Raw genomic sequence first — 72,089 nt, 5'->3', positions numbered from 1 at the left:
GCGCATGCAGGCGAGCGGGTATATAAACAGAAGTTGTGTTTGGCGATGGGCCGACATGAACGATTGGGTGGCTAACGTAATATTATTGCGAAGGGACACGAGTTGTGGAATAGGGAGGGTTGACTTGGCAAGAGACAAGTCCATTCCAATGACGAGTTGGGCAGGCACACACATAATCGACAAGCAGATGGGTGCATTTAACCGACGAGTTGTGGTGGGCGCATTTAACCGACGATCCGAGAAGAGCGCACATAACCGACGAGCTGAAGGCACTAACACAAAAATGACTAAGTGTTGGGCACGTGCAGGTATATAGGCAGAAGTTGTGTTTGGTGATGGGCTGACGTGATATTATTGCGAAGGGACACGAGTTGTGGAATAGGGAGGGTCGACTTGGCAAGAGCCAAGCCCATTCCAACGACCGAGCAACAGATATATATATATATATATATATATATATATATATATATATATATATATATATATATATATATATATGTATATATATATGTATATATATATGGGTGGAGGCACAACCAAACGAACATCAATGAACTCACAACACAACGCAACACATGAAACTGGAGAACATGCAGAGATGAGCTCGTGGGTCGGGCGCTTTTGAACGCAACACAAGTTGAGGGTGATCGCAGGTGGGCGGGTCAACCCTATGTCGTTTCACGTGAGCGCGGGCGGATGTCAGGATGCGATAAACACAGGTGGGAGGGTTTGCACGAGAAGTCTACACAGTAGGTCGACAGTTGGGTCGCGGGTAGGCTGTGCGGGCCGCACGACAGGGTGGGACGAGCGCCCAGGGCTGGGCGGTGCTGAACGGGGTGCGGATGCGGTCAGGTCGTGCAGCAGGGCCAACCAACTAGGCAGCACACTCCAACTTGTAAACTTTATGAAACAGGTTGAGGTTTGTCTCCTCGAAAAGTTGTAAAATTACAGATTTTTACATAAGACTGAATTATTACAGAAATGATGTGTCTCTTGCATTAATGTGATGTTGTGACTGTTTTAGTTAAGTAATTCCACACTTAACTATTTAATAATGATGAATGAAGAAATAGGCGTAGTCCAGAAAATGTAAAGAAAACTAATGGGTTGAGCCATTTAGTAGGTGTCACACATAGCACAATTCGGGAAAAAAGAATTGGGGTCGTGATAGATGGTATCAGAGCCAGTACAACAACAAAATGCAGAGACTAGGTATGTATGCAATCTGAAGTTTTTGAACAAAATAAATCTTGGATACATAGTTTGGGGTTTCTTGACTTGGATTCATGGAAAAACCATCCAAGCTTTGGTGGACACGGGTGCCACACACAACTTTATGATGAAAAGGTTGGCAAGAGAAGTTGGGTTGCAAATTGTTCCAACTAATGTGGAAGTCAAGGTAGTGAACTCGAAGGCTAAAGTGTCAGGATTGGCAGATGAAGTGCCAATTCGAATTGGAGACTGGCAGGGTCGATTGGACTTCACGGTGATGGAGATGAATGACTTTGATATGATATTGGGGCATGATTTTCTGAAGGGAAATAAGGAAATTATTGTCTTGTTTTGTGATGAGATTATGTTGATTGGAGGCTCATAAACTTGGACTTTGCCGACTCATAAGAAAAGGAAAGAAGTGAAGGTGCAACATGTTTCTGCACTAAGTATGAGGAAGGCAATGCAGGATTCAGATGTGGAGACATATGCGACAGTCATCAGGGGAGTTGAAAGCGATGATGGAGTGGGGATGCCTATTCCAGCTGAGATTTCTGATGTATTGGACAAGTATGCAGATTTGATGCCCAATGAGCTACCGAAACACTTCCACCAAGGCTTGCAGTGGACCATAACATTAAGCTAAAGTTGGGGAAGCAACCTTCGACAAAAGCTCCTTATCATTTATCAGGATCGAAATTGGAGGAGTTGAAACGATAGTTGAAGGAGTTGGTTAATGCAGGTTTCATACGACCTTCAAGGTCCCCGTATGGTGCTCTCGTATTATTCCAACGGAAGAAAGATACGAATGAGCTACGAATGTGTTGTGATTATCATGCTCGCAACAAGCAAACGATAAAGAACATGTATCCTTTGCAACTTGCTACAGATTTCTTCGATAAGCTTGCAAAATCCCGAGTGTTTTCCAAGCTCAACTTGAGGCATGGTTATTATCAGGTGCAGATAGTGGAGGGAGATGAGAAGAAGACCGTGATTGTGACAAGGTATGGAAGTTTTGAGTTCCTTGTTATGCCTTTCAGGTTGTGTAATGCTCTTGCTACGTTTTTCACTTTGATGAACGTTGTGCTACGTCCATATTTGGATTCGCTCGTGGTAGTATACATGGACGATATTGTGATATATAGTGATAACATGAAGGATCATAAGAAGCACTTGGCTTTTGTATTTGAGGCGCTAAAGAAGAATTAGTGGTACTTGAAGAAGTCAAAGTGTGTGTTTTCCCAGACTGAGATTCCGTTCCTTGGACACATTTTGGGTCAAGGACACATACAGATGGAGTCGAGCAGAGTGAAGGCGACAGAGGATTGGGTCGAACCGAAGAATGTTCATGATATGAGGGTGTTTTTGGGGATGAAAAACTACAAACACAAGTTTGTAGAGGGGTACTCCAAAGTGACACTGCCACTTATAGACCTTGTGAAGAAGGAAAAGTGATGGCGTTGGATGGAGAAGTGTCGAGCAACATTTGAAGACTTGAAGAAGAGAATGGTTACAACACCAATACTGAAGTTACTTGTCTTCGAGATACCATTTGAGGTGCACACAAATGCTTTAGATTTTGCGATAGGAGGGGTTCTTATGCAGGATGGACATCCGGTGGCATATGAGAGTCAGAAGGTGCAGGATAGAGAACGATGATATCCAGTTCATGAGAAGGAGATGACTTTGATCATCCATTGTTTACAGGTATGGAGGCATTACTTGATTGGGAAGCTTTTTGTTGTCAATACTGACAACGTTGTAGGGAGTTATTCTGCATCACAACTGAAGCTGTCAGCGAAGCAAGCTTGTTGGCAAGACTTCTTGGTAGAGTTCAACATGACTATTGAGTACTGACCATGTAGACTCAATGTAGTTTCAGATGCCCTTAGTAGGAAGGGATAGTTAGCCGCACTTGAGGAGGAAGAAGACGGGGCAAACAACAATAGGAGTCAAGTACAGATGACCGATGAGATGCAAAATAGACTTCGAGCTAGTATGGAGACAAATACTCAAGCACAAAGCATCTTGAAGCAGGTGAAGGAAGGAAAGTCACAAAGGTTTTTTCTACGAGATGGACTCTTGTTATTTGGGAACTGACTTTACATTCCCGAGTCTTCAGGACTTAGAAGGCACCTCTTGAAGGAGTGCCACGATTCTCCATGGACTGGCCACCCAGGGTAGTGTCGTTCTTTGGCATTGTTGGAGAGAGGATTCTTTTGGGAGAAGATGCAGGAGGATGTGGAGGAGTATGTACATACATGCATCATTTGTCAGCAGGACAAATAAGATATCCAAAGGTAGGGAGGATTGTTACAACATTTACCGATTCCAGAGATACCATGGATGAGTGTTTCGATGGACTTCATCACTCAGTTACCGCAGGTACATGGGTATAACGAAGTTATGGTCGTGATTGATCGTTTCTCTAAGTATGCCGTCTCCATTCCGACGAAGATACCATGTGGAGCCAAGAAGATTGTTGAGCTATTCTTCAAACATATTGTGAAGTATTGGGGTGTGCCATTGAGTATTGTGTCGAACCAAGATCCACGATTTACGGGCAGATTTTGGACCACTTTGTTTAAGTTGTTCGGGACATAGTTTTTGTAGAGATCGAGATACCATCTGCAGACAGATGGGCATACTGAATGAGTTAATGCATTGTTGGAGGACTACTTGAGACATTATGTGACGACTGATCAGAAGAATTGGCCTGAACTCTTGGATGTGGCTCAGTTTAGCTACAATATGTAGAAGAGTTCCGCAACCGGGTATAGTCCATTTGAGTTGGTAAATGGATAGGTGCCAGTTGCTCCACACACCATGTTATCGAGGGGATTTATGAGGAGTCCACATGCGAAGAGATTCTTGACAGCATGGGAGGAGACCTTGGAGTTAGCATGAGTGCACTTGCATGAAGCTGCAAGGAGGATGAAGAAATGGGCAGATAAAGATAGACATGACACATACTTCAGTGTTGGGGATATGGTTTTTTTGAGGATCATCGGAGATCAGTTTCAGCCACCAAAAGGGACTGCAAGATCTTTGATGAGGAAGTATGAAGGGTCATTCCGGGTAAAGAAGTGAGTTGGAGAAGTTGCCTATGAGTTGGAGCTTCCAAACCACATGCGTTCGAAACATCTTGTGTTCCATATGAGTCAACTCAAGAGATGTTGACTTGATGCACATCAGCTTGAGAGGACAAAACCACCAAGAGGACCAGCCATGATTATGGACAAGCCACACCTTGTTCTCGAGAAGATTATGGATCTTAAGACTATGGGTGTTGGGAACACGACATGACGGGATTTCTTTGTTAAATGGAAGAACGCATCGGAGGAGAGTAGCTGGGAAACAGAGGATTCACTGTGGAGATGGAGGAAAGAGATTGCTGAGTATGATGTTGAGTTGATGAGAGTAGTTGGATTTCCAGGGATGACAATGACGACAATGACTTATGGTGGGGGAGGATGTCAAGCCCCAGAGTCATCACCGTCGCACTTGGACGAGTTGGGCACCTAACCTGGGCACATTTAACCGACGAGTTAGCGGACGAGTTGATGGTGGCGTTTAACCGATGAGTTGGACGGGCGCGCACATAATTGACGAGCTGGGTGGGCGCTCACATAATCGATGAGTGGATGGGTGCATTTAACCGACGAGTTGTGGTGGGCGCATCTAACTGACGAGCCAGGGCGAGCGCACATAACCGACGAGTTGAGGGCGCCAACATGAAAATGACTAAGTGTTGGGTGCATGCGAGTGAGCAGGTATATAAGTGGAGGTCGTGTTTGGCGGACGACATAATATTATTGCGAAGGGATACGAGTTGTGGAATAGGGCGGGTCAGCTTGGCAAGAGATGAGCCCATTCCAACGACCGGGCAACATATATATATGGGCAGAGGCACAACCAAACGAACATCAACAAACTCATAACACAACGCAACACGTGAAATGAGAGAACAAGCGAAGATGAGCCCGCGGGTCGAGTGCTTCTGAATGCAACACTAGTTGGGGGTGATCGCAGGTGGGCGAATCGACCCAGCACTGTTTTGGGTGAGCGCAGGCGAACAAAAGAAAGTGACAAACACACGTGGGCGGATCTGCATGGCAGGTCGACGGTTGGGTCGCAGGTAGGTTATGCGGGCTGCACGACAGGGTGGGATGAGCGCCCAGGGATGGACGGTGCTTAACGAGGTGCAGTGCGGTCGGGTTGTGCAGCAAGGCCGACTTACCGGGCAGTGCACCCGAACTTGTAAATTTTATGAAATGGGTTGAGACTTGTCTCCCTGAAAAGTTGTAAAATTATAGATTTCTACATAAAACTGAATTATTATAGAAGTGATGTGTCTCTTGCATTAATGTGATGTTGTGACTGTTTTAGTTAAGTATTTCCGCACTTAACTGTTTAATAATGATGAATGAAGAAGTAAGTAGGCATAGTCCGAGAAATGTAAAGAAAACTAATGTGTTGAGTCATTTAGTCGGTGCCGCACTTAGCTCAATTCGGGAAAAGTTTTTGGGGCCGTGATACTCCCTCTCCGTCCCCCCTCTCCCCCTCTTCAATTTGATCCCATTGTATTTTGTTTAAGAAAGTATCTAAATAAGAAAAACTCATTTGGTTGTAAAATATTAAACCTATATTTTCGATCAATCATATCAAGGAAAATACAATAATGAAAAACTTAAAAGAATCTTGCGCTATCTTTCCTCAATTATTGTTAGTAACTTTGCTTGCTCTCATCGCTTCCTTACTTAAGATGGATCTATGCTGGTTCTTAATAATATTATTTATATTATATAAATTTCATATCTTTATATATAAAACTGTTCTCATTTTTAATTTTATTAAAACTTTAATTTAATTTATATGGGAATATTTTTAGTAGTTGCGAGGATAGAGAGTTTAGATATATTCCAAAAGTAATTATAACCTTTTGTCTTTTAAATTTAATTAAAAAATGTTATAAAATTAAATTAAAATAAAATATTGATAAAATATTTTTGTTTCTGAAATAGGTTATGGTTTTTAGGCATGTGGTATTAATAAGCCATGGTATTGTAACAAAGCCTATTTACAAGCTAATAATATCCATAGTAAAATGGGGTGAGTATCCATGGTTAAGAATCTTGTCATATTATTATAACATATTTTGATTGTAAAATAAGTTGTGGTTTTTGGGCTTGTAGTATTGTTAAGTCGTGGTATTGCAACAAAGCCTATTCACAAGTTAATAATATCTATGGCAAAGTGAAGATGAATATCCATGGTTAAGAATATTTTCGTATTGTAAGTATTATGTTTTTATGTGTTTATTAATTAAATTTAAATATGGTTATTGAATCATTATTTTAATTTATAAAGTAAAATTTACATGTTATATTTGTAATGTGACATGTATATTATGATTTTATTTTATAAAAACAAAATCAAAACATAACAAATTGAATTTCATTATTTTTATTACTTTTAACTTTTTATTATTAATTTAGCTCGTAATACAATGTTATATAATAATTTTAACTTTTTATTATTCTTTAAAGTTTTTAATTGAGCTTACATTTAAAATTGTTTATATACATATGTTACATCTACACATCTACTCTATACGCGTCTAAGCTCAATAATATATTTACATGTATAGGAAAAACTCAACATCTTTAATAAATATAATCATAACAAATTTTGATAACATGTAAAAACTATAATGAGATCGGTCATTTTTAATACCTATAATAATAACTTAATGAACTCGATAATTTTTAAGACACATAATCGTAACAAATTTTAATAAAATATAGAAACTTTAATGAACTCAACCATCTTCAATACATATAAACCTAACCATTTGAGCTTATGTTCTACTCTTATGCCCTCTTCATGATATATTCTGACAAAATTTTGTTTTTGATATCGCTCTTTTAGCTTCTACAATGTTTTGTTAGTTTTTTGGTTAAAAAATATGATTTCTCTTTTTAGACATTATTGGTAGGGGCAATGTTGCTAGTCCTCTGATTTTTTTGTGATTTTGAAACAATTTGGTATTATAATTCACATTGTAAGAATATTTTTTTTCTTTAATATAAATAAAAATGTTTTTTCCAGTTAAAAATATATATATAATTACACCGAAAGGGTCTAATATGGGGTAAATCTCACGTAAACATAAACGTAAATGTAAACATCTAACATGTAATGTTTAACATTTAACATTTTTAATGTAATGTTGGCCTTATTTAGAAATCAATCTAATTATTATTATTTATAAACACAATATAAATTTAAAATATAAAGAGATTTATGAACGCTCAAAAAATAAATATGGTAAATAAATAAAAATATAAATAAAGTGGAGGTATGGTAAATAAGTAAAACCTTTTTTTATATTTAGTCCATAAACCTCTTTTATTTACAAGACTGAACCATGGGCCAAATACGATATTTATAAAAGAGATATAGTAAATTAATAAAAATATAAATAAAAGAGAGGTATGGTAATATATATATATATTCCATAAGTCACTTTATATTTACCAACACTCAAAAAGAGAGATTTTATTTAGGTGAAACCTATGGGCCCAATTATTATTATTACCATGCAAAAAACACTATTAACCTTAATATTAATATTAATAAAAATAAAGATAACACATGGTATTGACCCATGGTATTGAGAATCAATGGTATCGACTCATGGTATTAACATGGAATGTAGCCTATTTAAAGGGGGCAATTAAACCAACATAGATCCATCTTTACTTTGGATCTACTAAGCCCCGAGAGAGATCAAATATCGTGATATGCAAACCAGCATAGAGTGAAAAAATATTTGAGAGGGATCAAATATGGTGATATGCAAACTAGCATAGAGTGAATTTATTATTTATTTATTTATTTTTTCTCGGGGCTTGGTAGATCGAGAGTAAGAATGAATCTATGCTGGTTTAACAACCTACCGAAACTTTAATGACAACTTAGTAAATTAGTTCCTGTTGTCTTTGAATTCTAATATCTATCTAGTCACTAATTTGGATAAGTTTCTTTACAAGATTGTCCTTGCTCAAGGAAGAAAGTATGGAATTCTAGGCTTATTTTTACCCTTTTTACCCGTTATTAATTAAATTATGATTTCATTTAGTGAGTTTATAAAAATATTGTTTTAAAGTATTATAAGTTATAAATATGAACAAAATTATAATGATATAAAATATGTGATGTAGTTATTTATATGGTATTATATTATATAAAGATTATACTAACACCTTTAAGTTATGGTCCAATCAATTGTTCTTTTTAATAATATATATTTATTTACTAGAGAGATCCACCCAAAGGGATTACTTCTTGTCAACTCAATCATGAAGCTTGACTCTGTCAAGCTTGACTCTCTTGAGAGAATTGAACCAATAATATCTCAATAGCAAAGGTGCTTTAAGGAAAATGACTCTACCAATTGAACTAACCCTAAGAGTTTGTTTTTTTAATAATATTGTTGTTGTGTTTTTTTTTTTTCAAAGTTGAACATTATAAGTTACATTGGTCAATGCCAAATTAATAATGGTCAACTGGAAAATCTATTACTAGAATATTAGTTTCGGAAGACTAATAATAATTTTGTAACCATATTTAAATTTAATTAATAATCACATAAAAACCCTAAATGCATGCTTATGTCTTTATAACTAAATAAAAAAGAATATATATATATATATATATATATATATATATATATATATATTTTGGTTCACGAACACCCACTACTACGTCCCGCTACGTCAACGAAACCGATCACCAGAAATATCTGAGTTTGATTACCTCCATGGAAATATCTAAGCTTGATCAAGGGTATCAAACCCCCAGCCAATAGCTAGGCCTAACCCCAAGGGCTTCAAGTATAATTGACCCTGTGACCTCCCGAACAGGCTAGGCACTTATTTGACCAATTGAGTTAACCCTTGGAGCTTTATAGATATTTACTTTTATTTAATTAGTCTTTAGAATGATTTTGATTCTTTTATTTTTTATATTTTTCTTTTAGTTTTTAAATTCGTGTTTTTAATGTTAAAGCCATAATTTTTATCTTCTTAGGCTAGTTGATTTCTATTTTGGCTTATTTTCATTTTCTTTAATCTCTACTTTTATTTTTATTATATGTAATTTTTTTTTTTAATTATGTTTTTTATAAAGTTTTATTTGATAAAATATTATTTCTTTTCATTTTTTTAATATTTTTGGTTTACGTTTTTAACATTTCATTGAAATATAATATAATATATTTTTTTCAATGGGTTACGTCATCTCTAATATATTTATTTGTTCATTTAGATCAAACTATTCATCTTTATCCCAATGGTGAACCACAATAAGTGGTTTGAAATAAGTCCATCTTAAAATTTATATGTGATTTATCCGAAATAGACTCTTTATAAAACTTAATAAATTTACAATATAACAACATTCTTAACGATGGCTATTGCCAATTTACCATAGATATTATTAACTCGTAAATAAGTTTTGTTGCAATACTATGGCTTATCAATACCACATGCTCAAAAACCATAACTCATTTGACAATCAAAATATTTTATAAATATTTTACTTTGACTTAATTTTATAACATTTTTTTAATTAAATTAAAAAGAAAAAAGGTCATACTTTTGAGATATATCTAAATCCTCTACGCTCACTGCTACTAAAATGGTTTCTTGGGCATTCCATAGAGAATAAATCAATGTTTTAATAAAATTAAAAATGAGAATACTTTTATATAAAGAAGAGAAATTTATATAATACTGACCTAGGATCTACCAAACAAGAGATCAAATTTGTGTTCACCTCACGAGATTTGATCCCTCCAAAAATGGTTTGCACCTCAAGAGATTGGATCCCTCCAAAAGTGGTTTGCACCTCAAGATATTTGATCTCTTTGTATTGGTAGATCAAAAGTTGATGGATCTAAGTTGGTAATAATTAATTAAAAAATAATTAAAAGATCTTATATTTAGATTATCATGGTTGATACGAGTAAAATGTTATATTCTTGGTTATTATGGCTGATATGAGTAAAATTTGAAATATTTAAATGATGATAACGTTAGGTCAATCTTGACTCGTTATATATTAGTTAAACTATTTTTGAATGGAGTTGTCTATAATGCGACTTTTTGGAGATTCCGGTGCCGGAATCCGGCAGAAGAAATTGAGGTTAAATCTTGATTTGTTTGCCGGATTTCAACCGGAAAAACCCGCCGGAAAAGCTTTCAAAAAGTCGCGTTATAGACAACTGCTTTTTGAATTGGTTAGTGTTGAGTTTTCCATCAGTGATTTATGGGCCTACGGTATTGAATAACCCATGGTATTTCACATGCACGCCTTCGTTGTTAAAGGTATGCCTTATTTTTTTATTTATTAAGTAAATTTGGATTGACTTGGAGTATCCATGAAAGTGTGAGAGTATTAAGGAAGAAGTACTCTATGAATGAGTGCTTTGGTCCATTGAAGCGAGGAAGGATGGTGCTAAAAAAGCTAATATGCTTTTCTTGCATCATTGGCCAAGGGTTTGGTTTTCTTTGGCTCACCATCCCACTCATATTTAAAACTTACATTTTATGAGCACTCCTTCATTGTTAAGAGTGTTTTTTTTTATAAAGTAAATTTGGATTGATTTGGAGTATCCATGAAAGTGTGAGAGTAAAAAGGAAGAAAGGATGCTGCAAAAAAGCTAACATGCGTTTCTTGCATCATTGGCTAATGGGTTGGTTTTTTTTTATATAGTAAATTTGAATTGAGGTGGAATATGCACGATACATGAAAGGGTTAAATGTTGCATAGCATCACATGGTTGGGTATACAGATACAATATTATATTTTATGAAGTTAGATTTATTATATGTAAATGGGTAAATGTTTGTAAGATTTATTTTGGGTATATTTCTCTAAGATGTATTTAGGTACACATACCTCTTATTTCAGGGAGTAGACTTTTATCTCAAGTGAAATTAAAACAAAAATGTTAGACCAAGTTTGCTCCTATTATAAAATAGTTCAGATAATTTTGATTTAGTGATTGTTGAGTTCAATGTTGGTGAATTATAGACTTATGGTATTGAGTAATCTATGGAATTTACTCGTGGTATTTGATGAGATTTTTTGTAGCAATATTTGGTATGGAGAATGTATACATGTTGTTGTGTTGTTGTTTAGCCATCTCCAAACTGTGTATGTGGTATAAAGAATGTATGCATGTTGTTGTGTTGTTGTTTAGCCATCTCCAAACTGTTTATGTATTTGCGCTGTAATCTAATTTTGGTAAAGGATTTAAGATTGTAAGTAGTATGTATTAAGTAGTGGTTTTACAATCTATAGAATAAATTTCTTTTGTTGAAGGCAAAATTTGTGGAAAAATTGCATTGTCTATTTTTTTTAATATACATTCACTATGAAAATAAAATTGTAAATATTAAAAAAGAAACAATAAAAAAATTCAAAATTCTTGTGAAAACATAAAGTATTTAGATGAAGAGAAAAAATTCACAATAAACATCAAAACACTTAATTTATGATACCTCTTACTTTGTTAAAATTAAAAAATCATAAAAATTAATTAAATTATAATTGTATTTAAATTTATTATTATTAATTATAAAAATAATCAATAAATTAAATATATATACATTAAAAAAAAAATAGAACAACAATCTTAATCATAAACACTTACCTCTACTTTATCATGGATATTCTTAATCTATAAATAGGCTTTGTTACAATACCATGGGAAAATAGCATGGCTTATTAATATCACATGCCAAAAAAACATAAGTCACTTTATATCACAACGTTGTAGTCTAACAATTATGCTTTATGGAAATTCCGGTCATATTTTGAAAAAATCCGGCAGTAATTTTTGTAAATCCAAGTAAAAATTGTTAAAATTCATAATTTTAGGTGTGCTAGACGTTTTTGATGGTGCTGAATCCATTTCCACCATAAAAAAACATGATTCAAACATGTCTTTACAAAAAAAATTGAATTTTTTTTGCCCGGATACCAGCCACTTTTGGCAGTCCCGGCAATTCCTCTGCCTCCTTAGACGATTCCTATGGCACAACCTAATTTAACAATACAAATAATAATGATAAAAAAATTCAAAATTTGTATTGTAAACAAATTGTAATGATGATTACAATTTTTTTCAAATATTTAAAATTATTACTAATCAAATGCATAAAGGTAAATGTTTAAATGATGATGATAATCTCTCTATTATTTTTAATATTTTAAATGCTTTTATTTAATTTTTTTTTTGAATTTTTATTATTATTAAAACGATTTTCTAAAATTCAAATTTTTACCATTCATTATTATGGTGTAGTTTAACTATTAGATCAAATGGATCTAATGGTTTTACACAATACAATTTTTTGTAAGATTGTCATTTTTTATTATTTAAAATAAACTTTCAAATACATAAATAGATTCAACATCCTAAAAAACTAGATTTTTGAAATAACTTATAATTTTTAAAAATATCTACAGATCATAATTATCGAAAAAAATATTAAAAAAACATTTCACCACCTAATTATTAGTAACTAAATTAAAAACTTTATTTTAAAATAAACAAATCTATTAACCTATCAAAATGATTATTTTTAAAATATTTTTGTTTTTTCATAAAATAAAATAAATTATACTTACTTAATGAGTTTCAATTAATTTTTATTAGAAATATTTTATGAAAAGTAAATCCTGCCCTTCATTTTATAATTGAAAATTGTTATTTTAAAATAAACATAACTATCAACCTAATAAAATGAATATTTTCAAACTAAAATTTTATTTGATTAATTTTCACAAAACAAACTCAAATAAAATAAAATAAAACCCCAGTTAAACTTCACCAGGCTGAGTGGTACACGCCATAACAATACCCCATGAACAAACGGTAACAAGAGTGTTAACCACAGTGAAACTCACTGTGAGTCAACCGAGGTCCATGTGTCTGTTTACCAACTTTTGTTATTTCTCAACAAAAAATCAGGACTCTCTCTCTAGACCCTTTCGTACTACCTCTCTCCAAGGGTTTTCCAACTAAGTTTCCCGCCTTAACGCACCTGCGCCGTTCCCTCCCTGTATTTGTTCGGCTCTTCCTTCATTGTTTCTCTCATTCCCTTACAAATCCTCTTGTTCAGGTGGCAGGTTCGATTCCTGGTCACTCGTATCTTTAGCCAGTGCCTTTTTTTCTTTTTTCTTTCTATCGAAACAGTGAAGAATCGACGTAGCAGAGCAAGTCTTCAGGTCTGTTTTTGGCATTTGTCATTTCCTTAGACATTCCCAAATTCTTCGGAAGTAAATTGTATATATCTTAGTGTCTTTTTAAGGGTAACAAAGTAGGGTTTAATTCATTTTGAAGTCATCAACTTGAAAGCCTGCATTTGCTGTAGGTTAGTTTTGTTTTCCATATGGCACTCAGCTGACAAGTTGATATTATTAGTTTTGCATTTTATGATGTTTCATTATACGTTGCTTACATGTTTTTGTTTTGTTGTGAGAGCTTGCATTGATTGCATGTGTGGATGGTGGTGGGCTACGAACGGGGTCCTTCAGTATTAGGTTTTACTTACACCTGCAAGCTAAAATGACAGTTTATATTATTCGTGCTTTTCACCCGTTTTTGTTCTTAATGGGTGCATCGGTTTCATTGACTCAAGGGACACTTTTATGTAAAACATTACTATAAATTTCACTACTGTGTGACATTCATACGAGTTCCTTCTGAGTTTACAAAGGGCGGTAGGTGCCAAGTTCGAGGGGTGGAAATTTCACTTGGACTTGGTACCCAGCTTCATCTCTTTCAAACTCATGCAATATGCATGTGATTGAACACAGGAGCGGAATCCTGGTTAAGAGCTTAACACTCCATCGAGCGATTGGACCATTGCCGGATTGGTATTGACGAATGGTATAAATAGAATATAAAAGGGAATAAGATATTATTAACTCCATCACTTCATCGTGTTTACAAATGAGGGCACACGAATCATTTATATGGTTCTCACTCTTGATAGGGAGCATCTCTCTGCAAGACTCACTCATAAGCAGGGTCGCGGCATTTGCAAGACTCGTGCATAATCGTAGTCACTAGCGTGCCATTAGATTAAACGTTTTTTCAGAGAGAAAAAGCGGTATAGATTATATTATGGATATATAAAGATCAAATATACATAGGAGTTCAAAATCCTCAGCCATATTAAGCAAAATCATTATGAATGGGGAGAAACACATAATTCCCCAAAAGAGTTCTGATTATCCTTTTCTCTTATTGTGATTATAGTGCCATTAGAGTTCTGATTATCCTTTTCTCTTATTGTGATTATAGTGCCATTAGGGTACCACTAAACGTTAACTTTCCTCTTCTCTTATTGTGACTTGGCACCATTGGCATGGATGGAGAAATTTCTTTGGGGGTTTAGTGTTTAAAATTCCATTTGGGTTTTGATTGGTATCTTCAATAAGGTTTCTTCTTCATTTCCTCCATGTTTTTCTATTGTATGCTTAAGTACTATACAATGCCACTAAAGCTTTTATTTTATTTAGAACCCACTATGCACAAGGAAATTCTACCTGCTATAATGCATATGGGATAAGGGTTATCTGCCCACTGCAAGTCATGACTCCACTGGACGTTCCAGTCCCCTGGGGTCCTAATGTTTAATTTGACAGAATTAGTATAGATGAGTAAATTCTCATTGGGCCTTAGTTGTTAAATGCCATTTGGGATTTGATTGTATCTTTTATAATTTTTTGTTTCATTTCCTCCATGCTTATGGGTTATTGTCTGCTTACCTAATATGCTACTCTTTTCAAGCTTCTATTTTAGTTTGACTCAAGTAGGTACAAGGGAATTAGGTAGGCTAGAATGTTCCTTGGATGATTTTGGAGTATATGTTCCCTTTGCAAGTGATGAATCCCTTTGAGCTGAGTTGGCAATAGGTATGGATTTTCCAAGTAATGCGGTTAGGCATCTAGTGTCATTTTGCTGCAAATTTTGAGCTCTCTCACAATTCTACGAAAACAGTCCTTCAACTGTCAATTTCAGTTAGAGCACGAGCTCCCAAAAGGTGCTGTGATTACATTTGAAGTTTGAACATAACTCTTCTAACTCAACAAAAAAATAAAAATATCTACTAACTACAAGATCATTATCCACATTAATAGCACTGTCAATTATTAACATGAAGCGCTGAAGTTTTGTGAGTTGCACTTGTGGCAGTTCAGTTCTTGTTTCAGTTCAATCTTACTTTCTGATTATAGTTGTTTTAATTGACATGGGTTCTCCCCTACAGAATAAATTGAGTTTCTTGGGGCAATGTGAAGTCACAAGTTGTTGAATCTTTTGTTGAGTGGAAATCTCTGTTTTCTGTTAAGACGAAAAAATATTTTATTGCCAAATCAGGGAATTATATATGATGGTCTGATCATGCACTAGATTTTGGAAGCATCTCAAAGAAGATCATATGATAAGAAGGCAAGCTATGGTCAGCTATTCTCTATTCCTGCTTATGAGTGGAATATGCTTGTACAAACTTAAACAAATTGCTGGCTTCTCCATTGCTTCTCCTACATCTTCTTGATGCCAAGAGGGAAGGCAATCAATCATGTCATCGTGTCCTCTAGTTTGATTAAAATCATATCCAACTGACTGGCTTGAGTCTTCACTATCTACGTGTTCCACTTTCTTGTTGCTGCCTGCCTTAATGAGTTGAAGATCTTTGAGAAATATTGTGGACGGCCATCCCAGTTTTAACAATATTTCTCAATACATTTACCAATGTTTGTTGCTTGGTGTTACTTAAAGGGCAATTCCAGATTTTTTATGTCAGTTGCTTTCACATTGAACATTACTATAATTGCTTGTGAAAATCAGGGTGGTTATAAGCAAAGTTTCACAAATAACACATTACTGGCCCTACATGTCTAAAGTTTAAACATCACATGTTATTTGGATGCAATCATAATTAGTGGCAATGGTTTGTCTATTTCCATAATTACTCATCAATTTTATAACTACCATCTCACCCCTTGATATTTTTCCTTTATTTGTTCAATAGACATTGCTCCCTTGCTCCTTGCTGACTAGTGCATATTTTCAATCCGAACCCCTTGTTGTGTAACTGATTCACTGGTTTACTGTAATTTCTTCTTACATGCTTTGGGAATGCCAATGCTGAATCTCTAGTCTTGGCCAAAAGATGTTGAAGCTCCTAATTTCAATATGCCTATTTATCAGCCATGAAGTTAAGTACTGAGTTGCCCATGATCACTAATCTGTCAAATATGGAATTTACCATTTTTGTCAGACCTTGAAAATTAAATTGATTAGACGAGTGTTGTTTCATGGCCAATTCTTAGCACGAACATTGGAATGCTTTCATGGTCTTTCTGACACCACCTGGGTTCCCCTATCTCATCAAAGTTCAGCTGGTTCCTTCTACAATTGATAATGCCTTGATCATCCTAAGATTAAGAGATACTGACATCCACCTTGTTGAATTTAGCTAGAATGTCTTGCTTATTGATGCCTCAAAATGGGCATGTATCCCAACAGGTAAAGTTCAGCAGAGTTTCTCTTAAAATAGGGTATGCCTCTTCTCCTTATTGTCTTCCTTTTGATAAAATTGTCGCTAACATGGACTATCCTTTCTCTGTAAACTTTCTTAACATACATAGGCCTGATTCTGGATCTATTTTAAGAGTGAGGGTTGAAGAAAAATGCGATGAACTGATTCTTATTTTTCTCTGCATGGGTAATATCTATTAATTTGAGAGCCTTTTTCTTGAAAGACTTAGCACACCAGCTAAATGAGAGCCAAAACGTTTGCCCATACATGTGGTTATTAGATCTTTTCTAAGAGTGCAATACTTGTCTCTTGCTATCTTTCTCATGGCAGAGGCTATTGGAACCTGCTTTGACTGTAACTCTTACCCTTACCTTCTGCCCATTATGGTTTCAGATTGATCACTTCTCTATGTTGCATTTACTGTTTTAAGAACAAATCAATGCATGATTTCTTTGAGCACTCATTTGGGTAGTTATCCATATTAGCTCCTCAAAATGAGAAATCACTTGCTTTCCTTGGCTTCATTCTATACCTGTTCAACCCCCATTACTTTTTACTTATATATACTATTTTCCACTATCAAAATAGCATTCTGATTAGAGAACCCTTCTTTACATGTTTCCAAAATAACTCAGTCCACAGTTTCATTAACATTATCGGCATGGATCTAATTTCATCTTCCATTACTCTCTAGCTCTAACTTGTACTTGCATATTATATTCCATCTCAGCAGGGGTTTCTTTCATTTTGCTCGAGTCACAATAGTGGACAACACAGATTTAATCATCTGCATCCTTCATGCTAAAGTCACTTGTGATTCCAACTTGCAACTTTCCTAAAATCCTCATTGGACCTTTCATAATTAGTATTTAGTATATCCATTGACAAAGGAGCATATACATAAATGGAGTATTCAGGTCTGCTGTTTGAATTGCTAGAAATTCACTTTTAATAATATGGGTATTATATTAGATCCATTCAGCAAGTAATTCTTTAGCAATGCATTTAGTCATTGGCTATTTGTCCAAATTATTATAGAGAGGGAAACATGATGCTATTGCTTTGCTTATGATTGAATATCTTTGTTTAAATTATTAATGTAGTTATTCTTTTCATGTGCCAAAAATTTGTTTCTTGAAATGAATGTTTTTAAATTTTCTATAATGAGATCATATATTTGAAATTTTGTTCAGCACCATGGCTTATCAAGGACACCAGTTCTGAGTTGATTGATCAAGATATAATGAATATATAAATAGTCTTGCTGCAAGGTTATAAGATCTAAGTTTTAGTTTATTATATTGGATGTCCTTACTGTGGCATGTCTGTTATTCATATGATATTGAATTTTGAAATTAAAAATGGCTTGCTTTGTTTTTACAATCACAATGCAGATTTTAAAAATGGAGAAGGATTCAACTGCCAGTCTTAAAGGAGACGCACATTCACCTATATCTGTTTTAGAAGATGAGGTAAAGATGTGTTTCTGCTTTCTCAATTTTACTGCAATTTCTATCTATTACTGCATGGTACTTAGGTTTGGTAGTGTGTTTGAGATGTGATATGTAAAGAACATTACTTAATTGTGACTGTTCTTTTTCAAGCCTTTGGCTACTGCTTGATGTCCTATCTTCAAATACTTTCATTCTATTGCCTTGGACTTTTGTTCTATTTGAAGTCTGTTAATGATCCTTGTGTTTCTTGTTCTTTTATAATTTTTTTTGCCTTGAGATTGAGATTATTATTTCATTTTCTATGAACAGGGAATGTCTAGAAGTGAAGCGCCAGTTGTTGATATAGAGGATAATGATTTATCAATTCATGGTGAAGCATTGGAAGTTCCAGAGGATATGGCCATGGAGGAGAAACGCCTAGAAGAAGAACGAGCTGAGCGAGAAAAGAAGGAAATGGAAAAACAACTGAGCAATGGGAGTTCACAGATGGATCATTTATTATTTAACAAATTGGATGAGCTTCTTAGCCAGACTCAACTTTATTCAGAGTTTCTGCTTGAGAAGATGGACGACATCACATTTGTAAGCTACAGAACTGTATTTGACATTTTGAAAGGCACCTTCATCATTTTACTATCTCAATATTCAAATGGAAATATGTTGTATACAGATTCCAAGTGAGAATGGCAATGCAAAAGCAAGTGCGGTGAAGAAAAGTGGTAGGGGTCGAAAGCGTAAGATGGTGACTAATAATGCAGTAAGCTCCCAATACTCCTTTAAAGTTCTCTGATCATCAATGCATACTTCCGTTTGAATCTATCCATACTTGCACTAAAACTAGACATCAACTAATGCATCATTTGTACCTATGTGATATGTATGATGTATCTTGGTTGGATACTTAGCTATGCTTCTACTTTAAGCATTGATCTAGGGGTTGTATTTGCACTCCCACATTGTATTTACACGGGAATGTACTTTTAGTCCCTTTGACTTGCTTTTGTGGTCAGTAGTTGGACATCAATAATTTTATCTTTTCCTGATTATCTTCTTGATGTTATTATACTAATGTCTGGGATTTTCATGTCATGGTATAAAAATGTGGCTGTTTGATGTCTTTTATTTGATTCCTATGAAATGTGATCAGATGATATGGTCAACTTTGTTGAGTTTTAGGCTCTGATCACAGGCTGACACCCTATAGAATATAGGGTAGGGATTTTATCCCCCTTCATTTCACACTTTTGAATCTGGTATGCCTGGAGATATTGGCAGGGACTTTTGTTTGGAATCTGTATTCTTTTGAAACTGAATCCTAGTTTAATAGCTGGGGTTTGAATCAGGAACAGTGTTCCTAAACCATGACCATGGTTCAAGTTTTATAGTTTATCCTTCTTTATAGAAAGACAATGAATAGTACTTGGGCCGGTTATAGGAAATAAGTGTATTTGTTTGGAAGTGTAAGGGTTCGGATGCCAACATTTCTTTTGGAAGCTTTCTTGAATAATGTCAGGATATTAATGACTGACAATTAGGAATATCTATTTTTCTTTCTGCTACCAGATTAGTTTGTTTTATACTTGATGTCACAAACTGCCAATCTAGACTTTAAACTAGCACTGAAGTATGTTGGATGCTTAAGCAATTATTGCTGGTCTCTAGACTAGGTACCATTCATCATACTTTACTGTTAACTAATTTGTTTGTGTTGAGAAGCTAAAAATATTGCATTTAAGTGGATGTACTGTGGAATATTTTAATCCAAACCTTATTTGTAAATGATATTCATGATATGTAAATCATAAGGTATCAAGTAAAGAAGGATCTTCATTTGAAATACCTAGTTTGATATGCCTTCAAGGGCGGAAATGAAGAGTTTGTTATTTGAAAAAATGTTATTTGGAAAACTTTGCTCAGCAACTCTCTACTGTATTATATGCTTGTAAAATATGATTATGGTGCTAGCCTAACCTTGCTGCTCTCAATATTAGGACTCTTATCAGACAAAGAAAAAGTCAAAAAATGCTATCAATGCTATGACTGAGAATTGCATAGGAGACACCCCAGTTCAAACTTCTGATAATTTAACAGAGGAGGAGAGGAACTGGAAAGAACAGATGGAACTTGTTCCTCTATTGATCGGGGGAAGGTTAAAGTCCTATCAAATTAAGGGTGTAAAGTGGTTGATTTCTCTGTGGCAAAATGGGCTCAATGGAATTCTGGCAGATCAAATGGGTCTAGGAAAGACAGTGCAGACTATTGGTCTCCTTGCTCATCTCAAGGGGATGGGCATGCATGGGCCCTTTTTAGTAGTTGCTCCTCTTTCAACTCTCTCGAATTGGGTGAATGAAATCAATAGGTGGGGTATTGAAAGTCTCTTCTAGTATTGATTTTCTTTTGTCTTGCCCCTGCATGTATACTTATCAATGTAAAAAATTAAAATTCTAAGGGAGGGTCTATTTGCAGGTTTGTTCCAAGCATGAATGCTATAATCTATCATGGCTCCAAAATTGAGCGACAAGAGCTGAGGAAAATCCACATGCCTCACACAGTGGGCCCAACATTCCCTGTTATTGTCACTTCTTATGAGGTTGCTTTGAATGATAGCAAGGCTTTGGCTCGCTATGATTGGAAATATATAGTTGTTGATGAGGTATGTTTAATACAAATTATTTATTCTTTGGCTAGCTATGATTGGAAATATTTAGTTGTTGATGAGGTATGTTTAATACAAATGCTTTGTTCTTTGGTCTTTTAGGTTTCTTATTGGATTATTATGTGTCTGCAGGGACACCGATTAAAAAACTCCAACTGCAAATTGCTGAGGGAATTGAAAACCTTACCTGCTGAAAATAAGCTGCTTTTGACTGGAACACCCCTACAAAATAATTTGGCGGAACTTTGGTCCTTGCTGAATTTCATTTTGCCTCAAATATTCACATCACGTGAAGAGTTTGAATCTTGGTAAGCATCTACTGTGCATGCTTTTACTTGCTTAGTTATTGGATTGAGGCATATAGGATTTAACTTTGGTCCTTGCTGAATTTCATTTTGTCTCAAATATTCACATCACGTGAAGAGTTTGAATCTTGGTAAGCATCTACTGTTCAAGCTTTTACTTGCTTAGTTATTGGATTGAGGCATATAGGATTTTACTTGTCTAATAAGTTTGGATTCTATGAGATGTTAACTCCATTGGATCATTATTCTGCCATTATCAAGTCCAATGCTGAACCTTTTGTTCTATATACTTCTCTATCTTCCTAACCTGTAATGACAACACTTGTTGGCAGCTCTGCTGTATTAATGTTGATAATTTTATCGTAGGTGGTTTATAGTAGCTACATCTTTGAGTTGTTCTGATGATACTGTCTCTAGTCATGTCACTGAGGAGGCAGCTTGGTATTACAGTGTGCTAAGATTCTATCCACTGTGGGTGTTCTATTAGAGTCATCCTTTGTCAGTGTTTTGTAGCAATGAATGTTGGAAAAGATAAATCCGAGTCTCCTGTGTGTACAGCTTACTTTGTAAGCTGCCTACTAGATGCAAGTCATGGAAGTGCAAGTTGCTTGGGATGAAAACAGATTTAATTAATGTGGCCCAGCAATATGATTTATCTGTGCATATTAAAACATCAATTTATGATTTCAAAGATTATTACTTGCTCTAAGGTCTTCACAAGAGAAGCTGTTGTATCTCAAAATGAGGGCTAGGGTCAGCTTGCAATAAACAATATTTGTTTGTATGGGTATGATGCCCCCAAGTGCATGAACTGACATTACAGGAATGCAATAATGGCTTTCAATCATCTATGACTGTTTCTATGGTTATTCTAGGTTCTGTGTTTCAACATGGCTTTAATAGCTTGAATGTCAGAGGATCTTCACAGTTTCTCTTCATTTTGTTGCAGCTTTTGAATGCTCTTGTTCTGTCACTTTTATATTTTGATTAGTGTAATGAGTTGCCTTAGTACAATGTATTGAGACAAACACCATCCTTGGTAAGACCGTGTTGAAAAGTTTTACTGCCTTTTTAAGAGAGCTTTTGTCAAAATGTTCTTCATTATCCTTAACCTTCTGCCTGTTCATGACTTGTCTAGAGTGTTTTTTTTTGCTTATTCTGACTGGATTTTGCAGCAATTAGATATTAATGAGAAGTCCTTAGCCTGTGCAACCTTCACTTTAGACCTTCATATGCAGTTTTATAATGATGCTAACTCGGTTCTTTTGCAGCCTCCCTCATGAAACTTAACTGTCAGGTGTCGTGCTTGTCTTGTATTCTTCACATGTTACAGTCTGTCATAAGATATGCTTGTTTTCAAGGTCAAATGTAAGCTTCAAGGCAGTTTTCATGTTACTGGTGTCTTGAATTGATGATATGCTAGCATTAAGCACGGATTATGCTTTATGAAAACTGCCTTGATTGGATTGTTATTGAAATTCCCTGTTATACCAGTCATCTTTTAGTATGGTACACAGATCAAATTCTTTGCCCCAATATACATTTTCATCAGTTGTGTGGTGTACCATTTATGCCTACCTGAAGCATGGACTATCGGTTAAGTGGGATAAATGATGCTGAAATATTTGTTACAGACATGTTATTGATTGCATTTTAGAGGCCATTGCATTTTCAGTGGCTGCAAAATTTACACCCAAGCAATTTGCTGATTACCTATATTAATCAGTTTATATAACGGCCAGCTTCTGGTGAGTCTGAAAACTAAAGTCACTTGTACTCTGCTCCATTCAGCATGACCTATGCATGCTTCATCTTTGATTATTGGGTTGATTTACATAGTGAATAGAGAACACAGATTGGTACTTTAGGTCTGGTAAATACTAAAAGACATATGAGTTGGCACCCTAACCAGTTTTACAAGTCATTCAGGGTATAATAATAATTCAAAAGTAGGGTTATTTGGGCTGCTTGACAATAACGTGAAGAGAGGGCACAAATTGTTATGTTATAGGAATGGTGACAAAAGCATAAGAGTAGCATCCCAACTAGTTATACAAGTCATTTAGGATACCTAGGATGCTTCAATTGTGCCTATGCTATACCTAGAAAATAGCTTATTATTTCATTATTTTCGCATGCATCAAGGAAGGATCATTATGTTTTTCTTTTCTGTGATATAGCAGGATAAGATGTAGGATTCATTTGGCCTTGTTTCTGATGTTTGGAAGGATCAATGTTCTAGGGTAACAAAAGACGGCTCATCTGCATCTAGATGTCTAATTATATCCTCTGTTTTCATTTAATGTTTGATCTAGCTAGGGTAACAAAAGACGGCTCTTCTGCATCTAGATGTCTAATTATATCTTCTGTTTTCATTTAAGGTTTGATCTAGCTGGGAAACAAAGCAATGGGATGAGGCAGGAAGAAATTGAAGAGAAAAGAAGAGTTCAAGTAAGTTTACCTCTTTAGTACGCTGTGAATAGAAATCTAAGTAGTTTATTGGCTTTTGGTCACTTTATTTTAATTTTGGATGGGACATTGATAAGAAGTGCTTTTCCAGGTAATTTCAAAGCTTCATTTGATCCTTCGACCATTTCTTCTCAGAAGGCTGAAAGAAGAGGTTGAGCAGTCCCTGCCCAGGAAAAAAGAGATAATTTTGTATGCAGATATGACAGAACATCAGAAGCAGATCCAAGATCATTTGGTCAACAAAACACTTGAGGTTTATTTGCACAATAAATCAGAAAACGGTAAGTTAAATATGCAATTTGTTCACATCTCTAAGAGTGGTATTCAAGCACATTTCAGCATGATCCTTTAAATGTTTAGAGTTATGCAATGTGTCACAGCAGCTATTGCATGTTATTTCCTTAGTCTAGATTGAGGGTCGAGAATATGACAGAATCTGTTTTATCTATCTCAGGCACAGGCCTAAAGGGAAAGCTGAACAATTTGATGATTCAACTGCGCAAGAATTGCAACCACCCTGATCTTTTGGAGTCACAGTTCGATCAATCATGTAAGGATCATGTAATTTTATTGTATTCTTTTGGGAGTCATGTAGTGAGCTTAGAAAGTTATGTTCTTATAATCATGAAATTTTGACTGTTCTTGAAACTGGTATTAATAATGGAGATGTTTCCTGAATTGGTTTTAAATAAGTTTCATACATCTGATCTTGGCTATTTATCCAGTTGAATATCCACCGGTGGAGCAGTTGGTTAAGCAGTGTGGTAAATTTGGTTTGCTAGAGAGGCTATTAACACATTTGAAAGCTCAGAAACACAAGGTAAGACAGTGGCCCTTAATTTTTGTGCTTTCAGTTCGATCATTTTGCTGGGTCAAGCCAGCCTTTTTAATTCTGTTCATTATTAATGTCTGATGGTGGGAAACTTAAGGTGATCAAGAGAATATAATGATGTATATTTCTGGTTATCAAGGCAATGCCTCTACTATTTTAAACCTGCTTTTTGTTCTGACAAGATGTGGTCTGATTACAGATGTTGATATTTTCTCAATGGACTAAAGTTCTTGACTTGCTGGAGTACTATTTAAGTGAGAGAGGATATGAGGTTTGTCGCATTGATGGAAGTGTTAAGTTGGAAGATAGGAAAAATCAGGTAAAGGGTAATCCTTCCATTGTAAATGGTACATGTGTTTTTTAGTTTTGAGACTAAAAACAGGATCAAGTGAAATAACAGAGTGTAATTTAGCATTGTCAACCACAGTGCTATATTTCAACTCCAGTTCTAAAGTTACATTTGTGACACTATCACATTGCTTATATAATGCTAATGACTAGCGTTTATAACTTGAAATATGTTAAGTCTACTGACTGTAATCTCATTGTTAAATTTCCTCACAGATAAGGGATTTCAATGACCCAGATAGCAACTTTTGTATCTTTTTGCTAAGCACACGGGCTGGTGGTCTTGGAATCAATCTTACTGCTGCAGACACTTGTATTATCTATGATAGTGATTGGGTAAGAATTTAAGAAAGTAGGAACTGTTGGACATGTTTACAATTGTGGGAGGGCTTTAGGTATTTTATCATGTATTAACAAACTTGTCATAAGTAACACTTGGATTCTGTTCTGTCAAAGGCATGTTTTATATAGATATTTATTTTTGTGATGTATTATCAGCTTATACTATTTTGTTAATGAGTTTGGCAATACAGAATCCTCAAATGGATATGCAAGCTATGGATCGATGCCACAGGATTGGACAAACACGACCTGTACATGTTTACAGGCTTATCACAGCACACTCTGTGGAGGTAACAGTAATCCTCTTGAGATTGAATCAACAGTTAAATGCTTCTTTATTATATGGTTGTCTTAATATAAGAGATCCTGCATACAGGGTCGCATGCTTAAAGTAGCGTTTGGTAAGTTAAAGTTGGAGCACTTGGTGATTGAGAAAGGACAATTTCGTCAGGAACGGAATACCAACATGCTAGAGGTTTGAACATTTGCTTAGATGACTTATCTTTGTTTTTTGCATCCTGCTAGAATGTTTCTGTTTCTTTCCTAGGCCCTAGGGACATCTGCACAATTTGGATGGCAAATGACAAAATGTAAACAATACTATAGCCGGCTGAATATCTTGGTAAATTGGTGGTCTTAATCATGGTCAGGAATCAGATCTACTTGCTTTGATCCAGCAAGAAAAAGATGAAGAGGAGGAACTCATTGAGTGTGAAATTAGTGAATCAAATCTTGTCAGGCTGATGGACCGTTCTGATATGCTAAACGATTCAGCTGAACATGCAAGTGCAAATGCTGATACTCTTCCTCTCAAGGGACCTGGTTGGGAGGTAGTAGTACGCAGTGGACAAGGTGGGAGTGTGCTGTCTTCAATTGAAGGCTAGCAAAAATTCTCTTCTGATACCAGCGACTTGAACAATAAATTATAATGGCCCTTTTGTTCTGTTTTGGTGTTACGCCCTATGGACTATAGTTGGTGTATTTTTGTAATCCCCATTAATTCTATTGATCATTTTCTGTCAGGGGACTGTCTTATCCATCTATTGTAGTTTAGTGCTCAGGCATGTCACAATGTCTCATATAGGGATGATTTTACAAGGGATCGCAGTGCATTGTTGTGGAATTTAAAGGCCAAATTAATCTAAAGCCTTTTGACAGCTCTGAAAAATGTAACATATTTTTGGCGTGTACTTGGTGGAAAGCTGGCAGCTTATTCCCTCTGTAATACACATGGTAAACTGATGTCTGTAAATTTATGTCGGTATATCCAGATGACTACGTTTAGTCTGTCAATGGAAGTTTTGATCATAATGCAATGTTTCAGGGGTTATGCCTATGGTGTTTAATGGTCCTTGTGATAGACATTCTGGTCTTAAGACGGTTTCAGGATTTCCTTTATTGGACAGGCCTGTAATCTCTGCGGTAAAGTATGGTTGAAACTGTGTTACTGATTAAGTCTTAGGTGTTTGACTGCATTATCATGTAATGGTATATAGGTGAGATATTTGTAATGACAGGTTAAATTCTTTTTAACTGGAGAATATTTAGTGATCTAGTGTAATTTTTGCCCTAGGGTTTCTTCGGGTACTAGGGTTTTGACAAATCTTTTCCCTTTGAAACAGCAGTTTAATTCAATACAATTATTGTATCCTTCATTGAACAGAACTGACTTCTCAACGATACAGTGAATCAACAGAATGTTATCATGCAACAGATCCAATTCTTCAATTAATGCAGTAAACCTTAACAGAACAATATGATGAATCAGCAGATCCACTTCAATACAATATTATTGTCTGACAGATACATACACAGTATATACAAATAATTGACAGAGTTATTGTGCTTTGAAGAACTAGGAGAAATATCCTCGTGATTCAATTGCACCATGCTTAGAAAAACATATTGGATTCTTTTGTTGGATATTATGCATATCTATTTCATTATGCAGTTCAATGCTTGGGACCAATGAGAGAATATACCCATCATAGTACAGTGATCAATTACAATGAGACAATCTGCAAGGAAGAAACATGCATCAGGAGCTTGTGACTTATGGTGGTTGTACTTTGCGCCACACATCTTCAATTCATACCCAATATATCCAACATTTCCTCTGCAAAAATCGAAAGGTAGCCCTTCATAATCTTCTTTTTGACAACTAAAAGATTGATGTTCCTTTAAAAAAAACAGAAAATCTATTTTCAGAAATTTCTGTTTAACAGAATGTTTTCAATCTTCAATTGATAGAAATCCACTAGCTTGCCCAACTTTGTCATTGTAATATAAAATTAAATAGTTTGTAATTAATAAGTAATTAGGAAAAGGGCATGATCTTGCCCATTCAACAAGAGGCACTTAGGGCCGTATTTAAGCTAATCATTAATAAAGATATTTATTCATGTTTTCTGTAATTAAAGAGTTTGTGTGCTCCATTTGGTATCAGAGCAGGTTTTCAGTTTCTCCAGCAGCTAATTCCAGTTCTCGCTAATTTTCCATCCGCTGCTCTAGTTGAAGTTTACTCCAACAGTTGCGACGTATCAATGAACAACAAAACTTGAACTCCAAATTTGACAGTGATGAGAAGTGTAGCATGGCTCAATAAAGTGGAAGAATATTTCGAGATTTACGACATTGAAAATGATGATGAAAAGATCAGGGATGCATTCATGCAAATGGAAGGTGAAGTATATAATTGTTATGTGTGGTGGAAAAAGACGACGCTTGTTATTTGTTGGAGGAAATCCAAAAATGTGTTCTTTAAAAGGTTTTAAGGTGTTAAAGAAGGAAGAGTTTTTCTCAACGCTTGAACAAAAAAGAGATGTGGATGAATACACTTGGAAATGAGAAACTTTAGCTACACGAGTACTTGGTTTATCATAGAATTGTTTTGTTCAATCATACACCATGGGATTTAAGCTTCATCTCTAGGTTGATTTTAGTAAAAAATTGATTGATTTTAAAAATAAGGTTATTGGCATTCCATTGAAATCAAGGAGCTTCAGGGTACAACAAAGAGAATAGAAAGTGAGCTCAAGCGGAACTATAATGAATTTAAAAGGAACATGCAATCTTTTCAAATACGGTAAATTTAAATCATAATTGAGCAAAGATGTTGTTGACTTGTATTAGTGATAAGTTGAAGATTACATTTAATCAAATACTCCAGAACAATGAAGCTATTCAACATTTCAATTTTTTGGATTTGTCAAACTCGTCAAAATCACATGAGAAACCCGAGTTTCCAAAAGCATCGTCCATATCCCTTTAACAAAATAGTAACACAAATTTTCAAATATAACTCGAGTTTTTAAAAGCATTGTCCATATCCCTTCAACAAAATAGTAACACGAATTTTCAAATATATAGCGCTAGAATCAATTCTCAAATATGCAACTTGTGAATGAATACCCTCTTTTTGCTCCAATGGTTGTGACATATCAATGAGGAGCAAAACTTGAACTCCAAATTTGAGGTAACGAGAAGTGTTGTATGGTTCAATAAAGTAGAAGAATATTTCAAGATTTATGACACATTGAGAATGATGATGAAAAGATTTGACATACTTGTTATATATATTTGTTATATATTTGGTGGAAAAAGAAGGCACTTGTTATTTGTCGAAGGAAATTCAAAAATGTGTTTTTTAAAAGGTTCTAAGGTGTCAAGGAAGAAGAGTTATTTTCAGCGCTCATCAAACTTAACAAAAATGAGATGTGGACGAATACACTCGAGAATGAGAAATTTTAGCTACACAAGTACTTAGGTTATCAGACCTGTCTCGTTCAATCATACACCATGAGATTTAAGCCCCATCTCTACGCTGAGTTTGAGCTTCGCGACATCACTTCTATAGAAGTAGCAAGACAGAAGGCAAAAACTATTGAAAAGAAGCACATGAAGATGCAATGGCCAAAAGTTGAAAGAGTATATTCGAAATAAAGATTTTCCCAAGCTGCGAACATGGATGACACAAAATATGTTCCACCACATCTTCGTGAAGGAGAAGAGACTAACTTGGAAATGCAAAGAATGAAAGATTGCAGGCGCAAATGTTGTGGCAAAAAATGGGACCCTAAACATAGTTGTGTTAAAAGAAAAGAAACAAAGAACTTGTATAAATGTGAAGCAACTAATGATTCAAACAATGAAGAATTAGATGTAGAAAAAATCGAAGTTTCCCCATAATTTTCTCTAGATCCAGATAACGAGAATATTCTGCAAGTGTCTTTATCGGCCATGATAGTTATATTGTAACCCCAAACATTAAAATTAAAAGGACATATCAAAAAGAGCAACGTAATGGTTTTGAAGGACACCGGTAGCATTCACAAACTTTTTGGACTCAACTATGGTGAAAAGATTCAACAATTTTACATTTCCCATGCCCAACATGAAGGTTTTGGTAGTTGATGATAAGAAAATTGAAAAGTAGGGAAATGCTATAAAGTCAAATTACAAATTCAAGACTAATCTAAAATCTTTGTTTTAAACTGTACCATTAGGAGTGGATGTGGTTCTAGGTATCCAATGGCTTCGAACTTTAGGTACTTACTGTGCCAACCATCAAAAACAGTTTATAAATTTTAAATGGGAAGGGCAAAAATACGAGTTATATGGGTTCCAGCCCTTTGAGAATCAAATTGTATCATCATCCCAAATGATGAAAATGATTTCGAAGGGAGCACTAACTTATTTAGTACAATGTCATCAATTAGAAATGTTGACTTCAAATTTGGTCAACGAAGAAGCACCGAAAGTCCAAGAGCTAATTCAAAAACACGAAAACGTATTCCAAGATCTTTCAATGAAGTTGTCTCCTAAAAGAGAAATCGAGCATACAATTGAGTCAAATCAAGATCAAATCCCATCAACATCAAACTGTATCGATATCTACATCATCAAAAAACTGAAATTGAAAGATTAGTCCATGATCTTTTAAAATGTGGCGTTATCACAAAAAGTAGAATTTTGTATGATGCTCCAGTTGTATTAGTTCGAAAGAAAGATGGATCGTTCAAATTATGCGTCAATTATTGAGGACTAAACAAAATAACAATTAAAACCAAGTTTCCAATCCCTTTTATCAATGAAATGTTGGATGAATTACATGACACTAAATACTTTTCAAAATTGGACTTAAGGTTAGGGTATTACAAAATTAGAATAAGGTTGGAAAACATAACAAAAATTGCGTTCTGAACACATGAACGTCATTACGAGTTTAAGTAATGCCTTTTGGTTTAGCCAATGCACCAATGTATTGCCCTACTTAATCTTATCATGCAAAATTTTCTAGTGTTAAACTATTTTAAAATATTGACTTATAGTTATCAAAAAATATTGGTACATACCTACATTGGTGAAACTGTAATTTATTACTGAAATAAATTTTGTTATTATTCAATTTCCAATTTATCTCTTCAAATTTAAATTTTGATAGGATATGGTCACATTCTATTTATTTCAATTTAAATATTCATATCTCATCTTCAAAATGTCATCTCAAATTTATTTGGGAAAATACATGGTTCTCTTCAATTAATTACCAAATTATATATTCATATCTCATCTCCAAAATGTCTTCTCAAATTTACTTGGGAGAAGATAAGTCAAATGTAAGGATGACATTAATGAGAGGTGGTTGAGGTGGAAATGAGAAGGGGGCATAAATGGGGAAGGATGAGGGGAGGAGAGGGGATTCTTGGTTTTACTTTTGGTTTTGGTTTGGTTGTGGTTTTGGAGGATTTGTTTTGAGAGTAAGGTGGAGAAGAGAGAAGGGAGAGAATGAGAATACTGTTTATCTTGGACACACTACATCTGGTTGGACTTGGGCTCGGAGGGTTAGGGAATTTGTGGAGGTTTCCTGAGCTAGGAAATACTTCTTAGTTGGTTGGGAGGTAAATCCAGTGGGTAGTCAAGAGAAGCATCCCAGCAAGATCAGGAGTTCAAGGGCATCTTAATAAGGCTATCAGAACATGTATTCTTTTATTTATAGATTACTCATATAAGTGATTGAAATAAAATGCTCACTATTTAATTGTAGGAAATAAATTTTAATGGTAAATTATCATCGATTAAATGTTTACTTAAAAATAAATTATTTCTCATTTTATTGTATTGAAATTAGAGAAATTTAGTTTTGTTAGAGGACCCTAAGATGGACTCTTACACGTGGTATTAGAGTGGGTTTAAAATCTGGACCCAAGACCCACTAGACACAAATCTCTGCTAATTTTTTTTATAAAAATGATGTGAAACTGATTTCCCCACCTTCCTCTCACATTACCTCACTTCCAAAATCTGCCAATCAGAGTGTTGTAACCAACATGGTCTGGGAACAAGCATTTTTCCAACATTTCATCCTATAGCTGTCTTGCTTTGCCCATTCTACCAAACTGACAAAGCCCACTAATGAGAATAGTGTAAGAAAACAACATGGCGCTGAACACCACTTTTTACCACTTTATCAAATAACTCTTAAGGCTGCCTGCACATCACCTGCTTTGCCGTACTCATCAATAACAAGAGTGTAAGTAATACAATCTGCTTCCAATCCTACTTTTTCAATTTTTGCCAACAACTTTACTGCACAATCCATCTTCCCTTCCTGTTGCTGTTTGAGGAGGATACTCATAAGATCTTCTTGCATATAATGGTCAGTGAGCAATCCACCCTCAAATTTTGAAATCGGCATTACGCTTGATAACCCATCTTCGTTCAATCTCAAAGCACTGTCGGCTGATTGCTCGCTTTGAAGTCGAGTTCTTGTCTTTGTGTCTCCAGCATCTGTTGACAATTTGTTAGGAAGACCCAACCCTTTGCCACAGGTTACAAAACCTCCCACTTGTCCTTTATTTTGTGCGCTGGAAATGTTCATACTCTGGCTTGCAGGAAAGGGTTGACTGTGTCGTGAATTAGGGACATGGTTACCTATTTGGCTCAACACCGAATTCTGGGCTAGGCTTTGGCCATGCCAACCTTGTTTGCTACTTTGGGTTAAGTTCTGCCCAAATGTTAAAATTGGCAACTAGGGCCAAACTCCATGTGGGTCATCTTATTTATAGCCGCTGATATTTTTATTGGATCTCTCTCATCAAGAGGTGTAGGATTGATCTAAAAATCATTCGATTCCAATAAGTATTCATGGAGTTACGAATTTATTTGTGTTATAAGACATATTGTCAAGTTGGCCAGCATCTTATGTAGGCTCAGAAGCCCAATAGACATGTTTATTCATCATCTATGTTTTAGTATAAATAGAAGAGGATTTGAAGTCATTTTGAAACACTCTTCATGTGATCTCCTTTCCACGTCTTTGGGTTTTTGGAGAAGGAGAAATGCTGAGTATATGCTAGTGTATGATGCCCTAGCCGCAGGTCATAAAGACAGGACATACGCAGGTCATAAAGACACTTATGTGCAGGTCATTGAGACATTAATACGCACAACAAGGAGACCTAATACACTGGTCATTGAGACACTAATACGCACAGCAAGGAGACCTAATACACTCGTCTTTGAGACACTAATACGCATAGCATGGAGACCTAATACGCTGGTCATTGAATACATCTAAACGCAGTCTATACACAGTTAATGGGACACTCCCTCACTGTCATGAAAACTATTATACACACCATAGTTAGTTACAGGTAGGCTGTGTGGTAGGCCGCAAGCCATACCACCACAACAAACACTTGTGTGGGTCTGTTTTGGGGCTGTATTGTGCCCTAATATCTAGCGTGGAAGCAAAGGGATCACACTAAGGTGAGCTGCAGGGATTGAACGCTATTTGAGGAATGTTCCGGGATTGTTTGAGGACTGTTGCAGTGTGCTAAAGTGCCCTAACCAGGAACAGTCAAGCGCAGCGTGGGACAACAAATTTAGAAGCAAGGTTGTTGTGTATTGGGTCAATGTGTTGACCAGATTTGAATCAGATTATTGAGCAGGCTATGGAATTCATGATTTGACGCTGACTTGTGATGAATGGGCATCATGATGATCTCAACACAATGAGAATGATAAGGATGATCAGTCTCAGATCATGATGGGCATGGGCAGCAAAATGAAGGTCAACATGATGATGAATAGGGCTGCATGATGATGGAAGATGCAGCATAATGGAAGATGCAGCGTAATGGGCAACATGATGATGAGAAGTAGATGAGAGTAGCTCAGTCATCAAGGCTCAACACTGTGACGGTACAACATGATGTCACATGGCTATGTGCAGCAAATGGATGAGAGGCAACACTATGATAGGTGAAGGAGTCACCTTAGAAAGTGAGAGATAATGGATTGGTGCCTAGAATCTTCTGAAATATCTGCAGGGCACAATCTCTCATGGATTGAGATACACTGCTGTCATATGCAACCACTAGATTATTTGAATGCGGAGTGGGCAGGTAGTGTGGAGGATCACTAGAGCACTTCTCAGTGCTGGTTCTCCTTGGGATCTGCTTCGATATCCTGGATGATGTGTTCTCCATGACGACTATGTAGCAGGATGATTAGTTCTCCTGTGAGGTCTAGATGATGTGTTATTTATGACGATTGTGTAGCAGGATGATTAGTTCTCCTGTGAGGCCTGGATGATGTGTTCTCCATGGCGATTGTGGAACACGATGAATCGCTCTCTTGTGGGCCAGGATGATTAGTTCTCCGTGGCATCCACTGGACAGGATGATTCACTCTCCTATGGACAAGATGATTAGTTCCACTGTCGAGGCATCCTACCCATGCAGTTCGGGACTTATGGGAAGTACCTCTCATATGATCAATGAGCAGGGAAATGAGGATAGGGACCATAGTAGTACCAATGGACACATCACTGTATCTACCGTACTCCCTATGCTAGGATGACCTTCATTGATCTCGGATCAATGATATTGGTCTGGGACCAGTGGTAGGAGTTGTACCCACTATGACACTAACTTCGGGTTAGTAGAGGACTGGTCTGGGACCAATGGTACATACTCTGAGACTGACTTCGAGTCAGTAGAGTACTGGTTTGGGACCAGTGGTAGGAGTTGTATCTACTATGACACTGACTTCGGGTTGGTTCAGGACTGGTCTGGGACTAGTGGTACACACTCTGAGACTAACTTCAGGTCACTGGAGAATGTTATGACACATTCTCGATCAATTCTTCTTCTTCATGGTTCAACAGAGCTAAGCAGAGCAGAGCAGAGCAGAGCTGAGCAGAGCTGAGCAGAGCATAGCAGTGACAACAGCGCTGAGCAGTGACAACAAAGCTGAGCAGAGCCAGCAGAGCTAAGCATAACTAAGTAGAGCTAGTAGCGCTGAGAAAAGCTGAGCAAAGCCAATAGAGCTGAGAAGAGCAGAGCAGAGCCAACAGAGCTGAGCTGAGCAGAGCAGAGCCAGCTGAGTAGAGTAGAGCCGGCAGAGCTGAGCAGAGCCAACAACGCTGAGCAGAGTAGAGCCAACAGAGCTAAGCAGAGCTGAGCAGAGCAGAGCAGAATTGAGCAGAACAGAGCTAGCAGAGCTAAACAGAGCAGACCTGAGCAGAGCAGTGCAGGGCACTGATGGCAAAAATAGTACAGTCAGACATATGGATTAGCAGATGGAGTTCTCCCTAGTTGAGAGGGAGTGTTAAAATTGGTAACTAGGGCCAAACTCCATGCGGGTCATCTTATTTATAGCAGCTGATATTTTTATTGGGTCCCTTTCATCGAGAGGTGTAGGATTGATTTAAAGATCATCCGATTCTGATAAGTATTCATGGAGTTATGAATTTATTTGTGTTATAAGACATATTGTCAAGTCGGCCAACATCTTATGTAGGCTCAGAAGCCCAATAGACATGTCTATTCATCATCTACATTTTAGTATAAATAGAAGAGGATTTGAAGTCATTTCGACACACTCTTCATGTGATCTCCTCTCCACGTCTTTGGGTTTTTGGAGAAGGAGAAACACTGAGAGTATATGCTAGTGTATGATGCCCTAGCCGCAGGTCATAAATACAGGACATACGCAGGTCATAAAAACACTTATGTACAGGTCATTGAGACACTAATACGCACAACAAGGAGACCTAATAAGCTGGTCATTAAGACACTAATACGCACAACAAGGAGACCTAAAACGCTGGTCTTTGAGACACTAATACACACAACATGTAGACCTAATACGCTGGTCTTTGAGACACTAATATGCACAACATGGAGACCTAATATGCTGGTCATTGAAGACATCTAAACGTAGTCTATATGTAGTTAATGGGACACTCCCTCACTGTCATGAAAACTCTTATACGCACCACAGTTAGTTACAGGTACATTGTGTGGTAGGCCGTAGGCCATACCACCACAACAAACACTTGCGTGGGTTTGTTTTGGGGCTGTATTGTGCCCTAATCTCTAGCGTGGAAGCAAAGGGATCACACTAAGGTGAGCCGCAGGGATTGAAGGTTGTTTGAAGACTGTTAAGGGATTGTTTGAGGGCTGTTGCAGTGTGCTAAAGTGCCCTAACCAGGAACAGTCAAGGGCAGTGTGGGACAACAGATTTGGAAGCAAGGTTGTTGTGTATTGGGTCAATGTGTTGCCCATATTTGAATCAGATTATTGAGCAGCCTGTGGAAGCCATGATTTGAAGCTGACTTGTGATCCCTTTCATTACTACGCTTGTTTCACCATCTGCTGACATCACTGCAACTCCCAAACACTATGTTAAATACCATAGCTCCTACTGAAATCATAAGTAAATAAACCATAAGATCTCTACTACTCTAACAGTGAGCAACTTGGCATAGAACACTTATTGATGACAGGAAGATAGCTCCCACTGCAATCACAAGTAAATAAACAATAAGATCTCTACTATAAGTGTGGGTAACTTGACATAGAACACTTATTGATGATAGGAAGGTCCATCTCCAATCCCATGTTCAAGGAGTTTGAATCCGTCCATGTCAGTGATGTACACATCACTGATAACTAGATCAAAAGCACCTTTTCTCTCTCAAAGCATGGATAACGCCACCATTGCTCGAGAACATGTTGTAAATGATTAGCACTCTAAATTTTCACATGAAAAATGAAGATAAAGAGTCATCTTCCTAATGTATCAGAAATTCATAGGAATGGAAATATCAATTTTGGAGTAAATCCTCCAACATGGTATTTTGCTCAGAGGTATCTATTTAAACTCCTTTCCTTCCCTTTGCAAGGAATCCTTGTATTAGTGAATATCTTTTATTCATACAACATTATAGTCGAATAATTTCAAACCTATATATGTTAAGAAACACTAATCTTCTCTTAAAAAAAACTCTAATATGCTTTGTCGAACCATTGGGAGTTACACTCTCAACTCCCATTTTAGAGAATCTCATCATTTGAACTCACTAGCTGAAAATTTATGAGGATTGGAATGACATTTAAACCCTTTATGTTGTTATGACACATCCTTCTCATTTAGACGAAGTATTAAATTTGCATTAAAATTGGCACGACTCGACTTTATGAGGATTTCTCCAGTCAACCTCGTATATGAGGAATTTATTCTAGTCATGAACATCATTTTGGTGTCAGCGCTGCTAAACTCATGCCCTTCATTGTGCCTTAGCATATCAATGGTAAACTTCCTCCCCCCCCCTTGTGCTCTAACATGTCAATGGTAAACTCACAAACTTGCACCTCCATTGTGCTCCAACATATCAGAGGCTTTATGTTGGGTAATTTCTAAAGCCACATTTCATTAAATTACATGGCCATGGTGAGACTAAAAAGCTTTTATCAAGAAAAATGCTTGTAAATGAAACTGCTTTCTAACATATTATTAACAAAATGGATGCAATTTGAGACCTTTTACTTGAATTCTAGAGGCAAAGAAGCTAAAGAGATCTAGGGAGGCACAGATGGGTCTTCGACAGGCTATGGAAAGTTTGAAGTAGTTGGATGTTCAAAAGAAGAATGGATTTCATAAGGGATTTGCTGAAAGACACTACATAAACAAAAAACAAAAAAATCTAAATCTATTGAAATTAAGTCACAAATATTGACCTAAAAGCTTCTCTCAATTCCGTTAGTTCGATGAGTTAAGAAGTTATGAAAATTATATGTTAAATACATTTTGAGATTGAGATTTATGTGTTTTGCAAGTATATAAGCGATATTAATTTTCATTCTCCATTCTATTAATATCGTAGAGTGGCATTCTTTCACCCCACAATATTTTAGATTTTGTCTATGAAGCTAGTAAGAAGTCACATTTATTTTGACAATACAATTTTTAATTTTTAAACTAATTATTGCAAATAGGTATATATATATGTATGCGTTCATGGATAATTGCTTAGGAACCTTGCTTCAAGGACAATGCCTCTTCAAAAGGTGAGACCAATTGTTTATATGTCCTATAGGGGGTCCCAAGATTCATAAAATGGATATAACAGATTTTAAAAACATAATATAAAGGGTGGGAAGGAACAACTAATGTCCATAGAAGGAAGACATGACTAAAAATGGTATTATTCACATTAGTATTTAACTTAATTATTTGAATATATTAAACCAAGTTATTAATTAGCTCAATATTAAATTATAGCTATGGTACTAAAGAAAACAATTTGTGTTAGAGCATGACTTACAAGTACATTGCACCAGTACCCTAGTGAGTCTCAAGAGAAAATTTGTAAGTTATATAGAACTCACACATGAGAGGTTTTGGTAGATCTTTGGGAATCTTCTTAGTTCTAATAATGCTTTTTTACAAGCATAGTGAAAGAAAAAACTTATGACTATCGTTATACACATGTATGTGAATCAGCGAAGAGGGACAAGTACTAAGAGGGATTAATGAGTCTTGCGCATCATGCAGATATTTGGACAATTCAAAATGGTGAGGACACGAAGAAATCAAGGTTAGATAGAGTCATCACAAGGACCTCCTACAAATAATCCATTACCTTCACCGAAATTGACTCTCATCTTGTGTTCCCTAGAAGCAATTAATGAAACTTAAAAAGGGCGCCCAACAAATGAAGTGGAAGTGGAGCACCTTCCATAAGGGTTAGGAAATCTCGAGGGATCAAGAGACTCTGATAGAGGACATTTAATCGAGGACATTACTAGGGAGCTCCAAAAGATTAAGCTCCCAGAGTTTGCAGGAGGTCGTGCTAGTGAACGTGCAGAAGCTTGGTTAGAAGGAATGAGAAAGTGCTTCGTACTAAGGGATTATAATTCCAATTCAAAAGCTAAAATAACAATATTCCAACTCAGAGATAGTGCTCTGAATTGGTGGTGTAACTTAGAGTGTCAACTACACTTCACTCCGGACACAGTTACTTAGCAGTTATTTGAGGAGAGATTTAGGAAAAAGTACCTACCAACATATTATGAAGAACAACAAGTAAGAGCCTTCCATGCCTTGGTACAGGGAAATCGTAAGGTAGAAGAATATGAAATTAGATTCATGGAATTGGTCAACTATGTCTCCTACATGGAATTGACCAGCGCCAAGCAGATTGTTTTATTTATGGATTGAACCCTAAGATTAGGGCAATAGTGCGGATGTGGAAACCATACTCAGTTGCAGAAGTTGTGGAACAAGCTCGTTACGTCGAAGAACACTTAGACTTAAAGGGTGGAAACAAAACCATTTTTTCACGCCAAGCAAGGTTTATGGGGAAGGCCCCTCGTACCTTCCCCAGGGGAGGAAGTTTGAGGCCACCACCATATGGAAACATGGTTGTACCCAGAGCACCGACAGTGGGGATTTCAATGGTTACTAGTGCAGCTTCACCTGCAGCTTCAAGGGCGCGTGCAAATCAAGGTCATACGCGAGGAGCAACAAGTAGGGGCAGGGGTCCCAAGGGAAGGAACTCTTTCCAAAGAACTCCACAACATTTGGTTCAAGGTCTACCGTGCATCACTTGTTGGGGATGCGGGGGACCTCATTACCAGCGTGACTGCCTTGAGTTACAAGCTGGTAACAACTGTAGAGAAGGAAAAACACCAATTGGGGGGGGGGAGAAGTAGCCACCATCGAATCTATGCAGCGATTGATAACCAACAAGTTGAACACCAGTGTGCCGTGGTAGAAACCTCAGGTATGATAAACAAAGTAAAAGTTAAAATTTTGTTTGATTCAGGTGTTACAGATAGTTTCATTTCACCAGTTGCATCAGAAAAATGTGGGTTGGAAGCCTATGAGCATGATGAATTTAAGCAAGTTGAGATGGCTTTTGGGATTAAAAAAGCAGTAGGACTTAGTGTTGACCAATGTCAGGCAAACCTCGGGGTGTGTATGACTAAGTTGAAGGCATACGTCACAACATTGGGAACGTATGATGTATGATGTAATTATTGGAATGGACTGGCTAGAAGCTCATCAAGCTTTGGTAGACTGTTTCAAGAAGAAGTTGATTTATTTAGATGATGAAGGTAGGCCAATTGAGATTTTTGGAATCAAGAGAGGAGTGTCGCTACGATTCATATCCATGATGAAGGTAAAACGTTGTCTCCGACAAGGTTGCAAGCTTTATGTGGTCGAGGCTATAAGTGACCAGAAAGGACCCTCCCTAGATCAACACCCAATTTTGTCAAAATTCAAAGATGTTTTTCTTAAGGAATTGTCTGGATTACCTCCTGTAAGGAAGATTGATTTCACAATCGACCTATGATGCATGAGCATCCGACATTGTTAATTGAACGAAGAGTCCAAAGCGGAGCAAAGAGAGGACGTGGACCATTGAGCTGAATAAGGGGACTTTTCTGTTTTAAAACGGAGAAAAAGATGGAATGGATAAGTCTCTCGAAGACTTATTAATTATAATCTGCCACATATGTATTCTGTAGCGAGTTTTAGGGCTTCAGTTGAGTGATTCAAGGAAAGGATTGATCGGATCCCTTCAGTGATCCAATCCAATGTATTCTTATAAATAGTGAACCTGCGTGTTCAATTAATAGAGAGCGAGACAGATAGAATATATGTAAGCCTACGGGCAGAGTCGAAAAAGAGGCCACTGAAATTGGAAAATAGGCCTGTGCGAGACAAAGAAGTCTCGAATGTAATCTTTGCTTTTACATATATATATTCAGAGTTTATTCCTGATCGTGTCAGAGAGTGTGAATCACGTGTTTTGTGATTAATTATGGTGGAGCTTGTAGGTTATGTTACAGAGGATTGCAGGCAAAGTTCTGAAGAACACACGGAGGAGAGAATGATGCAGAGGAATCATAAGGGTTCTTAGAATCCATTGAAGAAGTTGAGAATTCGCTGAGGAATCAGCTCAGGAGGGAGTCGCAGTGAAAACAGTGAAGAACTGGATCCTTTTGGGAAAAGCCGGAACCACAGAGAATAGTGAAGAAAATGATGGAAAACACAAGTAACGAGATAGCGAGGAGTAAAGCTTCAGCGCACAGGAGCCGTTAGATCTATGGGATCAACGGTCCAGATCTTATCGCATCTGCAGAAACCATTAGGACGAGGACTGGAATGGGATTTTGAATAGAGCGATTGCGATATTGCGATTGAGCGACCGCCGTCGGATCTGACGTCAGATCAACGGTCTAGATGTGATCGCCCATTGCATATCAGAGAAACCAAGGTATAAGCGACTATGAAATAGTAAGGGGCGATACACTGATAGCGATTAAGCACTAATTGACAATCGAAGATATCGTCTAATCGAAGATCGGGCCTTAATGTAATGTAGGACTGTGGAGTGGCTACAGGAAGTGGACCTGACGCCAAATATAGTCGCGGGTTTAATGAAATTGACTTCCGCTATATGAGTTGGGCGGAGTTTCTCTTTGTAAATGGATTTAAAGGGATTTAGCGCCGATATGTAATTTGTGTGTTAATATGTATTAACCAAGAGCCTCCATAGGAGCATTATGAGAGGGTGGTTATATATATACGCAGTTAAGGGGTTATGTAAAGGCGCTGAAGGGTTTTTAATTCCCGATAGAACGATAAGGAAGGAAAACTTTAACGAAGGCTTAAACAAAGGCTTGAGGCCTGTTTAAAAGACCCGGTAGGTGATTCAGGCGGGGTGATTGGGTTTCGATACAAAGGAACTGGTGGTGAAGGGCCTTAACCATATATAAATATGAAGTTTTGACTCATTTGTGAGTCAATTGCCTGGGACAGTTGTGTTATGCTTTCTTACGCAATCTGTGGGTAAGTGTGGGGGTAACCTTGCACCATTAATGGTATTAAAGTAGAATTGAAATTAGTGCGAGGGAAGATTTCCTATGAAAAGGAGGTTGCACACAGAAAAAAGTAATGTGCATAAGTTAAGTGGATGAATGATAGAGACTATAGCAGAAGATTGTAAGGAGAACTTTTGAAGTTCTGGAAGACTGTAGCAGTTCCAACAGAGGCTTGGAGTAGACAGGAACAGAGGATTCCTTGAAGGAAAGAGGACTTAAGGGACAAAACAGAGGACAGTCCATTCAAAGTGCAGAAGAATGGGTGAAACAAGATCATGCTGAGATCTTGAAGGTGAGGTAATATGTTCTGTTTTAAGTTAATAATGTGTGTTTTTATACTAATGCACAGGTGACAACAAGAAAAGCTGTGAGAGAAGAACCAGATGTGTTCTTGAAAGCAGAGTAAGGAGAATACTCTGAAGAAGAAGAAGTGGTAGTGAACCTGAAGAATCCAACAAGAGATTGGACAGAGAGGACAACTGAAATGTTTTCAAGAGAAAGTGAGAGATTGCATAAGCCTAGAAGGAGCAAGGTGTTGCTCAAGAGGAGGTTCCAGATAGAGGACCATGCTTACCAAAAGACTGAGTGAGGAGAGCTTAGTGAGGTAAGATTGCAGCCATGAGGATTAGATGTAGCAGAGGCTTGTTGCAGATGAGTGAGAAGCTCATGAAGAAAGAAGAGAAGAAGATGACTAATGATAGTCATAGCAGAGGTTCAGAAAGAAGCCACAACAAAAGAAAAATGAAGAAAGAGGATGCCAAAGCAAATGGCAAGAGGACGAGTCAAGAAGAAATTGACTAGGAAGTTGCAGAGTTAAAAGAACAACTCAATGCATTAAGGAGAATACTTGAGGAAAGCTAGAGACTAGGTTGGGTCTTGAGGAAAAAGCCAGTGAAGTGGCATGCGATACAGAGAAGGCTACAACAAATGTAAGTAAAGTGGTTGAAGGAAAAACTCATGGAAGTTGAGTTAGAAATGGAAGAATCCATTTGTGAACCAGAACAAGGAGAATTTCTAAGAGGAAGTGAAGATGAAGACTTGAACACTGAAACTTCAAGTGAAGCCAAAGGGTCACATGGATTTAAATCTGACAATTTGTGTATGTTTATAGGTAAAACATCTAAGGAAGGACAATTTGCTGATATTGTCATAAAAGAAGAAGAAGACCAGTAGAATCTAAATTCTGTTTTGGAAGAGGATAAGATGGATAGGTCTCATATGCAGTTGGGGAAAGATGTCAAGCAACCAAGTGAAGAGCTTGAAGAGGTTGAAGAGGAGACCATCGAAGAATTTCTGAATCATATGAAGGATTTAGAACAACAAGGAGATATGATGGCTGAACCATCAAGTGAGACCACAGGGTATTATGTTTTTAAAACTGATAGTTTGTGTATGATGGCAGATATTGCAGGAGAAAAGCAGCGTTTTGAAGATATCTTCAAAGGAGATGAAGATCTAGAAGCAAAAGGTGACAAAGAAAACTTCTCCGAAGAGGATAAATTTGACAACATACAGAAAGAAAATTCTATGGTTGAGTCTATAGAAGTTGTCATGGAGATGAAGAATCAAGATCTTATTCTGATGAAGAATGAAGAAATATTGTCTCAGAAAGGTAATCAAATGAGTTTGATTAACATTATTGATGAAAAACAAATGCAGGAGAATGTTAATGAAGATGATGAGACAAGGTTAACTCTGGGAGAAGAGTTACAGAAGGACAACAAGACAGAATGTACAGAAGAAAAAGAGACTATGTTAGCGGAAAACATAATAAAGGTTCATCAATTCACCATGATGATAGGCATAGTGGAAATAGCCATGGGAGCTGTTGAAACAGTCAGTGAAGAAGGACATCTACTGAAAGATGTTAAGGAAGAAGAAATCTATGCAAAAGACTTAGCAGAGGGAGAAAGAACACTAGTAAAAGAGTGTTTTGTAGAGGATGAGCAATTTGTTGAAACTGTCAGAAGTATAAGGAAGTATCTTTTAGAAGATAAAAACTCTGAAGTAAAGGAGGATGAAGAATGTCTCTTAAATAAGAGAAGCAGTGATTTATTGTAGCAGAAGGAATTTAACAATGCATGGATGTGTGAAGATGTGACAACACAGGAACAAGTTCTTGTGGAAGAAGAAGATGAAGTTCAGTTTGAAGAGCTGATATGTGAGGCAACAGTTGAGACTGTTGAACCTTATGATTTCCAAACTAATAATTTGTGTATAAATGCAGGAAACATAAGTGGTGATGAAACACTTGCAAAGTATCACAGAGAAATTGCATTGTTGGAATATTTGCTGGAAAATTCGGAGTATGACAGTATGATTGCAAAAGAAGAAGTTCACTATGGTGGACAAAAGCAAAGAGATATCATTGAAGAAGATGGTATGAAAGAGAGACTAATGGACAGTCTCATGAATTCGGTTGAGAGTTCAAATCAGTGTACTGATGTGTTGACAGAGGAGGAAAAAACAGTGTAGCAAACTGAATTGTTGCCAAAGGAAAACATGGCACAACAGCGTTGTGTTTTTAATTTTAACAAGTGTTTAGTGAGTGTAGCTTTTCTTGCAAATGCTGGAGGAGACTTGGCACAACTAAGCCACTTAAAGATGGAAGAAGGAGATTCTGTGGAAAAATTCAATCCATGGAGCAGGGATGTTAAGTTGTTGGAGAGAGTGCTGAACAATGATGATTTAGTGCAAGAGGGTAAGGATAATAGGGAGGCAACAAGCAAAGTTAAAGTCAGCATAGGAGTCATAGCAAGCATTGAAGCAAGAGCAAGCAAACCAAAAGTTGAAGCAAACAAAGCAAAAGTCAGTATAAGAGACAACATAAAAGCAAGCAAACCAAAAGTTGAAGCAAACAAAGCAAAGTCAGTATAAGAGACAACATAAAAGCAAGCAAAGTAGAAGTCAGCAAAGCAACCAAGGCAAAGGTTGAAGTAAGAAAAGAAAGAGTCAACATAGAAGTCATAACAAGAAAGACAAAGGTTGAAGCAAGTGCAAAAGAAGAAAAAAAAGTAAACCAACAACTACAAAGAGAAAGTAACCAACAACAGTTTAAAGAATTAGTGGACAACAACAACCTGAAACAAAAAGGAGGCAGAAAAATGAAGTAGAATATGAACCAGTCCAAAGATGTACTGGAAACAGAGATTGAAGAAATGTGGGAGCCGATGATGAATTAGTCCAAATGGAGGAAAATGATAGCAACATGAAGAAAGATCAATCAGAACTTGAATATGATTGATAAGAAGAAGAAGATGGAGCAAAAGACAACAAAAGTACAACAACAACAAGGGAACAAAGCATGTGGACAGTTACAGAACAAAGTGTGGGATCCAGGAAGACCAAGACCAGAAGACACATGATCAGGAGATCATGAATATTTTCTACTTTGGGAGTCTGATGCAGGAGCATCCGACACTCTTAATTGAACGAAGAGTCCAAAGCAGAGCAAAGAGAGGACGTGGACCATCGAGCTAAATAAGGGGACTTTTCTGTTTTAAAACGGAGAAAAATATGGAATGGATAAGTCTCTCGAAGACTTATTAATTATAATTTGCCACATATGTATTATGTAGCGAGCTTTAGGGCTTCAGTTGAGTGATTCAAGGAAAGGATTGATTGGATCCCTTCAGTGATCCGATCCAATGTATTCTTATAAATAGTGAACCTGTGCGTTCAATTAATAGAGAGCGAGACAGATAGAATATATGTAAGCCTACGGGCAGAGTCGAAAAAGAGGCCACTGACATTGGAAAATAGGCTTGTGTGAGATAAAGAAGTCTTGAATGTAATCTTTTCTTTTACATATATATATTTAGAGTTTATGCCTGACTGTGTCAGAGAGTGTGAATCGTGTGTTTTGTGATTAATTATGGTGGAACTTGTAGGTTTTGTTACAGAAGATTGCAGGCAAAGTTCTGAAGAATGTGCGGAGGAGAGAATGATGCAGAGGAATCATAAGGGTTCTTAGAATCCATTGAATAAGTTGAGAATTCGCTGAGGAATCAGCTCAGGAGGGAGTCGCAGCGAAAACAGTGAAGAACGGGATCCTTTGGGAAAAGTCAAAACCACAGAGAATAGTGAAGAAAATGGTGGAAAACAAAAGTAACGAGATAACGAGGAGTAAAGCTTCAGTGCACAGGAGCCATTAGATCTGTGGGATCAATGGTCCAGATCTTATCGCATCGGCGGAAACCATTGGGACGAGGACTGGAATGGGCCTTTGAATAGAGCGATTGCGATATTGCGATTGAGCGACAACCGTCGGATTTGACGTCAGATCGACGGTCTAGATCTGATCGCTCATTGCATATCGGAGAAACCAAGGTCTAAGCGACTATGAAATAGTAAGGGGTGATACACCGATAGCGATTAAGCGCTTATCGGCGATCAAAGATATCGTCTAATCGGAGATCGGGCCTTAATGTAGTACAGGACTATGGAGTGGCTACAGGAAGCGGACCTGACGACAAATATAGTCACGAGTTTAATGTATTTGAAGTCTGCTATATGATTTGGGCGGAGTTTCCCTTTGTAAATGGATTTAAAGGGATTTAGCGCCGATATGTAATTTGTGTGTTAATATGTATTAACCAAGAGCCTCCATAGGAGCATTATGAGAGGGTGGTTATATACATATGCGGTTAAGGGGTTATGTAAAGGTATTGAAGGGTTTTTAATTCCCGATAGAAGGATAAGGAAGGAAGACTTTAACGAAGGCTTAAACAAAGGATTGAGGCCTGTTTGAAAGTCCCAGTAGGTGATTCAGGTGGGGTGATTGGGTTCCGATACAAAGGAACTGGTGGTGAAGGGCCTTATCCATATATAAATATGAAGTTTTGACTCCTTTGTGAGTCAATTGCCTGGGACAATTGTGTTATGCATTCTTACGCAATCAGTGGGTATGTGTGGGGGTAGCTCTGCACCAACCTAAAACCTGGTGTAGAACCAATATCTAAGACACCCTATAGGATGACAACTCCAAAACTTTGTGAGTTGCAGATGCAGTTAAAAGAACTCTTAGACTTGGGATTTATCAGATCTAGTATTTCACTTTGGGGTGCACCAATGATTTTTGTCAAAAAGAAGGATGGTTCCTTACGACTATGCATAGATTATAGGGACTTGAATAGAGCGACAATAAAGAATAGGTACCCGATACCTCGAATAGATGACCTATTTGATCAAATGATGGGAGAAACGGTTTTCTCAAAGATCGATCTACGATTTGAATACCACTAGTTGGGATTAAGGAAGAGGACATCTCAAAAACTGCATTTCGAACTCGGTTTGGGCACTATGAGTTCGTAGTTGTTCCATTTGGTTTGACCAATGTACCAACAGTATTCATGAGCCGCATGAATGGTGTGTTCAAGAGGTATTTGGACCAATTTGTGCAAGTCTTTCTGGATGACATTCTTGTGTATTCCAAGAATGAGAAGGAGCATGAAAAGCACCTAAGGGTTGTATTAACTTGCTTAAGGGAAAGTCAATTGTATGGAAAAGTGTCAAAATGTTCCTTTTTCAGAAGAAGGTTCATTACCTTGGGCACATCATTTCAGGAGAAGGGATTTCAGTTGACTCGGAAAAGGTGAAGGCCATAATGGATTGGCCAGTACCGAAAAATGTTCATGAGGTACGTAGTTTTATGGGGCTAGCAGGGTATTATCGCAGGTTTGTGGAAGGGTTTTCGAGGATTGCAAAACCCATCACCACATTACAACGAAAGGGGGTCGGGTATGAATGGGCATATGAATGTGACACTGCATTCATAGAACTAAAGAGGTTACTAACTAGTGCACTGATCCTTCGAGTACCAGACATGGAAAAAGACTTCACTGTTTGCACCGATGCTTCAAAGCAAGGATTGGGTGCAGTATTGATGCAAGAAGGCAGAGTAATAGCTTACACATCTAGAAAATTGAAGAAGCACAAAGAGTTGTATGTTACCCATGAATTAGAATTAGTAGCAGTGATGTTAGCTTTGAAACTGTGGAGACACTACCTCGTTGGGAGAAGATTTGAGTTAAGAACAGATCATCAAATCCTGAAGCATCTCTTCACTCAAAGGGATTTGAATGGTAGACAAAGGCAGTGGAGCAAATTCATGAGTGAGTATCATTTTTAGATCTCATACATCAAGGGAAAGGAGAATGTAGTGGTTGATGCACTAAGCAGGAGACCACGAACCTTCTCCCTAGAAGCCTTAAAGGTAAATTTGAGGGAACGTGTGTTGGAGAAACTCTTTGAAGATGGTTGGTATCTAAAGGTTATCTCAGCACTCCAGAGTGGGAAGCAGATATAACCAAAGTTTGAGGGATATGTCCTTGAACCAGATGGAATATTGAGATTTCAAGGGAGAATATACATACCTAAGGAAGGAGGTATAAGAAGGACCATCCTCGAAGAGTCACATAGAGCACTCTATTGTGCACAACTTGGAGTAAAGAAGATGTATGCGGACACGAAGAAACTCTTCTTTTGGACAGGCATGAAGCACGACATAGTCCAGTTTGTCGCCAAATGTCTTGAATGTCAATGAGTGAAGGCTGATCATTGCCATACAACAGGACTCCTACAACCACATGACATCCCTATGTCTAAATGGCAGGTAATTTCCATAGATTTTGTTGTGGGTTTGCCACTCACGCCACAAAGGCACAATGCTATATTGTTTATAGTTGATAAATTGGCCAAAAGTGCCCATTTTATTCTAGTAAGAGACACTTACGATATTACTGATGTGGCACGAGTTTTTATTAGTGAAGTTATTCGACTACACGGTTTACCCACAAAGATCATTTCTGATAGAGACTCTCGATTTACATCTAGGTTTTGGATAAGTTTGTAGTCAGCACTAGGGACTCAGTTGAACCTGAGCACTGCATATCATCTAGAAACAGATGGGCAGACTGAAAGAGTAAATCAGGGTATGGCAGACATGCTTAGGATGTACGTCATGGATAATCAGACTCAGTGGGAAAGGTACTTACCATTGGTAGAGTTTTCCTATAATAACAGTTACCACAGTTCAATCGGGATGCCTCCTTATCAAGCTCTATATGGAAGGCCATGTAGGATGCCATTGAGTTGGGAAAAGTTTGAGGACCGAGTAATAGTTGGGCCATAATTAGTTCAAGAAATGGAGGAACATGTAAAGCAAATTCAACAAAGGTTAAAGGAAGCACAAGATAGGCAGAAGAGTTACGTTGATTCACATAGGATTGATCACAGTTATGAAGTAGGGGACCAAGCTTTTATTCATATCCGACCCAACAAAAGCACCATTCAGTTTTGGAAAGGGACAAAGTTGTCACCTCAGTTCGTAGGACCTTTTAGAATTAAGGAGAAGATTGGACTAGTTGCCTATCGTCTTGTACTACCACCCCATTTGCATAAAACTCATGATGTTTTTCATGTATCTATTTTACGACATTATGTTTCTGATGAATCTCACAAACTGGATTGGAGGGAATAGCAGGTTTCAGACATGGGAACCATAGTGGTCGAACCATTACGCATATTGGACTATAGGGTTCGACAGCTCAGACGTCACATGGTGGACCAAGTTAAGGTCCAGTGGGACAAGTATAGCCCAGGATCTGCTACCTGGGAGGATGCAGAGACTATACGTCGTAACTACCCCTCACTTTTTGAGCATATGTGATGCCCATTTTTGACTATGACAACTACCAATGCTAAGGTTCTATTTTGCAGTTCCATGTTATTTATTTATGAACGTTATGTAATATTGATGCATTTAGTTGGACACGTGAAACTACTTATATAAATCATTTGATGGATTTGGTATTGATGATGGAAATGTTTGATGTATGGCCTAATGTATGACTCACTTGGTGATGAATTATCTAGTGCATGACTTATCAGAATTATTGTTGTTTCATGTATGGCTCAAGTGGATATGATTTATTTAATGAATGAATTAGTAAAATTATGATTTATTTCCAGTATGAACTGCAAGATTGACACGTGGATATTAGACTTAATAACATGATGTTTAAGATCACTTATCTATATATATCTTGTTGTCATATAAATGCATGAATGAGAGCTAAATCATAGATTGGAACGAACTATATGATAGGCAAGACCTACTCTTCCATTGGGGGAAGGTCGAGACATCTTATGAGGAAAGGTATAATGTACATTTTTCTATTACATTTTGTATCTACTGGATATACACTCTTATGACATGGGTAAAATGTGAATGACAGGTGACAAGACTACTTGATTGGATTATTCGATGACAAGTATCCAACCAGTGCTGTTGTGTGGTCCATATTAGGGTGTTGACCCTAGTTGTGGGGAGGGGTGGAGGTATTTCCCACCGTGTAACCTCCAAACTTGAAATTGTGGGAGGGCAGTGGTGGACACGCTCCCGTAGACGTGTGATGACAATTTCCAGTTGCCTGCTGGGGAAGTTAGGTCGATATAGTCGACGCTTCTGCCATATTGGTTTTATTAGTGGTTAGATTGGTATAACCGATGCCACTGTATATAGCAGCAGAGGATGGATAGGGTGGGAACGGAAGTAGGCCAGGAAGGATCAGAGGATATAGATCAGTTGGAGACTCTTGATGGAAAACGATGTCATTGTCTGACTTATCAAATTTTACTACTATAACTCTCTCTCTATTTTGTTATGCCTTATTGCCAAACTGCTTCGAACTCCTTGTATCTTTTACACTCTAACTTCGGGACGAAGTTTTCTGAAGGAGGAGTGTATGTAATGCCCTACTTAATCTTATCATGCAAATTTTACTAGTGTTTAAATTACCTTAAAATATTGACTTATAATTATCAAGAAATATTGGTACATACCTACATTGGTGAAATTGTAAATTTATTACTGATATAAATTTTGTTATTATTCAATTCCCAACTTACCTCCTCAAATTTAAATTTTGATAGGATATGGTTTCCTTCCATTTATTCCAATTTAAATATTCATATCTCATCCCCAAAATGTCCTCTCAAATTTACTTGGGAGAAGACATGGTCCTTTCCAATTAATTACCAAATTATATATTCATATCTCATCCCTAAAATTTCCTCTCAAATTTACTTGGGAGAAGACATGGTCCTCTCCAATTAATTACCAAATTATATATTCATATCTCATCCCCAAAATGTCCTCTCAAATTTACTTGGGAGAAGACATGGTCCTCTCCAATTAATTACCAAATTATATATTCATATCTCATCCCCAAAATGTCCTCTCAAATTTACTTGGGAGAAGATAAGTCAAATGTAAGGATGAGGGGGTAGTTATGACATTAATGAGAGGTGGTTGAGGTGGAGATGAGAAGGGGGCATAAAAGGGGAAGGATGAGGGGAGGAGAGGGGATCCTTGGTCTTGCTTTTGGTTTTGGTTTGGTTGTGGTTTTGGAGGATTTGTTTTGAGAGTAAGGTGGAGAAGAGAGAAGGGAGAGAAGGAGAGTATTATTTATCTTGGACACACTACATCTGGTTGGACTTGGGCTTGGAGGGCTAGGGAACCTGTGGAGGTTTCATGGGCTAGGAAATACTTCCTAGTTGGCTGTGAGGTAAATCCAGTCGGTAGTCAAGAGGAGCATCTTAGCAGGATCAAGAGCTTAGGGGCATCTCAACCAAGCTATCAGAATAATTTTTAATGGTAAATTATCATCGATTAAATGTTTAGTTAGAAATAAATTATTTCCCTTTTTATTTTATTGAAATTAGAGAAATTTAGTTCTGTTAGAGGACCTTAGGATGGACTCTTACAACCAACAACATTCCAAGCTATCCTGTCCATATCTAAAGAAGCTTGTGTTAGTATTCTTTCATGACATTCTAATTTATAGTAAAACATGGAAGAAACACCTATAACATTTGGAACAAGTTCTTATTGTATTAGAAAAACATTAGTTCTATGCCAAGAAGTCCAAATGCACTTTTGGGAAAGAAGAAGTAGAGTATCTCAGACATGTAATATCCAAAGAAGGAGTAAACGTGGATCTTAACAAGATCAAGGCTATAAGGGAATGGCCAAACTAGTTAATATCTCCAAACTAGGAGGATTGTTAGGAATGACCGATTATTATCTAAGATAAATTGAAAAATATGCCCATATAACCGCACCCCTAACGAATCTTCTAAAGAACTCATTTCGATGGAATGATGAAGGAATAGTGTTTTGAAGACTTGAAGGAAGTGATGTCTAATGCCCTTGTATTGACAACTCCAGACTTCTCAAAACCATTTGTAATTGAGTGTGGTGCTTCAGGTTTTGGCATAGGAGCAGTACTAATGTAAGATGGTCACCCAATCACATTTGAAAGTAGGAAGCTCAATAAGCAAGAATGTCTCCGGTCTACATACAATAAGGAAATGCTTGCTATTATGCACACTGTTATCACTCAGGTTGTCCTTAAGCTCCGGGAAAGGATACGGCCGAGGTAACCACAGACCAACTTTGGACTGCAGGTTCTAGCCCACCTGCAGTCAGAGAGGGCTCTCTCTTTCTGGTTTAGCTTTGTTGAAAAGGGATTTTAGGCTAGGTATTGAGTTCAGAGGGTTTTTGTTTTGATTTTGGTGGGAAAATTTATGTTTTCAAGTAGAGAGGCAAAGCAGAGTCTGAAAGTTTCAAACCATTGGGCGTGGAGTCGAAAAGGAGGACTGCTGGTGCATTTTCTTGGTCACAAGAGAGAAAAATGGAGCAGGGTAGCTGCGCATGAAACAATGTTTCAGGTTTAAAGGATGGGATGAATGCCAAGTAATGAGGGGCAGTTAAGAATCCCTCAATCAACTTAACAGGGGAAGATAACATAGCTCTACCTAGGGGCAGTAAAAAATCCCTAGATAATTGGCACACACAGGTGAATCGGGGTAAATATGAGCCAGAAGAAATTCATATTCATTACCAATTCATTCTGAGGAAAACATAAAGAAACAACAGAAATTGAGCATAGAGTGTATTTAAACAAATTCTAAGCTAATCTTTCTTTCTGCTATTTAGATAATGGTAAACAGTAAACAGAGGTAAGAAGCACTTATTGTATCAGGTTGCAGCACAAGAATTCCATCTTCAGTCTCCAGAAAACATTAACAACACATCAAACAGTCTCTTCTCAGAACTTTCGGCAATCTTTGATTACAGAAACAACTTCAGGTATACAGTGCGAGTCTCTAGTGAAAAAATACCAATTGACCAACCCTTGAAACAATGCAGAGGGCGGTATATATATGGAAAAACTCTCTACAATTTGTTTATTACATCTTGACCTAAACAGGTCCTAAAGAATAATTAATTTGACCTAATCCTATCTGAAATAAATGCATGAAAATATCTTTGGCTGCGCTGAGGGCTGCCGTATCAAAATGAAGTGAATGTGCTTGTCCTCGGTGGCTTGGTGCAGTTGCCTCTGCAATAACTGTGCATGGGTTTCTGTTCTTTGCTGTTCGGCCGCCTTAAATGTTTTAGCTGTGATTTGAAGGCAGGGATGGGCTTACACTTATTGATTTGACTTTGCTGGGGGGCTCATCAATGTTTAGCTGCTTCGAGCCCCTAAAAATCTTGACTGGTACTCTTTGGCGTCTTCTTCTTCCTCTGATACTCTTTGACAATAAACTGGGCTGCTGCTCTGATGTGCTGTGCGTTAAATCAACATTTAATGGCCGCTGTTCAGCCCTCGGTCTTCTTCAAAACTGTTTTTTGCTCCTTTCTGAGTGCTTCGCGAAGAAAAACAAGTCATTCTGCGCCTTTTGGGCTTGCTGGGGGCCGTGTGATGAGGGATTTTCCATTTTGGCCTAATTTATCCAGCGATGCGCGCGCATCAAAAACTGCCTCAGAAACTGATTCTGGGGCTCCAGAGTGCGATTTTCGCCCTTCGCGCCAAAATTGCTGATGACATCAGCATGACGGACCTCGTACGGCGGATGACGTGGCAGGATGACGTTAGCATGTATAGAGGTGACGTGGTAGTACAACAGGTCTGATGATGTGGCAGGACACGGTGGCGAGAGGCCACACAGGCAGATGATGTGGGGCTTACGTCACAAGGGGGAGGGCGGTAAGTGGTTTCTGGGCACACCGCCTTTGGGCATGGGTGGTTTTGTCAGAGGGGGTTCTGCCACAGCCCAGAAGGCGACGCGTGGCGGGAGTATGGCGAGAATACCGCCCATCTCCCGGATGCTAACCTTCGGGTGGCTTGGGAGAGGGGAAAGCCCGCCCACCGTTGATCTGTGGGGCGGGTGATCGGACGGTCGGCGGCGAAGGTTAGGCGGCGGAGGGATAAGGGGCGGGAATATACACGAAATATTCCAAATTTAATAAAGCGTGGCGGGGGGGGGGGGGTCAAAACTATGGTTTACATGGGTTATGGGGGTTATAAACGGGCGGGTTAATATATTTACACTCGGGACTTTGGCATAAGGGGTAAAACGTGGTTTTTTGAGGGTTTATGAGCGGGGGTTTAATGATTTGTGCACAAAAATTTAGGTTAGGGGCGGAAAAGAGGGTTTTTGAGGGTTAGGACTAGGAAACACCAGTTATTAGCCTGACCAGGTGTCAGACTAATTCCTTTAAGACTCGGATGGGCTAAAAACAACCCCAGATGGACTGCCTTTCCCCGGACTTTAGGGAAAATATGGCTATAGTGCTAGGGAGGGGATATTTAATATTTTTGGGATTTATATACATAGTTTTAGTAGGGGAAGGGGATACAGATTAGGGATTTAGATAATACAGTGAGTAGTTAATATGGAGATGACCAGAAAGCGCTAAGTTAAGGGTCCTTAGGCTAATTTTGGGGAAAAGAACTTGTAAAGAAATGAAATCCTTGAGCGAAGCAGATCTTCACCAAGGCAGCTGATATGGAGAATGATGGAACTAAGAGGAATCAAGCAGATCTTGACCTCTTTGGGGAAGTTAGTAAATGACTTGGGAAATGAGAAGAAGGGGAAGTTAGTTATGTCTAGCTCGAGCTCCTCCAGATGAAAAACTGCCTGCAACTGTGATTTGAAAAGATATAAGACTTTAAAACACAAGATTGATCATGAATCATCATTCTGCAACCTCACAGCTACCTACCCAGCCTACCTTCCTAACATTTTTTCTTCTTTTTGGGTGGGTGCACTTAGACTTGCAGACCCTGATTTACAATTTTTCTTTTGAATGCTTTCCTATCTAAATCTACACTTATTTCTGCCAAGGGCCCAGATTAAGCAGTTGGGTCCCTTTGATTCTCTACCTATCTACAAATCTGCCAAGATTAAACTGTTTGGACAGATACATTCTCTATATTCTAAACAGGAAATTGAAACCTAGGGAGACCAAGATTAGACTGTTTGGACCTCCCTTAAATGAAAACTCTTCAAAACTGGAACAACTCATCAAAATTGGAATACAACAGTGCATTTGGACTAAGCACACTTCATGGCATCTTGTGGAAATATGGAACACTGCAGCCTGCAAAGTATGACATATTTGGCATGTAAAAATGTCAATCATGAAAGATGAAACCCTGTTGCAACAGGAGGATAACACACACATTAGCCAAATGGAGACAATATCTCTTGGAAAGTAAGTTCTTAATATGAACAAATCATAATAGTCTTCAACGTCTCCTCCATTAGAAAATGCTATCTACAGAACAACAAAAATGGATAGAAAAAATCGCCGCCTTCGACGTGGCTATATTACACAAGAAAGGGAAAGATAACGTAGTAGCTGATGATCTACCTAGGAAAGACGAAGGACCATCATTACTTGCAGTTTCAGTTGTTGTTCCCCAATGGCTTAATGAGATTCATAGTGAATATGCAAAAGATCCAGAAACAAGTGTTATAATCAATAATTTTCCTCAGAATTCAAAATTTGAATGCAAGAACGATATTCAATGGCACAAGAGAAGAATATATTTGAATTCAGATTCCAAATTTAAAACCAAGATTCCCAAAGAGTCGCGTGATTTACTGTCAGCCAGACATGTAGGATTCTTCAAAACCTACTATATTTCACACCAATCATTCTTTTGGAAGGGAATGAGTAATGATATCCAAACATATGTAGCAGAATGTGATAATTGCTAGAGGAATAAAAATGAAAATATTATGACACCTGGACTACATCTCTTAAACATTCTGAATTAGAAATGGGATGAAATATCAATAGACTTTATTGAAGGTTTATCCGTGTCTGATGGTCAAGATAAAATTCTTGTAGTAGTTGACAGAGTCACCAAGTATGCTCACTTTATTGCAATGAGGAAATTAGACTCGACAAAACAAATCACTGAGATATTTTGCAAAAATATTTACAAATTACATGGATTTCCCAAGAAATCCAAGGTCATTGTGAGTGATAGAGATGCTAGATTTAAGGGTAATTTTTGGAAGCAATTTTTCAAACATATAGGAACTCATTTCAACATGAGTTCAACCTACCATCCTCAAAAATAGGCCAAACATAGGTTGTTAATAAATGTTTAGAAGCTTACTTACGTTTTTATGCCACAAACAAACAAAATATGTGGGTTTAGTGGTTACATGTCGCTGAATGGTGGTACAATTCTACTTACCACATGTTAGCAAAAATGATTCCATTTCAAGTTTTGTATGGTTATGAACCTCCAAAATGGAAGGAATTTTCTATCATCGAGACGAAACTTCCAGCTGTTAAAAACCAGTTAGAAGAAACCCAAAAAGTCATCCAGACTCTAAAATAAAATTTAAATAATGCAAGAAATTGTATGAAGCAGCAAGCTGATCGAAATAGAACCGAGAGAGAATCTAAAGTTGGAGAATGGGTATTTGTTAAACTTCAGCGTTACAAGCAGTTGTCCTTAAAACAGAAGGGAAAAGACAAATTGGCACTAGGTTTTATGTACTGTACCAGATCAACAAAAAGATTAGGCAAGTAGCATACAGTTTCAACCTTCTTGATAAAAGTTGTGTTCACAATGTTTTCCATGTATCCTGCCTTAAAAAGGTACTTGGCGAACATCAACCAACACAAAAAACACTTCCAATCTTAGATGACGAAAGAATGGTCATTATAGAACCAGAAGGAATCATCTCCATCAGGGGAAAAAACTGTGATCACGAGTAATCACTGAATACCTGATCAAGTGGACGGACTTACCAGAAGAAGAAGCTTCACGTGAGATGAAAGCATTTCGTCAACAACACCCGTCGTTACGTATGCTTTAAGGACAAAGCATATTTTCAAGGGGAAGGCAATGCTATATCAAATTAAATAGTCTATAATTAGTAAGTAATTAGGAAAAGGGCATGATAAAAAATCATGCCCATTCACCGAGAGGCACCCAGGGCCGTATTTAAGTGAGGGTTTTCCACAACTGTAACAATTATTCAATCATTAATAAATATATCTATTCATGTTTTCTATAATTAAAGCGTTTGTGTGCTCCAGTCACTTGGGTCAGATATACAGAATGTGATATACTCTCATAATAATCCCCCTCTTCCACCCGTGAAATAAAATCGTTCCTTGCCATGGTCTTTGATAGAGTTGTCTATCCAAAATATATCTTTTGCCAAGCCATTGCCAAATAAAACACAAAAAAAGTTTGCTGATACTCAAACTTTCATAGCAATGCCTTCAAATTTTTTCCACAACAACCCTAAAGCAGTTGGTGTTTTCTCTTTATCTCCATCACTACAATCCAGAATGTGATTTGGTTTGTTGGATGCATCCAATCCTTTCCCAGACCCACATTTTGAGTCCAAAAGTTTGGATTCAAGCCCTTTAAATTGTTTTCGTGAAGGCAATTGAAGTGATACCTGATAATTTTCTTCGAACTCTGCAACTACTTAGATGAATCTATTGAAAAACAAGGCAACTAAAAACAAAAACCAAAATTAGCTTTCACAAAGATAGAGTTTCTTAACATTCAACTTGCAACGAAAAATAATTGAGATAAAAAAACATGCACACATAAATTTGACACCAATGTTTTACCATGGAAACCCAAATGGGATAACTTGCTTTCTTTGTTGTGGGCAATTGTGGAGCTGAAAAGACTTTATTTTTGCGCAAAGATAATGAAAAAACACTCCGAAAATGAAGTGTTGATGCTGCATCCATGTTTTTTTGTAAGTATTAGGTTTAAAATTCCATTTTTTTTAACAACAATTAAAAACCAATTTTTTTGTGCAATAAACGTGAAAAAACACCTTGAAAACAAAAAAAGTCAATGCTGCATCAACACCATTTTTTTGGGTTAAAATTACAATTTTTTTTAACAGTGGCATTAAAAACTATTTTTTTGTGCAATAGATATGAAAAAACGCTCTGAAATCAAAAGCGTTGATGTAACATCAACGTTTTTTTTTGTTAAAATTTCAATAATGACATTAAAAAAATATGATGGTTTTGGAAAACCTTAAAATTCCAATAGTTTTTGACAATAACGTTAAATATAAAATATCATGACAAGAAAAACTTAAAATTCCAACAATTTTCAACCATGGCGTTAAAAATAAATATCTTGACTCTGAAAAATGTTATTTTTTTTAACATTTTTCAACCATGACATTAAAGATAAAATATCACGACTCTAAAAAATCTTAAATATTTCAACAATTTTTAGGCATATAATTAAAACCAAATAACATGATTAAAAAAACCTTTTAGAATGAATACCTAAATCAAAGAGTTACTATACCAAGAGTAATTTATTTTTTAAATGCTAAAAATATAGCTCTTTTAAAGTCTTAGACTAAGACAATTTGACACATCGCAACGAAAATTAAACAATAAACTATTAATTTGACACGCAGTGGTGGTGAACTTGATCTATTGCAATGAAAACTTAAAAATCAACCATGAAATTGACACATGCTAGGGGTGGACTTGATTTATTGTAGTGAAAATTGTAAGGACCAGTTCTATACCAAGTGTAAGGACTAGTTCTATACTATATATATATTTTTTCACGAAATAAATCACAATAAAATGCAACCAGAAGAGAAAAACATTGGGAATTCAAATTTATTCAGCAACTGTCTAACACATTCCTAAATTTCATTTCACTGAACATATCATAAAATTGACATATATTTAACTAAGGCCATAAAGAAATCATACAAAATAATATTGCAACACACATGTACCGTTCACCAGAAGACGAAACTCCACTTGATTTTCCATTACTTGCCTTCCCTTGTCGCTGGTCACCTTCGAGAGTGAATGACGACGTACTTGATCCGAATGTGATGACCCATTGGTTAACCTCCCAGCCTACTCCTTGGGTATTCTTCTTCCCCGCGGACCCCTCGAGCTGCAATGGGGTTGTACAATGGAGGAATTCAATAGATGGTAGAGGAGAGCACTCCTTGGCTCAAGAGTCCCCCCTCTAAAATCCTCTACCTCACCAAACTCACTATAGTTTCGTAATCACTGCTCTGACATAGTCTCATCCATCCCACAATAGGGTTCCCAAAAGTCCGTTCTCCCATGGCTTGCCCCTTCTTTTATAGGGGTCCTCATAGGTGACACTTGGCATGTCATGCATAATTAATTATTTTTTTATAATTCAACTGTTTGATTATTCACCCACCCATGTGTCAGTCTCTCATCAAGGGTCTCCAAAATTATTTACTTAAATTTCAATTTAAAGCTAATATTTTCCTCACCTCAACAAGATTCCTATTTCTTCTGCTAGTTGCCTCTTGATCCCCCTTGTTACTCCTTAATTTGTGTTCATTACTAAAGTCAATTAATGAGTTCAAGATTTGATCCCCTATCTATTCCCTAATTTAACTCAAGTTATCTCTTAGATGGATATTCTTGCCACATGGAGGTTCTCTACATTTCTCTAAAATTTAATTTATTAATATTATTTAATTCATCATCCTCTTCTCTTAATGGTTTAACTATTTTAGGATTAATATTTATCCTTACAATTATGTCCATCTTTCCCCTTTTTACCTAATTAAACTACATAATCTACCTAATATTTCCCAACATGGGAAGGGTAGAGTTTTTTTAACGTAACCTATTTTATTTCTTCCTATGATCCTCTTAACCCAAGTTTTATTTTTGGTTTAATTACCTCGGTTTCTAAAATCATTTACCCTTGATGTAAATTTACCTAGTTTTCATTTCTTGATTATATTTATCAATTAATTTATTTTTAATGATTCCAAGGGTGCCAAATTTGGTCGTGCCCTTCAAGAACTTCCCTTGAAGTTCCAAGGGTGCCACGCCTAATAGTTTATTTGTGATACCAAGGGTGCCAAGTTGGTTGCGCCCTTCAAGAAATTCTCTTGAAGTTCCAAGGGTGCCACATCACTTGCCCTTCAAGCATTCAGTGACTACGAGGGGAAAGTATAGGTGCAACAAAATAGACCACTATTATCTCTTATGTTGTCTGCTATAGTGAGACTAATGGTGTCGGGGATTAAGGAATCTGCGTTGATGCGCGCCCCTTGATAAAATCCTCATGAGCGACCCAACTTTGGGACTTGCCCTCATGGCATCGTGATCTTCAAGGTGAAGGTGTTTCAACCTTTTCAGCCCAAGTCACGGCAGGAGTGCTAGTGGGTGAGATCAGGGACACTGTCCCACCCATCCCATGTAGTTCCATCCACTTGTACAACCCCATCACCCATATGTGAGTCATTCGGCCAAGTAACTAATTTGTGCCTGCAACCATTAACATACCATCAGAATATAGATAAACATTTACAGCAGGTTTCAAAATCTACTCAGAATTTCAAAGATAAAATAATATAAATTTTCATCAAACCAGGTGTCCCCAAATCGTCATATGCGAGTGCCTCTGATGGTTTCCTGCCATACTCAATAATCATCAGTAACAAGGTTTCTCAGTGTTATTCATTGTCATAATAGCATCATTAACATCACCTAGTCATTCGCATCATTGCTCATTGTGAACCAGAACTAATGCAAGTAGGTAACATGGGGGCACATCCACCATGGCTATCATCATCATAACATCAATGGAAACATACCTATCCATCAAAGCTATTATCATCATGATAGTAGTAGAGAGCATACATATCCATAAATGTTACAATCATCATAATACCAATAGATACATACATAACCATTAATGCTATCTTCATCATAATATCAATGGAGAACATACATAAACATCACAACCACTAATATCACAACCGCTAATAATAGAGTCATATGTCCGGATCCTCAACCTGAGGTCCTCAAAGAATAAAATGTGGGCCTTAGGGCTAAATAAATGTTAATGACATATCATTGCCAGTCAACTAGAGCGGGGCACTACATACACCCCCTCTTAATAATGGACTTCATCTCGAAGTCCTTGGAATAGGTAAGGAAAATGGTGACGCATCTCTTTGGTGTCCTCCAAAGTAGTTCAATTGGGCCTATAGTTGTCCCACTAGACCTTAACCTGGTCCAATAATAGTCGTCTAAGATGTAAAGTTCATTGATCTAGTATGTGAACTGGTTCGGCCATCACTGTTCCCTCATCCGAAACCTGAAATGACCAAAGTCAATAACATGCGAAGGATCTTGAAATATAATGACGCAAAACAAAAACATGAAACACATCATGCATACGCGCTAAAGATGGAGGTAAGGCAAGCCTATATGCCATCGACCCTTTCCTTTCTAAGATTTCAAAAAGGTCCCACAATGAAGTCCATTAATGTAACTTCCCATTTAGATCTTGGTATCTCATGGGTTTTAATAACCCTGTTGGTTGTCTATGTTCAACTTTTACTCGTTGACCCTCTAAGCATCTTGCTACCCAGTTCACGATGTCCTTCTTCATCCCTTTCCAAAAGAAGAGTGGTTTCAGGTCTGCACTCATCTTCTTAACACCAGGGTGTGCCATGTATACTACGCAATGTGCTTCATTCAAGATTAACTGGCGTATATCTTCATTTGGTGGTACATATATTCTTCCCCAAAATCGTAGTAGCCCATCGTCATCAAGGGATCATTCTTCATATTTTGGGACCCTCATTTCATCCTCCCTCAAACTTTTGTTAACCTCCTGATACTCGGTGTCTTTAAATTGTAAAACAAGCAATTTCTCCCTCAAATTTGTCTTTAAGGGAATCACTGAAAATATCTGAGGCCTCCTACTTAAAGCATAAACCACCCTATTTATCGTTCATTTTATGTAAGTGATATCAAAATCATATTTATTAATTAGCTCAGACCATTGTCATTGTCTTGCATTTAAGTGATCTTGAGGGAATATGCATTGTAGCCCACCATGGTCAGTCCTAAGATCAAACTCTCTCCCTAGAAGGTAGTGTCTCCAAATACTTAGTGCATAAACAATTGCTGCCATTTCTAGATCATGAGTTGCGTAGTTTTTTTCGTGGTTTCGAAGTTTCTTTGATGCATAAGCTATTACTTTTCCTTCTTGCATCGACACACAACCCAGCCCTTCCTCGGAGGCATCGGTACAAACCAAAAATTTCTTATTCCATATCCGACACCTTCAAAATTGGTGTTGTCGTTAATAACACCTTTAACCTTTGAAATATCTCTTCACATTTTTCAGTCCAAATGAATTTCTTGTTCTTTCCTTGGGAGCTCGGTAATATACTTCCAAAGGAACAATTTATGTATTTATAGGTTTTTGATTATATAATTCACCTATCAATTTCAAATATTCCTATAAGATTTAATCAAAAGAATACATTCAATCTATTCAACATAGTAGGCTTAGACTATATTATGTCATGTAAATGGTAGGGTGGTTGGTAGCATTATCATAACATAAACTGAGTTTGTCATTGTCATTAGTAAAAAGAGAGAGAGAGTAAGTTTCTAATGTTTTATGATTTTAAATCATATATGTAATAATGAAAATAATGTAATGGTTCTCACAATGTTAAACTAGCACAACCAAGAAGCGTAAATGACTAGAATAGTGCAAGAGCTATTTGAGTTATTATTTACATTTATTTACCCATAGTTATTGCCCACCAAAATTTATGCAAGTTGTTGAGTAATTTTAGGTAATAAAAATATTGATGTTGTATTTACAAGAATCTTGTTGTATGACCAAATTGTACATTAGTATAAAATATTTTTATTACTGACAAAATATTATTGCCATATTGTAATATCTCAAATTCAATATATTATAATTTGTGAATGACCATAATTAAAATTTAGTAAAAATAGATTCTTTAAAAACTTTTAGACTCAACATTATTTTGCAACTTTAAACACAGGTCACAAAAATTCAAACAAATACCAAAAATGTTTTTCATTTTTCACATTCATCATTCATTCAAAAATGTTGGACGGGTTTCTTGAGTTTGGTTTCACTGGACTTTGGGATCTTAAAAGTTAAAAATTTACTTGACAAATATTAAGAGTCAAAACAATTCACATAAAAAGATTTATGTGGAGGAAGATCTCATCAAAAAGTGGAGGATGATCTTCAAGAAAGTGGTGGAGCTTTAAAAGCGCATATGTAGCTAATGCACCGAAGACTATACTATATATATGATTCTTAATTTGACATGTTTTTAAAAATTAATTATTAATATAAAATTTTGTTGAACATTTACAACTAAAATTGAGTATATCATAAAAATAAATTGCTATGGCAGGTCCTCACTCTCTACGTCGCTCTCAAAAATAAAGAATACAAAGCATATATGATCCCTTTCTCATTTAAGAAAGAAGGCATCGAGTTCATTTTTAGTAATTTGGCATGGATAAAATTTACATAACTATTCTAATTTTAAAAGATATTATTCCCTTCATTCCCATCAAGCAATATACAGAGAATTCCCACAGTCAAACATGAAATTATTATTTGGAAACACAAAGCTCTCCTGGGTATTCCCATGATAAAATTAAAGAGAATCAAGATAACTTCAAAGTTGAACTAGGTACAACTCCTGGTAGCATGGGTGTACAATAAACACCTGTGAAATAGAATGGAAAAAAAAACCAAAAGCTGTAGCTTAACTAGATGCTTCTTTTTTAAGGGGAGGAATTTGGCAATAAGATATATTTTTTTTTATGAGATTGCAATGTTCTATAATTTAAATTTTATTTTTGAATATAAACATGGATTCAGTGTGTTGAATTTTTTTTGAAACATTGAAATGTGTGAAGTTAACAACTGTAAATTATGATATTCCACATTTTTAACAAAATTTCAGGTAAACTGAAGAAAATCTACCCTAATAAGAGCCAAAGCGATGCCTATACTGCAAACCAATATGCCAAAAGAAAGCTTAACTGACCATCTAATTTAAGAACATGTAAATATTCAAAGACAACTAAACAATTATTATCGTTGTGAGAATGAGTGAGGAAACAACAATTTAGAGAAAAGAATTGAGGTAAACCTGAAGCTTCATGAGGATGAAAGTTGATAGATTGGGAAGCTTCTCAAAACAAAAATCAGACTTGAGCACAGAACGCTTGCTGCATGTCAACAAATTTGGATTTTGAAGGAATTTGTCATGTGTTCCAAGGCTTTCAACTTCTAGAAAAAAACTGAAGCTAATGCAGAAATAGTTGTCCCAATCTTAAAACATCCTAGGACTCTTTTCCAGATTCAAATTAGAACGGTGTAACACACATATGTAAAAATTATGAGCTATCAAGGATTTCATTTCTATTAGACAACAACTGGGATTGACAATCTTCAATTGGATTATTGAGGATACAACTCCGTGTATCATCTACAGTTTATTCACAAGCACCCGCATAGCCTTTGGGGAATTTGGCTATGGCAAGCCACTGCGTTATTCTAGGTACCAAAAATAGGCTCTTCTAGTAGTCAATGGACAATGGCAGCTGTAAGCATCACAAGTAATGAGAGATGGGGACATAATGTAAATGCAATGGGCCACATAACATCAGAGTGGAAAGAAAATTATAGCTTAGAGAATCAACCATGGTGCCATTCAAATCACAGGCCTTCAATTATTTCCATTCAAATTCAAGTATCCCCTTTGAACAATATTTAGTTCAATAACCGTGTGTTAAGAACTTTGAAGGCAATTAATTAAGGAAAATGCCTAGTGACTTACGGTAGAAGCTTTAAGCCATATTCAAAATTGTTTTTTTAAAAACAAATCATTTTGCATATAAAACCATACCAGTTGTTCACAATTACTCCAAGAAAACAAAGTTTAAATCAATGAAAGGGCCATGTTTCTGGATATTTAATTATTGATCCATATGAACTGTCAGACTTCAGAAATGAAGAGAAGGAATCATAGAGAAAAGCAGCCTGGATATGAAAAAGAGAGAAGGAAATTGCACTAAAAATCTACAAAATAATGTAAGTGATGAACATATTTTTAGTAGAAAAACACAAAAGAATTATTCATAACTAGGGAGACATAAATTGTTCATGGAAACAGATTAGGAAATGTACAAAATTGTTTTCCGAATAATTCACGCTACATGAGAAAGTTAAAAATGATGCTCGCAGGCTTCATATTTTGATGTGATATACAATATGCAAATCCTTGAAAATATATGAAGATTTCAACTTCCTCCATAATTTCGTATGTGCGAATGGAATTTCATGTTTGTTTGTGCTGTTTCCGTACATGCTAAATAAAATTACCCATTAAAGGTTCAAAACTATCTCATAAGAACTATTCATGAAGTGTAAACCAGTTAGTTTTTGTAGACCAATTAATTTAATCCCATCAAATCACAGGTTCAAATATGAAAACCAACTAATAATAAAAAGTACCCATTTAAATATTCAGTCAAAATTATGGTGGCAACATTCTACAGTTAGATTATTGTTCCACCTAACATTGAGACTGGCTCCGCTGGACTAAAAAAAACAAACAACTTTCTTTTTAGGCCTAAAATATCAGATACTCAATTTGTCCATTAAATCAATCAAATTTAGAGATTTTATTTTATTTATTTATATTTTATTCTATACTCCTGTTACCGAAAATGAAGTGTTTTAGTTTAACGCATAACAACACATTTTTGGGAATCATAAAGTGTGGTTAGTCTGACTCGTAGTATTTACGAATTTCAGAATTTATATGTCTGGTTAGGGTGCCTTTCTTGATGTCATTCCATTCTTCTCGTTGGGCATTGAGTGCCATCCATATATATATATTTTACATAGATTTGTTTTCTGTGTTACCCTCCCCATTTTTATTTTCAAATGATGAGTGACGATTGTATAAAAAGCCGGAGAACGAACTTTTAGTCACTGATTTTACCCGGAAGAGGAAGCTACGTATTGCCAGATCTGGAACTATGTCTTAGATCTAGGCTCTCGCGGTGTCACCTGTTTTCAAATTACACGCATTTGATTTCATTTTTTTTTAAAGGCCAATATTTATTGAATTATGTCAAATCTTGCAAGTTATTGAAATTTTATTTTGTATTAATGGCTTAGAACTATGCAGAGTGTATAACGGAATCTCTGGCATTAAATTTAGAGGGCATTATCAGTTCGGAGGATGGTTATGAGCTTCAATTTCTACCTAGGGTTTTGAGGTTTATTATGTCTACCGCGGAGGTTAGAGTTCCAGGGCAGGACGGGGAGGAGACGGTGAGCAGAGGGGTTGAGTACGCAGAGTTTGATGAGAGAGTAATTTAGTTTCACTTTGTTAGGCTTAAGAGGTGGTAGAGGGAAATCGACACCCCTTGTTTGCCCATGGGAACATGAGCGTTACCCCCAGGTTTTAGGTTCCATCCCACTAATGAAGATCTTATCTCTTGCTATCTCAAGGGCAAACTCATTCATGGACTTAAAGAAGCAGAGATCGAGGTTATTAGCGAGGTCGACCTTTACAGAAACAAGCCTTGGGATTTCCCTGCTTATCAAGTTTCCCAGAATAGTTATGTTCAATTTTTCAGTAATAGTAGTTAATGGGATAACCTGGATTTTCTCAGTTGGGTCTGCAGAAGTGTAAAAATTATGAGAAATCCTTCCTACCCAGCGGTGATATGGAGTGGTGTTTCTTTAGTCCTCGTGACAGGAAGTATTCGAATGGTTCATGCACTAATAGGCTACTGAAGCTGGGTAATGGAAAGCCACGAGAGGGATCATAAAGTTTACTCTCGAGGAAACGCAGTAAAAATTAAAAAAACTCTAGATTCCTATAGAGGCCGGGCTCCACAAGGTGAACGAACTGATTGGATAATGCATGAATATTGTCTTGAGGAAAATGAATGTGAGGCAAGACCTTGTTTGTAGAATGCTTTTGTCTTATGCCGTGTTTTCAAGAAGAATGGACTTGGTACAATCATGATTATTGTTTATGGGGGGTTCCTTAGCCCTCATTTGATCGTGAGGAAATCAGAATCCAGTTATGCTCTTGTAGTCCAGTTCTGCAGAGTCATAAGCAAGGATTTTCATTTGAGGGTACCGCTGCAAGAGGAGTTTGCATGCAATTCCTCAAAATAGAAGATTCCTTAGAAAGAAATGAAGGTGTTTACCCCTGGCCCCAAACTATTGATCTTTCAGAAAATATGCCATCAGCATTAGTAAGAGTGAACCTGCAAGACTGCTGGGAATTGGATACACTGGAGAATCTTTCAAGTCTCGTGAACCTTAAATTTCTCAACATAAATGGTTGCATCGTGTTGGAAACTGTTAATCTACGAGGTCTGATATCTGTGGAAGAGATTGAAGCTAAGAGGTGTTGGAAGCTTAACAGAATAGAAGGGATGAGTATGATCCACACGATGCTTTTTCATTCCAGTCCCCTTGAAAGTTTTGAAATTTCGTTAATCGATTCTTATGGGATTGAAAACAACACCAATGCCAAATTGTTTTGGAGATGGCTTTGTTTTGCTTGTGCAAAAATTCAAGGAAATCACTCTCAAAAATTGTTTCAACAACTTTACTCTAAGTTTAATGTATCAATTTTTTTTGATTGCCCTACGTTTTTTTTTTGAAACTTGAGTAATTTAATTTTAGAGAAATACCTACATATAGCAAACAAAACTAGTCATGCATGCATGGGCCCATAGGTCTCAAGGGTTCAACATAGCTCTGATACCAAGTGTAAGGACCAGTTCTATACTATATATATATTTAACGAAATAAATCAAAATAAAATGCAACCAGAAGAGAAAAACATTGGGAATTCAAATTTATTCAGCAACTGTCTAACATATTCCTAAATTTCAATTCATTAAACATATCATAAAATTTCATATATTTAACTAAGGCCATAAAGAAATCACACAAAATAATATTGCAACACACATGTACCGTTCACTAGAAGACGAGACTCCACTTGATTTGCCGTTACTTGCCTTCCCTTGTTGCCAGTCACCTCCGAGAGTGAATGACAACGTACTTGATCTGAATGCGATGACCCACCAGTTAACCTCCCAGCGTACTCCTTGGGTATTCTTCTTCCCCGTGGACCCCCCGAGTTGCAATGGGGTTGTACAATGCAGGAATGCAATAGCTGGTAGAGGAGCACTCCTTGGCTCAAGAGTCCCCTCTCTAAAATCCTCTACCTCACCATACTCACTATAGTTTCGTGATCACAACTCTGACATAGTCTCATCCATCCCACAATCGGGTTCCCAAAAGTCCATTCTCCCATGGCTTGCCCCTTCTTTTATAAGAGTCCTCATAGGTGAAACTTGGCATGTCATGCATAATTAATTATTTTTTTATAATTCAATTGTTTGATTATTCACCCACCCATGTGTCACTCTCTCATCAAGGGTCTCCAAAATTATTTACTTAAATTTCAATTTAAAACTAATATTTTCCTCACCTCAACAAGATTCCTATTTCTTCTGCTAGTTGCCTCTTGATCCCCCTTGTTACTCTTTAATTTGTGTTCATTACTAAAGTCAATTAATGAGTTCAAGATTTGATCCCCTATCTATTCCCTAATTTAACTCAAGTTATCTCTTAGATGGATATTCTTGCCACATGGAGGTTCTCTACATTTCTCTAAAATTTAATTTATTAATCTTATTTAATTCATCATCCTCTTCTCTTAATTAGGTTTAACTATTTTAGGATTAATCTTTATCCTTACAATTATGTCCCTCTTTCCCCTTTTTACCTAATTAAACTACATAAGCTACCTAATATTTTCCAACATGGGAAGGGTGGAGTTTTTAAAGGTAACCTATGTTATTTCTTCCTATGATCCTCTTAACCCAAGTTTTATTTTTGGTTTAATTACCTCGGTTTCTAACATCATTTACCTTTGATGTAAATTTACCTAGTTTTCATTTCTTGATTATATTTATCAATTAATTTATTTTTAATGATTCCAAGGGTGCCAAATTTGGTCGTGCCCTTCAAGAACTTCCCTTGAAGTTCCAAGGGTGCCATGCCTAATAGTTTATTTGTGATGCCAAGGGTGCCAAGTTGGTCTTGCCCTTCAAGAAATTCTCTTGAAGTTCCAAGGGTGCCACACCACTTGCCCTTCAAGCATTCAGTGACTACGAGGGGAAAGTATAGGTGCAACGACATAGACCACTATCATCTCTTATGTTGTCTGCTATAGTGAGACTAATGGTGTTGGGGATCAATGAATCCACCTTGATGCATGCCCCCCGGTAAAATCCTCATGAGTGACCCAACTTTGGGACCTGCCCTCATGGCATCGTGATCTTCAAGGCGAAGGTGTTTCAACCTTTCCAGCCCAAGTCACGGCGAGAGTGCTAGTGGGTGAGATTAGGGACACTGTGCCACCCCTCCCATGTAGTTCCATCCACTTGTACAACCCCATCACCCATATGTGAGTCATTCGACCAAGCAACTAATCTGTGCCTGCTTCCATTAACATATCATCAAAATATAGATAAACATATACAACAGGTTTCAAAATCGACTTAAAATTTCAAAGATAAAATAATATAAATTTTCATCAAACCAGGTGTCCGCAATTCGTCATATGCGAGTGCCTTTGATGGTTTCCTGCCATACTCAATAATCATCAGTAACGAGGTTTTCCAGTGTTACTAATTGTCCTAATAGCATCATTAACATCACCTATTCATTCGAATCATTGCTCATTGTGAACCAGAACTAATGCAAGTAGGTAACATGGGGGCACATCCATCATGGCTATCATCATCATAACATCAATGGAAACATACCTATTCATCAAAGCTATTATCATCATGATATCAGTAGAGAGCATACATATCCATAAATGTTTCAATCATCATAATACCAATAGATACATACATAACCATTAATGCTATCTTCATCATAATATCAATGGAGAACATACATAAACGTCACAACCGCTAATAATAGAGTCATATGTCCGGATCCTCAACCTGAGGTCCTCAAAGAATAAAATGTGGGCCTTAGGGCTAAATAAATGTTAATGACATATCATTGCCAGGCAACTAGAGCGGGGCACTACAAAAATTTTGAAATCAACTATTAGATTGATACATTATGGGGTTTAGTTGTTAGTTGAGCATTAACACAACCCTTGTAGAAAAAAAAATAAAAATAAAAAATAAATAAACATGAAATAAAAGCAAAAATTGAAAAATAAAATATAAATAAAAATAAAACAAGAAAAAAAATTAAAACATAAAAAAAGAGTTAAAAAATTGATAAAAAGTAATCAAACATGAAAAATTATACAAAAAAAACAAACATAAAAAATTATAAAAAAAAACCAAAAAAAAAAGAAATTTAAGTGAAAAATTGTGAAAACAAAAACTAAAAATTGCCCATAAAAGAGAAATTCAAACAAAACAAATAAAGAAAATAAAAAATATAAAAATATAAAAAATAAATGAAAAAACAAAAAAAACTTTCATTTTTTTTTTTTTTGAAAAAATGACTTCATGGCTCTTCATGGCTCCAGATTCTATGTGTTTGAGGTAGGCATTTTCTTTGCTAAAAATGACATCATAACCCTTTCTCTTTAGGGTGGAAACAAAAACAAGGTTCGTTTTAAGGCCTGGAACATAGAAGACATCCTTGAGACAAAGAGGGTTCTGAGACTCCCTTTCAAAACCAGCAGTACCCACACCCTTGGTCAAGTACCTGCCATCATTTTCTAGTTCAATGTGACACTGCATGTCCTTATCTTTCAACTAGCTGAAAAATTCCTTGTTTAAGGTCATGTGAAAGGATGCTCTAGAATCAATATACCACACACTGCTTCCTATTGAGTTTGCCATGCAAGCTATCAATAATAAATCCTTACCGAACTGAGAATTAAAATCATGTACCTTGGGTGATGTTGCCATATAATCCTTATTAGAGCCCTTCTTTTGGTTAGGACACTTACCGGCATAATGTATGGATTGGTGGCAAGAGAAGCATTTGATCTTGCTCAAATCTTTCTTTTTTTTCGCCCTCGTAACTAGACTCGGCCTTGCTTTGTCTCTTCTTGCACCTGGCCTTGCTTTCTTTGCATGCCAAGGAAAATTTCTCCTCGTCCTCTGCCTTCATTGAAATTCTAGCTCTTGTCCCCCTCCATATTTCTTCTTGGACGCAGTTTCCGCACAACCTTTCCTAGTTGGGAAGATTCTCTCTACCACTAACTACATCTTGGAAATTCACCCAAGACTTATGAAGTCCCAATAGCGCAAAACATACAAGGTTATTGTCTGCTACAGTCTCACCCACTAGCTATCTAATCTCGAACTTGGGTGAACTTGGAAAAATACGTGATGATGGACTCTCCTTTGCTCATTCAGATATTTCTTAGCTTGTCCTTCAAGGAAAGCTTTCGTGCATCACTAGATCCTTGATACAAAGGCAAGATGGCTTTCCACATCTCGTTTGCTATTGTCTTCCCATGGAGATGAGGGATAATGTGGTATTTGACCCTCTCAAGAATGATGTTCTTGGCCTTGGTGTCATCCTTGTTACGCTAAATCAATTATTGGGCATTTGTGGATGCAATTTGTGGGTTCTTCGTAAATTCTAGCAGTCCATTATCTTCCAAAACCATTAAAATTCACTTCTTCCATGAGTAGAAGTTAGAGGCTCCCTCTAAACAATGATCTTCCCTTAGTCCTTGGAATGACATACTGCTATCCAAAATATTTCTCTTCAAACTCTAGTGCAAGCCTACTAACATAACTGTGCTCTTCACTTAATGACAAATCCTAGTCTTGGTTTTTATACAACGTGGCTCTTATACCATGTTAATTTTCTTGAAACTCTGCAACTACTTAGATGGATCTATTGAAAAACAAGACAACTAAACTGAAATCAAATTTAACTTTCACCAAGGTACATAGTTTCTTAACATTCAAAATGCAATAGAAAATAGTTGAGATAAAAACACATGCACACACAAATTTGACACTAGTGTTTTACCCAGGAAACCCAAATGGGAAACCTACTTTCTTTGTTGTGGGATTCTATTTATTGTTCTTTGAGCAAATAGATCTTTTACAAATTCAGTATGTTGCTACTACAACCAACAAATAGCATGAGAAATTAATCTCAACTCCATAATTTCTCTCGACCTGCTTCTGGATCATTGCTCTCGGCCTTGGCTCTAGTATCGTCTAGCACACACAATTGTTTCCTGTTGAAACTAGGCTCAACTTATGCTCTTCAAATTCTGATCTTCACTCTTCAACCAATGTGCTCTACCAACAACAATGAATTATCAATTTGTGACTTCATCCTTCTCTTGCCTTAATAGATCTCCAATTTATGCAAGGAGGCCATGCTCAAATTTTTGTTCACATAAGTGCAAC

At 36.7% G+C, this 72,089-nt stretch overlaps 2 protein-coding genes and 1 pseudogene across 2 annotated transcripts; 2 read left to right on the top strand and 1 right to left on the bottom strand.

The window, feature by feature from the left end:
* Positions 1-1,171: 1,171 nt before the first annotated feature.
* LOC149138760 (UBA domain-containing protein Mud1-like) lies at positions 1,172-1,597 on the top strand. Its single transcript, XM_089450485.1, has one exon. It carries the CDS (start codon positions 1,172-1,174, stop codon positions 1,595-1,597), a length of 426 nt encoding a protein of 141 aa, XP_089306611.1.
* Positions 1,598-13,270: 11,673 nt separating this feature from the next.
* LOC149138759 (chromatin remodeling protein DDM1-like) lies at positions 13,271-26,580 on the top strand. The gene is made up of 16 exons (XM_089446812.1): positions 13,271-13,515; positions 18,233-18,310; positions 18,602-18,874; positions 18,963-19,049; positions 20,284-20,651; positions 20,759-20,945; positions 21,081-21,256; positions 23,635-23,704; positions 23,814-24,003; positions 24,177-24,272; positions 24,448-24,542; positions 24,754-24,873; positions 25,119-25,238; positions 25,436-25,534; positions 25,621-25,719; positions 25,895-26,580. The coding sequence occupies exons 2-16, from the start codon at positions 18,242-18,244 to the stop codon at positions 26,126-26,128; spliced, it is 2,283 nt and encodes a 760-aa protein (XP_089302938.1). The 5' UTR covers positions 13,271-13,515; positions 18,233-18,241; the 3' UTR covers positions 26,129-26,580.
* A 519-nt stretch (positions 26,581-27,099) lies between these two features.
* LOC149138758 (aminodeoxychorismate synthase, chloroplastic-like) lies at positions 27,100-58,586 on the bottom strand (annotated as a pseudogene).
* Positions 58,587-72,089: the final 13,503 nt, after the last annotated feature.

Source organism: Pinus tabuliformis, chromosome X, assembly GCF_031772625.1.
Source record: "Pinus tabuliformis cultivar Carrire ecotype Pingquan chromosome X, CPIR1, whole genome shotgun sequence".
NCBI lineage: Eukaryota > Viridiplantae > Streptophyta > Pinopsida > Pinales > Pinaceae > Pinus > Pinus tabuliformis.
This window is presented reverse-complemented; position numbering and strand designations above follow the sequence as displayed.

What these genes read in the sequence shown, in the direction of transcription:
- LOC149138760 (XM_089450485.1), top strand. Translation starts at nt 1,172, where the DNA reads ATGGTATCAGAGCCAGTACAACAACAAAATGCAGAGACTAGGTATGTA.
- LOC149138759 (XM_089446812.1), top strand. Translation starts at nt 18,242, where the DNA reads ATGGAGAAGGATTCAACTGCCAGTCTTAAAGGAGACGCACATTCACCT. An exon ending in AATATATAGTTGTTGATGAG is followed by an intron (nt 20,946 to 21,080) that starts GTATGTTTAATA and finishes ATGTGTCTGCAG; the next exon opens with GGACACCGATTAAAAAACTC. An exon ending in CGTGAAGAGTTTGAATCTTG is followed by an intron (nt 21,257 to 23,634) that starts GTAAGCATCTAC and finishes TTTTCATTTAAG; the next exon opens with GTTTGATCTAGCTGGGAAAC.